The 72,089-nt window shown below is 43.3% G+C and overlaps 1 protein-coding gene and 2 long non-coding RNA genes across 5 annotated transcripts; 1 reads left to right on the forward strand and 2 right to left on the reverse strand.

The window, feature by feature from the left end:
- Positions 1 to 11,152: 11,152 nt before the first annotated feature.
- LOC136479935 (uncharacterized) lies at positions 11,153 to 14,271 on the reverse strand. Its single transcript, XM_066477636.1, has 7 exons — positions 13,321 to 14,271; positions 13,037 to 13,174; positions 12,730 to 12,945; positions 12,468 to 12,641; positions 12,015 to 12,392; positions 11,690 to 11,938; positions 11,153 to 11,608 (listed from the first exon to the last, which is right to left on the reverse strand). The coding sequence occupies exons 1-7, from the start codon at positions 14,269 to 14,271 to the stop codon at positions 11,357 to 11,359; spliced, it is 2,358 nt and encodes a 785-aa protein (XP_066333733.1). The 3' UTR covers positions 11,153 to 11,356.
- An 18,937-nt stretch (positions 14,272 to 33,208) lies between these two features.
- LOC136481947 (uncharacterized) lies at positions 33,209 to 35,953 on the reverse strand. Of its 2 annotated transcripts, none has more exons than XR_010764911.1 (5): positions 35,542 to 35,953; positions 35,354 to 35,454; positions 34,538 to 34,592; positions 34,364 to 34,439; positions 33,209 to 33,463 (listed from the first exon to the last, which is right to left on the reverse strand). It is a non-coding gene; the product is annotated as an uncharacterized lncRNA (long non-coding RNA). The 2 variants fall into 2 exon arrangements; XR_010764910.1 differs by having other exon boundaries at positions 33,209 to 33,471.
- Positions 35,954 to 39,219: 3,266 nt separating this feature from the next.
- LOC136481948 (uncharacterized) lies at positions 39,220 to 41,573 on the forward strand. 2 transcript variants are annotated; one of them, XR_010764912.1, is made up of 5 exons: positions 39,220 to 39,310; positions 39,922 to 40,294; positions 40,444 to 40,690; positions 40,958 to 41,387; positions 41,474 to 41,573. It is a non-coding gene; the product is annotated as an uncharacterized lncRNA (long non-coding RNA). The 2 variants fall into 2 exon arrangements; XR_010764913.1 differs by having other exon boundaries at positions 40,521 to 40,690.
- Positions 41,574 to 72,089: the final 30,516 nt, after the last annotated feature.

Genomic DNA, 72,089 nt, shown 5'->3' on the forward strand with positions numbered 1-72,089 from the left:
CCTTGGGTCTGTATGAAGCGGTTGTACATCCAGATGCCACTATTGATCCAAGGGCCAAGACAACCTAGGAATGACATCGATGTGTTTCTTGAACCAGTGATCGATGAACTAGTGGAGATATTTGAAAAAGGTGGGCCAGATGTTTGGGACGAGTACAAAAAGGAACATGTCTCGATCAAGGGAGTACTTATCACTACAATCACTGACCTACCAGGTCGAGGTTCGTTGTCCGGAGAGAAGACAAAAAGCTATACTAGATGTGTCGAGTGCTTGGACGACACCGATGCGGTAAATCTGCCAAATAACTCAAAGATAGTTTATATGGGACACCGTAGATTCCTACCTAAGGATCACCCTTACCGTAGGAACAAAAAAGATTTCAACGGTACTATTGAGAAACGCTTAGCTCCAAAATATCGAGACATGCCTGTGATACTTCGAGAACTCAATAAACTGGAGGTTATCCTTGGGAAGGGGGACAATGCAGTAGCAGTGCCTGATGGGAGCATTTGGAAGAAAAAAATCTATATTCTAGAAACTACCTTACTGGTCATTTCTGAGTGTACGCCACTATCTTGATCCCATGCACATCACTAAAAACGTGTGCGCTAACACTCTTAACACCTTGATGGACACCGGGGGGACATCGAAGGATTCACTAGCCACACGCCTGGACATGCAACACTTAGGAATCAGGAAGGAGCTGCATCCCGTGGAGCTAGAGAATGGCCAGTTCAAACTTCCAGTTACGTCATGGACATTGAAGAAGGAAGAAAAGCGTGCGCTTATTTCTTTCTTCAATGAACTCAAAGTCCCGATGGGCTACTGTGCGAACCCAAAGAGGCTAGTGAACATGAGAGAACTCAAGTTCAACTATGGCCCTATGAAGGCCCATGACTGTCATGTCATTATGACTCAGCTGCTCCCTGTTGCCCTGCGTGGTATCCTCCCCCCAAAGGTCTGTGCCCCAATCATAAAGCTTTGCTCGTTCTTCAATGCGATCTCAAAAAAGGTCATTGATGTGTCCACGCTAGAGCAGCTGCAGCGGGACATAGCCGAAACTCTCGTTAGGCTTGAGATGCATTTCCCGCCGACTTACTTTGATATCTCATTGCATCTACTCATTCCCCAACCAGTTTGTAGTCCTTGCTCGCAATACTCGAAGGAGCCCAGCCCGACGCTGAGGAGCTGTGGATCCCTCACTACTAGTAGTAGCTTAGAAGAGAATGACCGCCCCAATATCCTTCTAGCGGAAGTCTAGACATATATATTATAAAATTGAAACAAAAAATTTAAAATGTGGGCTGCCTGGGACTCGAACACGGGTCTCGATGGCTAAGTTATGGAGTCTTAACCATTGAGGCAGTCGGAGGAATTCAAAAGGAAGGGAAAAGTTATACTACTTAACCCCTAACTGGTACAATCACATCACTGCCGGCTTGAGGAATGGTTTTGAACAACACTTAGCTGGTTCTTTATCTCGGACATCGTTGAGAACATGGCATCTAATACAAGTGGTCGGCTATGGACGTGTGAACTCAGTTTTTCCATCCCTTTGGGGGGTACAAATCATCGGAACCATATCCATGAGACGGGAAGACAGAGCCCGGACATGATAAGCGTCCAATTCAGTGCCGTGCGCATCTTTTTAGAGGTACTTCGACGTGTTTGCTATGATGTGCCTGATTTCTCACACTTCAAGGCACTTGCTTTGAATGCTTTTTGATATCCCTGTCCTGTAAGCAAGCGAATGGTTTGCGAGCTACAATCGTGCGGATGTGGTAAAATGGTCACTTATACCTGAGTCGTGGTTATTTGTTGTTTATTATTATAATAACATTCTCTAATTTTTTTTCTTTTTTCTCCGCATGCAGATTGCGCTCTAGGACCTTACCTATGCGGCATGTGGCTTGTGGGCCGTTCTAGACCAAGCTACGGAGCAACTCGGGTACGATTGGGACTTCTGAAATGGTAACCTCAGCCAGCTCACTGTAGAAGGACGCCAGTACTGCATTAGGATTACTAACAAGGGCAGTGGTCGTTCAGTAGGTTACATCTATGGCCGACCATTCTTTCGGTATTGTGAGGCACGAGAGAGTGCACTCATACGAGCATTGGACTTCATCGATACAAGCGGATACATAATCCGTGACATCAATTACCATATATGGCTGCAGAGGCATGTTAGTGTTTGTGGCCCGATCGAACCCAGCAGTGATTCCGATAGTAATTAATGTTTATTAGGTTATTTTCAAGGTCGTAGTTTAATTGGGTTCTAATTTTAATTTATACGGCTTTGTGTGTTTAATTATTGTCATGCATGTAATTCGTGTAACATTTGTTGGGCAACTAGAAATATACATTTCGGTGTCGTATTCGTCTCAAACTTTTTCTTAGGCTTCCACGTGCCACGTGTGTAGGAAACACCTAGTTTGGAATTTTCCAGAGATGGTTTGCTACTTTCTGAGGTTTAATTGAATTTCCGTGCGATGGCATCGTTTAATTATAGGTTGAACTGAGTCTACCCACGAAAAGATCCGGAATAGTGCCAAACCTTTACACAGGCTCTAATATGCCCTAGGGATAAGAATTTTGTGGAGGTGGATGACAAAATCTATTGGGTCCAAGATGAAATTCACCCTCTTTTATCTCATTCGACACAGAGAAAAATATAATAAAAAAAACTGATCAGAAAAACCTCAGATCCTGTGTAGGGTCTTAATTTGGGTGTACATGCTTGCCAAAAAAATTTCAAGCCATTTCGATATAGGCGAAGTATACATGCTTCATAGAGGTACATGTGTCTTTCAATCGAACCATGACTATACACATAGGTTATCAAGGTTTCTGTGGTTCATAGGCATTCTGGTGTCGTATTCATCTCAAACTTTTTCTTAGGCTTGCACGTGCCATGTGTGAAGGAAACACCAAGTTTGGGATTTTTCGGAGATGGTTTGCTACTTTCTGAGGTTTAATTAAATTTCTACGCGATGACACCGATTAATTATATGTTGAACTGAGTCTACCCACGAAAAGATCCAGAATGGTACCAAACTTTTACACAGGCTCTAATGTGCCCTAGGGATAAGATTTTTGTGGAGGTGGATGACAAAATCTATTGGGTCCAAGATGAAATTCACCCTCTTTTGTCTCATTCGACATAGAGAAAAATATAATAAATAAAAAACTGATCAGAAAAACCTCAGATCCTGTGTGGGGTCTTAATTTAGGTGTACATGCTTGCCAAAAAAATTTCAAGCCATTTCAATATAGACGGAGCATACATGTTTCACAGAGGTACATATGCATTTTCATCGAACCATGATTATACACATAGGTTATCAAGGTTTCTGTGGTTCATAGGCATTCCGGTGTCGTATTCATCTCAAACTTTTTCTTAGGATGCACGTGCCACGTGTGAAGGAAACACCAAGTTTGGGATTTTTCGGAGATGGTTTGCTACTTTCTGAGGTTTAATTGAATTTCCGCGCGACGACACCGATTAATTATAGGTTGAACTGAGTCTGCCCACGAAAAGATCCGGAATGGTGCCAAACTTTTACACAGGCTCTAATGTGCCCTAGGGATAAGAATTTTGTGGAGGTGGATAACAAAATCTATTGGGTCCAAGATGAAATTCACCCTCTTTTGTCTCATTCGGCACAAAGAAAAATATAATAAATAAAAAAACTGATCAGAAAAACCTCAGGTCCTGTGTGGGGTCTTAATTTTGGTGTACATGCTTGCTAATAAAATTTCAAGCCATTTCGATATAGGCGGAGTATACATGCTTCATAGAGGTACATGTGCCTTTTCATCGAACCATGACTATACACATAGGTTATCAAGGTTTCTATGGTTCATAGTCATTCCGGTGTTGTATTCGTGTCAAACTTTTTCTTTGGCTTCCACATGCCATATGTGAAGGAAACACCAAGTTTGGGATTTTTTGAAGATGGTTTGCTACTTTCTGAGGTTTAATTGAATTTCCGCACGACGACATCGATTAATTATAGGTGGAACTGAGTCTACCCACGAAAAGATCCGAAATGATGCCAAACTTTTACACAGGCTCTAATGTACCCTAGGGATAAGAATTTTGTGGAGGTGTATGAAAAAATCTATTGGGTCCAAGATGAAATTCACCCTATTTTGTCTCATTCAGCACATAGAAAAATATAATAAATAAAAAACTGATAAGAAAAACCTAAGATCCTGTGTGGGGTCTTAATTTGGGTGTACAAACTTGCCAAAAAAATTTCAAGCCATTTCGACATAGGAATACATATGCTTCTATTTATTCAGTATATAAAAGAAATTTTTTAATATATATAAACATCACTGTCGGTTTCAAAAAACCGGCATTGATGAGAATAAACTGATAGTGAAACTGTTTATCACTGTTGGTTTATTTTGAAAACTGATATATAAAAAATTAAAAAAAATTGTGCCAGCCCTCGGGTTCGAGCGTGTGTCTCAAGCTGCAGAGTTCAGAGACTTAACCGCTGCGCTAGTATAGGATGTGTGCCAAGGGTTATTTACTTTTTCCTTTTGACCTTTAGGCCTCTTGAAAAATTATAAAATAGAACAAAAAAATTTGGGCTGCCTGGGACTCGAACCAGGGTCTCGGGGGCTAAGTTGAGGGGTCTTAACCGTTGCGCCAGTAGGAGGAGTTCGAAAGAAAATGAAAAGTTATCCTACTTAACACCTAAATTAAGACCTAACTGCTCCACCACATCACTGTCGGTTTGGGAAATGACCCGGCAAAAAAATTTGGGCCGCCTGGTTCTCGAACATGGGTCTCGGGGGCTAAGTTGAGGGGTCTTAACCGTTGCGCCAGTAGGAGGAGTTCGAAAGAAAACAAAAAATTATCCTACTTAGCACCTAACTCCTACACCACATCACTCTCGGTTTACAAGTAGAACCGGCAGTGATGAGCTACTGGTATAAAAATGGCGTGGGTTGAAATTATCCAAATTCATTTCAACCCTGCGCCAACCCCTCCCCCCGCGCCACCGGAGCACCACCCCGCGCCAGAGCACCGCCCCAGGCCGTCCACCGCCCCACGCCGGAGCACCACCCCATGCCGGAGTACCACCCCACGCCGGAGCATCGCCCACGCCGTCCACCGCCCCAAGCCGGAGCACCGCGCCATCCATGCCAAGCCGGAGCACCGCGCCGTCCGGAGCACCGCCGAGGCCTTCAGGAGCGCGCGGACAGCTGCTTTCCCACCCCCACGGTGAGTGCATGGCTCACTGCCCGCTACGTGTCTGATGAAATGTCCCACAGCTGCTTACTTGAATCAGTAGATGCTTTTCATTTACCAAGTACTACAACTTATTGTTTGATATGATAATTTACTTGCCATAATTTATGTTACTGCTACTTTATTGCAATGCCAGCATACAGTTTGATCATGAATGTCTAGTCTATAGTGCCATCGATGCTCAATGCTTTTGGATGTGAGGATGGAGTATATATATTTTAGACCTATAGAACTAATATATGCACGTCTTAGCATGGACCAGATAGGTACAAGTACAACTACAACCAATTTCTAAAACATTTGGGTCTTCTTACTTCTTAGCATTGTCCATTTAATCTGGAAATCGATGAGAATGAAATAAAGAAGCCGAGTAGATCGGACTTCATAGTTCTCTAGCTGCTTGTGTAGTGAAAGCTCCGATCCACTGCATGCATCCGAGTGACAGTTCAATGCAAATCCTTTCACAAATTACATTCCTAGAGGTGATTATGAGTCACTTCAAGTTTCAAGCTTGTGCAAAAGCCAAGATAAAGAAAAGTTAATTGGACTGAGGTTAACTACAAGCAAACGAGGGTTGTTCGATCAGTATCAGGCAGGAAGAAACAATCATTATCAAAGAAGATTGGAATTTGGAAAGATGCTTACCTGCACTGATACTTGTGAAAGAACCTCGCGCCGATGGTTGGGGGATTTATAGTGAGACTGAAGACTCTAAGACATCTCTAGGAGTATATCCAAAAGTCTTAAACTGGCTCTCTAAATCATCATTTGGTTTTTAATGAATAAAAAAATATTCTTTATATCTTTCCTACATCTAACAACTTTTCTTTATCTTGTATGCATTGTAGATGGTTCAATGCACTTAGACTAAGGTTATGATGACTTAATATATTAATTGGACTGAGGCTATGGTCATGTGCAATGATGATATAATCATAAGTTGTAGTAACTATTACTGAGGCATGTGAATAGCTGTTTTCCAAACACTCCTATCTATGCAATGGTTGTGTGTTATTCATAAATATATTAAATTTTATAAGAATACATCATGTTTGAATGACAACCTAATTTACTTAAATGTATTAGCAACCATGGCATGGTATGTAGTGCATGTTGGTCACGTGCCTGGGATTTATCGAACGGGAAGATTGCTATGCTCAAGTCAATCACTACCCTGATAATTTGTACAAAAAATACAACACAGAAGCTGAAGCTTTGAGGGCCTACTATAGTCATCCGGCCTACCTTGCAAACCATGGGCAACCGGCCTACTATGGTCCAATGAATGCAAACCATGGCCATCCGCTGGCACTGGAGATTGAAGAGAAGCCACCCGCCGAAGATATGAAGATTAGGAGAATTGCTCCTTGGTCTTGGAAAGATGTCATGCTTTTATTTATGGCTATGATCATTGCTTTTCTTATTTGGAAGTTGATGTAGGCTTAGTTTCGTAGAATAGTAGGTGGACTTTGTTGTATGTGGTCAATCAAACAATGAATTTGTTCTAGGTGAACATATGCTATTATTTGACTTTGTTGTATGTGGACTTATTATTATACTTTGCATTAAACATATGCTATTAGTAGTTGTCCGCAACCAAAACTAACCACGATCGTGTCACAGCCATGAGTCATCATCGCCTATTACCCCGTCGCCGAAGAATAGATCGGCAACAAGAAGTGGTTGATATAGCTGGGACGGGAGAGCCGCATGATCCGACAAACGGTGATGGTGTCAACCAGGAGAGTGAGAACGAGCAGCCATGGACCCCATTCGGCCTGCTCGATCTGGGTCAAAATGACCAAGATGGCTAGGTAACTTTGGTATCATGTGACTATGTAGCCACACACGCTAATCAATTGAGAGGGTCATAGCTTACTTGCTGTCTCTAGCAGGAGCCTCCGCTGGCTGAGGAGCCAGAGGGTTCGGGTAGCAGGAAGGCCAGATCCAAGCAAGGCGTGTCAAAGATTCCTGTTGATAGGAATGCACACTGGCACATTACTGAGTTCGATGAATTTGGGGATCCACTCTCACCGCCTATAGCTTTGACCAAATACAAGACTATCCTCGGGTTACTTGTTAGGGACTTCATCCTGATTAGGTACAAGAAGTGGATGGGGAAAGATGATGACCCGTGGAGGGTTCCCGAAAGTGAGAAGGATTACATATGAGATGTCAAGATCCTAGAGTATTTCACTTTCCCAACTGAGTATGACAGGGAGTTAGTCAAGAAAAAAGCAAAAGAAATCATGGGGACATGCTTCAAGAATTTCAAGGGGACATTGTACAAGAATTTTGTCCTCCAAACTAAAGAGCCAGATTTTGATGGTGGACAGTTTAGCAAGCAGAAGGACTTCTGGCAGGATTTCAAGGAATATAGGTTATCCGAGGAGTACTTAGCACTGAGCAGGAAGAATAAGGAGAACTCGTAGAAAGCGACGAATTCTCATCATCTCGGCTCTCGTGGCTACGCCAAAAAGATGCTAGAATTTGAAGCAGAACTTCAAAAGATGGATTATTACATGGCTCAAGCAACAGAGACAGACGACTTTGGTTCTGAGGTTATTATCCGTTCGCCACATGTTTTCCATTATCCTAAAGATGAGAAGTTCGATGTCGAGTGGGAGTGCTTGTTCCAGCTATACCAGAAACGCTCGCTCGATGTTCAAATGTTGACGCTGTGGACTATGTAAGTACCCTACACTCACGATATTACAATTAACTACTCTCTCGAGACATAAATTGTTAACTTTTGAGCACTTCCCATGATTTTATGTAGGTGTATAGCAAATTTTTGCATTCTAAAAAGCAAATAGGATTACATAGGCTTCTTGGACCCCTTGCGAGTCAATGAGAGGACATGTCTAGGCCTCCATGGATGTGACGTGGAAGACCTGAAACAGAGATTGATTGCTGTTTTCGATGAATTCACGATGAAGAAGAAAATCCACATACTTCTAGCCTACAACTGCGAGTATGTGTTCTCAGATTTTAATTTTATGCTTCTTTTTTCATTAAGATTATTCGATAATTAGGATTCTATAATTGCAGCAACCATTTCGTCTTTATTTGTGTCAATCTTGCCAAAAATCTGATCGAGGTGTGAGACTTAAAGAAAAAACCATCTCATCGTCTGGATGCACGGGTGACAGTGCTGAATTAGTAAGCGATCCTAATAACATATTATTTTCTAATCACACATACCGCTTTCTAATGTTTCTTCCTTTAACGTTGCTCAGTGTCTGAAGAAGACATATTGGTGGGACGCCGGTCCCATTCAAGGTTGTCGAAATGGAGGGGAAGTACCTATCACAGCCACCAAGAAACAATGAATGCGGGTTTTATGTAATGTGGGCAATGCTTCACTATATCGGCGGAAAATCGAAAGAAGCCGATAAGTTGGTGTGTATAATCCCTATTTCATTTATGTCTGTTAATAATTCAACAAAATGATTTACTGTTCCTCTTTGGATATCATCTTTTTTGAACGACAACGCAAGAAATATAACCACCAAAGGCTGTTAGACATGGAGATCATTGCACTACAATCGGAGCTCGCAAAATTCATCTTAGCCGAGGTATTGAAAAAAGATGGAGTATTTTTCATTACACAATCCGTAAAGTATAAGGACCAGTATGGCCCAGAGCGGCTCGCCAGATTATTGTAAGAAGTCCGAGAAGTATTGCACAATCTGTGAAGTCCGAGAACATTTCTTTTTTATTTTGAGGGATCGAGATCTGGATAAGAACATTTGAACTATAACCGTAGCATTTATAATGTTTAATATTGATAGACCTGTCGTCTACGTAGCATATATAAAGCGAAACCCGATTCCACGAAAAATATAAAATAAAATCAATTATAAAACAATAAAATGCGAACGGGCCATCACTGCCGGTTAGCAACGAACCGGCAGTGTTGTCGTAACCATCACTGCCGGTTATCAACAAACCGACAGTGTTGTCTTGCTCAACACTGCCGGCTTGAGCCATGAACCTACAGTGTTGGCTTGCTCAACACTACCAGCTTGAGCCATGAACCGACAGTGTAGGCTTGCTCAACACTGTTGGCTTGAGCCAAGAACCGACACTCTTGAAGCAACCATCACTGTCGATTGGGACTACAAACCGACAGTGTTGTTCAACTAGACACTGTCGGGTGGAGCCAGGAACCGACACGGTTTCCAGTAGATCAGTGTCGATTTTTAAGAACCGACAGTGATATCAACCCCCCATCACTGCCGGTATGCCACTGTCGGTTCAAAATCCGGCAGTGAAGGGGGTTTTTGAACCGACAGTGATGTCCAGATCTGGGTAGTGCGCCTTGTGCCCTCAGGTTGATCTTCCTGCCAATCGCGTAGCCCCTCCATGTGCACCTTGGCGAACATGTTCGCCGGCGGCGGCCGTAGTGTCACCACCACCGTGCTGTCCGTCGGTGGCGGCGCCGGTTGCAGTCTTGGTTACGTGCATGGCGGCGACGATGTTGCGCCGGGAGGTGTGCACTGGCGGCCAGCCGACGGAGGACGGCGATGAGATCACACGGTTATCACTGTTTGACATGACAGGGGCAAAGATAATTTGGCGAAGCACATGTATGTATGTCAAATATAGAGCAATATATATATATATATATATATATATATATATAGACAAGTGGAGATCAAATAGGAGCAGATTTGAGTAAAAATTTGATGCGACAACGGCAACCACAGTAAATTTCTGTGACAAACAACTAGGTGAGCAGAGCATATATACTGAGATAGTAAGTTGCCAATCGTTGGAAGGAAATTTTAGTAGTTCATCAAAGATTATTTAGACACTGAGATCCTAGTAGTATATAGAATAAAAAGGGAGAAAGACGTGCATGGGCCACAAAGCACAGCTGTTCAATTATTGATGAGAGAGCTACAGCTACTACTTTAGTTAGCACACATCCATATGGTGGTGGTATTCCCCTGCAGCTGTTCAGTTTGCGACTGCGATGGTTGTTGCTCTCGCTCATATCTCGTCTATGTCGTCGTCGTCTCCTCGCTCTGCTCCATAACGGTCCCAAAAAGACTAAGAGAGCAATCCATTCTCTGCGCTAGCTGTTCAGTTTGCCCCCACACATGCATGCATTCTGCCGCCATTCTGGCTATAGTATAGCGTACTTATTGACTGCACGACTGCCGTTACGTTCATGGTTCCATTCTTGGCATTAATTATGCAAGCAAAAATGCGTGTATCACTACAGGAAAACGCCTCTTTGCCGACTGCTTGCCCCGGTCGGCAAAGGCATAAACCCAGTCGGCAAAGGCTTTGCCGACCGCAAAGCCACGTGGCAGTCGGCAAAGAGCAGTCGGCAAAGCCTGGGTCGGCAAAGGCGGATTTGCCGACTGCCACGTGGCACACAGTCGGCAAATCCTTTGCCAACTGCCACGCCAGCAGTCGGCATAGCCACGTGGCGCCGTCAGCCCTGACGGCAGGCTTTGCCGACTGCCGTTTCCTCGGCAGTCGGCAAATAATTTTTTTTTCAAAAATTGTTTGCCGACTGGCCGCCAGCTCGGCAGTCGGCAAAGAAAGAAAATTTTTTTTTTTGAAATGTTCTTTGCCGACTGCTTTCGGAGTTGCAGTCGGCAAAGGTTTGACCTCTTTGCCGACTGCCTCCCATTGCAGTCGGCAAAGACTCTGTCCTGGGGTTTTTTTTGCCCAGCTTTGCCGACTGTAAACAGTCGGCAAAGCTGGAATTTTTTTTTTCTTTTGTTTTCTGTTTTCTCGCATCAAAACCCTGCAAAATCACAAATTATAATCCAATTTCACCAGAAGCACCGATAGCACCATTTATATCACAATTTCATCACATTTGTCGCCAACATCACCACATATATCACAATAACGCACAACATCACATATATCTCACATATATGTCACAATAACAACCACACAAGTGCATTACAACCATCACATGAAGTCCAACACGTCGAACACCACAAGTCGACGTCCATCACACGAAGTTCAACATAACAAGTCTAGGTCCATAACGAAGAAAAGAAATACATGACAACAACTTCGACGATACGGTGGATACATGATAACAGAATCGACAAGTACCTAGCTCGTCGCGCCGTCCCCGGTCTCGTCGTCCGCTCCACCCCCAGAGCCCCCAGGGTTTGCCCACGGAAACCCCCTTGGACCAAATTGAGGCGCCTGCGCGTACTGCCACCCTCCGCGCACCGGCGGCCACGAGTACGTCGGAGGAGGGCCACGCGGAGGTGGATACGGTGGATAGGGTGCAGGTGGTGGATACGACATCATCTGATGGCCGGGACCTCCAGGAGACGGGTTCGAACCCGTCGACTGTACCTGCACAAGTTAAACGCCAAGTGATGTCATTAGTATCTGCAGCATGGACGCACAAGTTAAAGCAAGAGTCAATATACTCACCGGGGTCCCTCCAGGAGCGACAAGAGCAGGCACAGGAAAAAACTCTGAAGGAGGAGGCGGTGGAGCGAACATTGGAAGAGGAGGCGGTGTAGACGCCCCGGGCGTCTGCATGGACTGGAAGAAGCTGGCCATGTTCTGCATCTGAGTGTTGTAGTGCTGCTGCAGGCTTTGCTGGTAAGCCATCTGTTGCGCCATCATCTGCGCGTGCAACGTGGCGATCCTCTCCTCCATCTTGGCCTCCATCTGGGCCTGCAATATTACATCCGCAGTGTTGATTGTATGTACAGGTGCGAAACGAGTGAACGACGAACGAAACGGCACTTACCTGTGACGCTGACTGCCGCCGGGGCGCTACGGGGATGTCGCTGGAGCTCGTGGGCGTGGATCGAACCTGGGTCAGCGTAGGAACCTGGGACGGGTCGAGGGCGCTGTGGGCCATGTAGTAGCGGCCGTGCTGCTTCCCTGGTCCCAACCTCTGCAGGAGGTCTGTGTCCAGGGGCTCGGCGGTGGGGTCGAACGTCTCCCCGTAGCGCTGACGAGCCGCGACGGTGTACTCGGTGGCCTTCTCGTAGGCGGTGGGGTTGGTGTACGCATCGGGCCCGTCCTCCGGGTTGTAGACGTTGTTCGGATCCGTCGCCTTGCCCTTGTGAGAGAGGAGGTACGCGGTGTACTCGTTGATTTCCTGCCCACCGTGCGTCTGCGTCTGCATTGAAAACACAAACATGGTTACAAGTATTGACAATTGAGCGCAAGGATTAAGACATGAACGGATGCATACCCATCTTGTCGCGAACTGGGGGAGGGGCTGATTCCCTTGGTGGTGTGACACCCCTCGCATCTGCGCGCGGCGGCCCTGACGGTCGGCGCGCCTCGCGTACGCCTCATCCGTGCGCCACATGCGCACAATCTCCGTCCAGCATTCCCTGTGGTTGTCGCACCACGACGGACACACCTGTATGACATCAAGTATTTGACATGAGAGAAGATTAGTGTAATGTTTCACTGAAGGAATCTGAACGAATGTTGTCATACTTAATTACCTGCTCGTATTGCGCTTGGGTGAGGTCGGCCTCCCTCGAGTTCATTCTCTGGCGGATTTGGGGCTTCTTGATGTTCTCTCCAAGCACGTTGGCGTGGAAGTCGCGGATGGCCTGTATGCGCGCCTCATGGTACAGGTCCTTGAGACGATCTTTGCAGACCGCCTCCTGCACTCGCGCCGCCTGGGCTGCTTTACCCTCCTCGCACGTGAAGAAGTCCTGCACACAGACACATCATGTAGCATTTCCTTTTTGCAAGAAGTCCGACGAATGCGTACTATTTAGCAATGCGGTGCGATGAAAGACTCACCCAAAACTCCCTCTTTATCTTTGCCGCGATGGTCTCGCCACCCTCCTCGACGAGGTAGAAGTGGGACCACTTGGTGGGCACCTTCATCTCGCCGTTGACGTTGACAAGGCCAGGGTAGTACTCCTTAATCAGGAGGCCCTGGATGCCATTGATATGGCGTTCTTAGGTTCAAACATGACGCCGGGGGGGAGATTGAGGGGGATCACAAACACGGGCCAGCAAGTGTACGGGGCCGCCATCATTCCAAACGGGTTGAACCCATCTGTTGCCAGCGCTACGCGTACATTCCGAGCCTCCATAGCCTTGACAGGATTCATGTTATCGAAGTGCTTCCATGCATCACCGTCCGCCGGGTGTACCATCTTGTCAGGATGGTATCTTTTGCCATTCTTGTGCCACGTCATCTGTTTCGCGGACTCCTCCGTCATATACAGCCGTTGCAGCCTCGGTACGAAAGGAAGGTGCCGTACGACCTTCTCGGGGACCTTTGACTGTTTCATGCTGCCATCAGAGCCTTCTACCAACACGAACCTAGAGGCATCGCACTTCGGACAGGTTTTTGCTTCCTCGAGGTCTCCCCTGAACAGGACGCACCCCTTCGGACAAGCATGGATCCCCTCATACGGCATCTTAAGTGCACGAAGGAGCTTCTGTGTAGCGTAGGTGTTCGTCGGCAGGACATGATCTGCCGGAAGCAGTCCCCCAACAATGCTCAACACGAGATCGAAGCCGTTTCGACTAATGCCCAGCTGCGACTTCAACCCTATCAGGCGTGAGACGGCATCCAGTTGCGTAAGCTTTGTCTTCTCGTGAAGGGGCTTCTGTGCCGACTCCATCATGTCGTAGAAGGCCTTCGCGGTTTCCTCCGGATCTTCCTCCACATCCATTCCTTCGCCAAACCGTGCTTCGTGGAAGTCTGCCATCATGTCTGCCATCCCGGCATCGCCATCATACTCCTCGAGGACGGGTCGCACCACCTCGTCCCTAATAGGATGGTATTCACCATGGTGGCGCCAACGGGTATAGTTTGGAACGAACCCGTGCTTGAACAGATCTCTCAACACCTGAGCCTTTACTTTCTTCTTCTTGTTCCTGCACTCGCTGCAGGGACACGGCATCCGAATCGACCCTTTAGCAGCTGGGCCAAATGCATGCTCCAGGAACTCAGTCGTCCCCCTGATCCATTCGTGGCTCTTACTTGCGAAGCCCGAGTACATCCACTCACGGTCACCCATGCTCTGTCATGCGGCAATGTTAACATGTGATAAAACCAGCAAGTGCATCTACAACGCGCTCCTACCATCTAACCTCGTCTGCGCATCCTCGGGCTGTCCAAATAACGTGGACAATCCGAAACGGATACGGTTATACATATGCGAAGAACGCATACTTCCAACCGTATCCGTTTCGGATGGGAGACGCCTAACTGGGTAACGCGACCTACGACTACATGTGGAGATGTCCAGGTTTTAGCCACACATCCTATACTAGCATAGCGGTTAAGTCTCTGAACTCTGTAGCCCGAGACTCGAGCTCGAACCCGAGGGCTGGCATAATTTTTTTTTAATTTTTTATATATCACTGCCAGTTTCAAAATAAACCGACAGCGATAACCAGCATCACTATCGGTTTCTTCTCATCAATGCCGGTTTTTTGAAATCGACAGTGATGTTTATATATATTAAAAAATTCTTTTATATACTAAATAAATAGAAGCATATGTATTCCTATGTCGAAATAGCTTGAATTTTTTTTGGCAAGCTTGTACACCCAAATTAAGACCCCACATAGGATCTTAGGTTTTTTTGACTAGTTTTTTTATTTATTATATTTTTCTGTGTGCCGAATGAGACAAAAGAGGGTGAATTTCATCTTGGACCCAATAGATTTTTTCATCCACCTCCACAAAATTCTTATCCCTAGGGCAAATTAGATCATATGTAAAAGTTTGGCACCATTTCAGATCTTTTTGTGGGTAGACTCGGTTCAACCTATAATTAATCAGTGTCGTCGCACTGAAATTCAATTAAACCTCAGAAAGTACCAAACCATCTCCGAAAAATCAAAAACTTGGTGTTTCCTTCACACGGGGCACGTGGAAGCCTAAGAAAAAGTTTGAGACCAATACGACACCGGAATGCGTATGAACCACAGAAACCTTGATAACCTATGTGTATAGTCATGGTTCGATAAAAGGGCATACGTACCTCTATGAAGCATGTATACTCCGCCTATGTCGAAATGGCTTGAATTTTTTTGGCAAGTATGTACACCCAAATTAAGACCCCACACAGGATCTGAGGTTTTTCTGATCATTTTTTTATTTATTATATTTTCTCTATGCCGAATGAGACAAAAGAGGGTGAATTTCATCTTGGACCCAATAGATTTTTTCATCCACCTCCACAAAATTCTTATCCCTAGGGCATATTAGAGCATGTGTAAAAGTTTAGCACCATTTCGGATCTTTTCGTGGGTAGACTCAGTTCAACCTATAATTAAACGGTGTCATCACATGGAAATTCAATTAAACCTCAAAAAGTAGCAAACCATCTCCAAAAAATCCCAAACTAGGTGTTTCCTTCACACGTGGCACGTGCAAGCCTAAGAAAAGTTTGAGATGAATACGACACCGGAATGTATATTTCTAGTTGCCCAGCAAATGTTACACGAATTACATGCATGACAATAATTAAACACACAAAGCCGTATAAATTAAAATTAGAACCCAATTAAAGTATGACCTTGAAAACCTAGCTAAATAAACATTAATTACTATCGGAATCACTGTCGGGTTCGATCGGGCCACGCACACTAACATGCCTCTATAGCCATATATGGTAATTGATGTCATAGATTATGTATCCGCTTGTATCGATGAAGTCCAATGCCCGTAAGGATGCACTCTCTTGTGCCTCACAATACCGAAAGAATGGTCGGCCAAAGATATAACCTACTGAACAACCACTGCCCCTGTTAGTAATCCTTATACAGTACTGGCGTCCTTCTATAGTGAACTGGTCGAGGTTACCATTGCAGAAGTTCCAATCGTACCCGAGTTGCTCCGTAGCTTGGTCTAGATCGGCCCACAAGCCACATGCAGCATAGGTAAGGTCCTAGAGCGCAATCTACATGTGGAGAAAAAGAAAAAAAAATTAGAGAATGCTATTACAATAATAAACAACAAATAACCACGACTCAGGTATAAATGACCATTTTACCACATCCACACGTTTGTAGCTCGCAAACCATTCGCTTGGTTGCAGGACGGGGATATCACCAGCATTTAAAAGCAAGTGCCTTGAAGTGCGAGAAATTAGGTACATCATAGCAAACACGTCGAAGTGCCTCTAAATAGATACGCACGGCACTGAATTGGGTGCTTATCATGTCCGGGCTCTGTCTTCTCGTCTCATGGATATGGTTTTGATTATTTGCACCCCTCAAAGGGATGGAAAAACTGAGTTCACACGTCCATAGCCAACCACTTGCATTAGATGTCGTGTTCTCGATGATGTCCGAGATAAAGAACCAGCTAAGTGCTGTTCGCAGCCAATCTATTGGGGATATAGTCCGCGACATATATGCATGCAACAATGATATTAAACTAATTACACTTATTTGTTAGTATAAAAAAACAAAAGATGGAAAATATTTCATACAATAGCTGGAACAGTGAACCGTGGAATGGCCACATTAGAAGCGAATGGCTCATCGCCAGGGTGGAAACCTGGTTCTTGTGGTGGGGGAGGTCCGTTGTTCATACCACATGATCGATAAAATGCCAAAAAAATATGAACATAAAATATACGCACAAAAAATTCTTCCAAGTAAAATGTGGCAACATAATTAAATATAGATCAAATGCAAGGAATAAGAATATATATAAATGTAGAATGCAAAGAAACATGAATATAAATATGGATCAAATGAATATAGATAGAATATTGGAGAAGACAACATATCAATACCATTGAAAAATGCAGGAGCCATGACCAAATCACATAGAGAGAGTGGATTTCTTGAGAAGTGAGAGTGAAACGTGAGAAATGAGACTGTAAGAGTTCGTGGGTGGGTGGGATCGATGTATGTGGATGGTGGTTTGTTTTATATAGGGGGCAAGGACATCACTGTAGGTTTTTAAGTAGAACCGACAGTGAAAGTTAATATCACCGCCGGTTTTTAAATAGAACCGATAGTGAAAGTTAATATCACTGTCGGTTTGTAAGTAGAACCGACAATGAAGGTGCATATATGTAAAGGATATATTTATTTAGATAGTACAGTGAGAAAGTTTTAACAACAACGATATATTTATTTAGATAGTAATGAAATACATAAAAAACAAAAATATTAGAAATAAATTACATATACGATAACAAAGACCTTACACTAAAATTCCATATACGATAACAAAGACCTATTTGTGTATAGGTTAATGTTACAATCAATGTGTATCAACACATTATAATGTAACCACCTCAGTAGCATTCTTCTAGCACCAAGTAGGGTCAAATAGCAGCACCGAGGTGGTCTACGAGCTATATCGGTTGGAGATGGCAAGGTGGCATCGATGAATCCGCCTTGTCTGTACATGGCCTTTTTCCAGATGCGCACCATAGCGGATGGCTCTGTGAACTTCATGGCATCTCGAATCTTTGGCGTTGCTCTATCTTCAGTAGCATTCTTCTAGTACCTCTTGTGTACACCATTTTGGTGGACTACGACGCATAACGATATCTGTGGTTTGTTGTGAGAGGAAAACATTGTATCATGGTTGATAAGGCCTAGCTGAAACTAACTAGCACCTGGCCGAGGGCCATTTTATAGGGGCTAGCAGTCATGGTACATTTTTATTTCTGAACTAAAGTTGTTGGGTAAGTGGGAGCAGTGTTCCAACTATTGTGGTCAGTGGGAGCACTGTTGGCATGTGAGGAGCATCTACACATCACTGTCTTAACTGTTGGCATGTGAGGAGCATGTTACCAAAACCGCTGTGAAGGGCCCTACCGCCATCGCAGCCAGTTAGGGGTTAAGTACTATAACTTTTCCCTTCCTTTTGAATTCCTCTGACTGCCTCAACGGTTAAGACTCCGTAACTTAGCCCCCGAGACCCATGTTCGAGTCCCAGGCGGCCCAAAATTTTTGTTTCAATTTTATAAATTACTTTGGGAAATTGTTCATCACTGCCGATTCTAATAATAAACCGACAGTGATGAGGAACCATCACTACTGGGCCATTCCTCAAACCGGCAGTGATGGGGGTGTACCAGTTAGGGGTTAAGTAGTATAACTTTTTCATTTCTTTTGAATTCCTCCGACTGCCTCAACGGTTACGTCTCTGCAACTTAGCCCCCGAGACCCGTGTTCGAGTCCTAGGCGGCCCAAATTTTTTGTTTCAACTTTATAAATTACTTTGGGAAATTGTTCATCACTGCCGGTTCTAATAATAAACCGACAGTGATGAGGAACCATCACTGTTGGGCCATTCCTCAAACCGGCAGTGATGGGGGTGTACTAGTTAAGGGTTAAGTAGTATAACTTTTCCCTTCCTTTCGAATTCCTCTGACTGCCTCAACGGTTAAGACTCCGCAACTTTGCCCTCGAGACCCGTGTTCGAGTCTCAGGTGGCCCAAATTTTTGTTTCAATTTTATAAATTATTAAATGAATTTTCTCTATGCACCTTCTTTCTCCGTGGCCTTCTTAGCGTTCCTCTTCATCTCGGCCCGATCTGGAGACTGGAGCAGTACACGCATCAAGTAAATGGATCACTCAACAGTCAACACACAAGCCATAGGCACTCCCAATCACATCTCCAGGAGCACATACATCAAGGATCAATGAAGGTTGGAGGAGGAATGGAGCTACTACCCCTTTGCTCAATGCCGACTGTGGGCTAGGCTCCTTCGAGTATTGCGAGCAGGGACTATAAACTGGTTGGGGACTAGTGGCGCCGAGGAGCTGTGGATCCCTCACTACTAGTAGTAGCTTGAAAGAGAATGGCTGCCCCAATGTCCTTCTATCGGAAGTCTAGACATATGTATTTATATTTATATTTAGCCGGTGTTTAAATTGAGAGAGTAAAGTTTAGAAATGTTACGTCCGGTGTCTAATCGAGTGTTTGAATAGTAATAAGGTCAGTCTTAATGGTAGTTTTAAATAACTTTCATTCTCATTAATTGCTATGATACGTCGGCATATTTGTTGAGTTGACAGAGTATTAACGAGGAGGAGAGAGGAGATGAGAGTTTCATCAGGATCAAACATCCTTCATGGTTATGTGCATAATGATTACATAGTTAACAATAATCTAACTATCTTTACGTGCATCAACAATGAGGGCCTCATTGTGATCAAGCAGGACATAAGCAGGTTCATCACCGTCTTGAAGGATAGGGAGGGGTACGTTCGCCCCGAATGGAGGCATTTCCTGATAGCCCCTGTAGTCTTCTTCATCCGTCACTCCATCGACACCGACAATCTTCCTTTTTCCTTCTAGGACTACTTTTAGCCTTCCTTTTGTCTTGTTGTCCCATGCATAGAAAACTTGCATAACATCTCTTGCAAGGACGAAGGGGTCGTCTCTGTATGCGGTCTTAGTGAGATCAACGGTAGTGAACCCTTCGCTGTCAGTGTTGATTTCCTCGAGCTGAACCCACTAGCAGCAAAAAAGAGCTGCCTTCAACGGACCATAGGCTAGCTCCCATATCTCCTCTATGAAACCATAGTATGTCGCCTGCACGTTGCCATTTTCGTCGTGAGCATCAAAATGAACACCACAATTTTGGTATGTGCTCTTTCCATCTTGCTTTTTTGTGTAAAATGTGAATCCATTGATCTCATACCCTTGGTACTTAAGATATGTACTCAAAGGTCCCTTGGCTAAGGCATCCAGTTGATTACCCAACTTTATTCCAAGCAAGCGATGTCGCAACCAGTTGACAAATTCCTCCTTATGTTTTTTATCCAACCTAGCCTGTGACCTGCTCGGATACAAAGTTTGCAGTGATTTCCTTTGCTCGTCAATGTATGGCATCACACCCTCGGCTTGCTGGAGGACAGTGAATTGTGCCTGTCTGAAAGAAATAGGGTCGTCTACTGTAACAGATTTCTCCCCGATCGTTCCTTTGCCATGTAGTCTTCCCTCGTGACAAGATTCTAGAACTCTGACCCTTTTGATGTCCAGATAATATGTGTAGAACTCAATGGCCTCCTTCGTTGACCATCCTTCAACCATGCCCCCTTCTGGCCTGAATCTGTTCCTAACATACCTCCTGAAAACTTTCATCAATCTTTCGAAAGGGAACATCTGATGCAGGTACATTGGGCCAAGGGCTCTAATTTGGTCAATAAGATGAATGAGCAGATGCAATGAGATACAAAGTAAGTCGGTGGGAAATGCATCTCAAGCCTAACAAGAGTTTTGGCTATGTCCCGCTACAGCTGCTCTAGTGTGGACACATCAATGACCTTTTTTGAGATCACGTTGAAGAACAAGCAAAGCTTTATGATTGGGACGTGAACCTTTGGGGGAGGATACCACACAGGGCAACAGGGAGCAGCTAAGTCATAATGATATGATAGTCATGGGCCTTCATAGGGCCATAGTTGAACTTGAGTTCTCTCATGTTCACTAGCCTCTTCGGGTTCGCACAGTAGCCCGTTGGGACTTTGAGTTCATTGAAGAAAGAAATAAGCGCACGCTTTTCTTCCTTCTTCAATATCCATGACACAACCGATAAGTACTCCCTGGCAGGTCGGTGATTGTAGGGATAAGTACTCCCTTGATCATGATATGTTCCTTTTTGTACTCGTCCCAAACATCCGGCACACCATTTTCAAACATCTCCACTAGTTCATCGATCACTGGTTCCAGAAACACATCGATGTCATTCCTAGGTTGTCTTGGCCCTTGGATCAGTAGTGGCATCTAGATGTACGACCGCTTCAAACAGACCCAAGGTGGAAGGTTGTATATACAGAGCATCACTGGCCAGGTGCTATGATTGCTTCTAACCTGGTCAAAAAAATTCATCCTACCTGTGCTCAAATCAAACCAAAGGTGCCTTACTTCTCCACTGATGTCCTTATAGAACATAGTATTGACAGTCCTCCAGTCATGCCCATTGGCGGGGTGCCTGTCGATGTTTGACCACCGATAGCCTGCCACGAGGGTCCCCGGGGCAGTATGTTTGGGCTTCAGCGTATGTGGAACTCGACGGTAAACGCAAGAGATAGTCGATTATCCTGGTTCGGACCCTCGATCTTTGATCGAGTAATAGCCCTACGTCCAGTCGGTGTTAGCCTTTGCGTTGGATTGATTGTAAAGTGTTGTAAAAAGTCCTCCGTCCCTAGGATCCCTGGCCTCCTTTATATAGTTAGGAGGTCAGAATCCTAGTCGGTTTACAATGATAGTTCCTAGTAGGATTACAGAATAATACTACTACTAAGATTACAAGGGAAGAATCCTAGTTAGACTAGATCTTCTCCCTTCCTTGCGTGGTATCCCATGGGTCCCACACCGACAAGCCCCCGAGCACTTCATGGTTGAGTTCTGGAAGCCTCGTCTTGTTCCTTCAAGTCTTGTCGAGCAGGAACAAGCGTCGTCCGAGCGCTTTCTTGAGAGAAACCGTGTAGCGCTTCGTGAGATCTTCGCGTGGTGTGTACCTTTTTGAAGAAAAAAGTACTCCCATTTGGATGTAGCCCCCGAGCCTCTTGCTGTTTGGCACAAGGAGCTTGAGGGTCTTTTCTTGAAATCGCCCTGATTCTTCGTCGAAGGGCTCCCGAGCCTATACCCAGGTTCTTTGTCCAAAAGAGCTCGGACATAGCTATGTCTGGGTTCTTTTTGTCGTGTGGCCTTGAAGTCGTCTATCTTGAAGAAGTCTTCTGAGTGATGTGTGCTTTTTTGAATGAAAAAGTGCACTCACTGAGTGTAGCCCCCGAGCCTCTTGCTATTTGGAACAAAAAGTTGGAGGGTCTTGAATCTTATGCTGTTCAAAAGAGCTAAAAATCATTTCCTGTTGTAGCCCCCGAGCCTATATCCAGGTTCTTTTATTCAAAAAAGAACTCGGGTGCTGGGTCTTGGCATATTTTCTGGCGGTCTGCTATTAGCAGATGTGGTTGTTTGGTAGTAGTTGAGTGTAAATGCTGTTTGCTCATGAGTTGTACAGTGTTGGTATATCCTTTCGAATATGCTCATCCTTGAGTACTGTTCCTTCACGCCTGAGTCCTCTTTCATTGAATTCTGTCTTTTCACTCTGTCCTTTGTTAGGCTTGTTTCATTGGTGCTCCTGGTCCATGTGCACCGCTCCTTCGGTCTATAAATATCCTCCTGGAGTGCAGTTTTGATTCATTGAGCATTTTGTTGCTTGTTCTAAAGTCTCTGTAGTCATGAATATGGTAGTTTGTGAAGTAGAACAGCCCACGGGTGTATTTTGCAGTTCTTGTGTGTCTTGCCATAGCTGGAGGGAGTCTTGTGATAGGGATTAGAGGTAGGCTAATCCCACAGCAGTAATGTACCAGGATGTACGTGGTGGTAGTTGGAGGAAGTCTTGTGATGTGGGCTTCGTTCCTTCATCTGGCAGTTCTAGGTTGATCCTCGTCGCCTGCCCTGAGACTATTCGGTGCAGATCAACACCATATCCAGCATCACATCGGTCTTGGGTAGACAGATGCCTGCCAGCCTTCTTTGCTCCATGTTGTCCTGTCATGCTGCTGATTTCCACCTTGGATGCACGGCGTCCGTCCTTTGAAGAAAATAGTATAGCCGAGGGCGATTTGTTCTACCGAGTAGCAATTTGGAACACGTAGTCATTCCAGAGCCTAGCCGTGTCTAGGTTCCTCTTTGCTACTTTGCTTTTCGTGGTACCGAGTTCGTTGGGTTTTGTAAGATGTGTAATCTTCTATTTTTTGAAATCAGTTATAATGGAAAGAATCTTGTCTTCTGAGTTGTAATTCTTTATTCTCCTGATGTCTCGGTTGTTGATGAGATTTCTGAGTTCTTTCTGTAAGGACCGGGTTGTTGCGCTCCTTGTGAGATAACCCTTCTTTGCTTTATTGTTGATGAGTTCTTTTTGTGGTAATATGATAACTCCACCGTGGTGCTGGATGGATAAGTCTAAAATCTGCACGTTGAACTGTACCGTTGTGTGGATTTGAGCCGTCCGTCATTTTAGCTGCGTCGGTAAATGGACCATTGCGTCCTCATGCTGTGTTAAAACGAGCTTGGTGGGCCGCGTTTTTACTGGTGTAAAATCTATTTAAAGGCATTTCTCCTCCTTTTCTTTGGTACCCTGCCTTTGCCTTGAAACCCTAGCCTTCGCAACTCCGTCGTCGCCATTGCCGCCGTCATCTGAGCGCTACCGTCCGAGCCTTCTCTTTCCCTAGTGCCTTTTTGCTTCCTCTAGTACATGGGTAGGAAGAAAGCCGCGAGCAAGTCCCAGGCAGCCTTTGTGGACGAGGAGTCATCACTTTCTGTGATCGAGAACCAAGAGTTCATGGCCATGAGGGCTGCCCAGAAGGTTTGGCCGGCTCTGACAACGACTGAAGACCAGCTTCGTGAGCTTGTTGGCGATGGTCTGATCCAGAGCAAGGACATTGCTGAATGGAGGGCTCCGGGCGAGCATTGGGTCCCTGCTCTAGGTCCTGGTGAGATTATTCTCTTTGTTTCCTTTATCCGTGCTGGACTTTGCCTCCCGGCTTCTGCTTTTCTTCATCGGTTTTTCGGCTATTTTGGGATTAGCCTGAATCACCTTGCCCCCAATGTTGTCCTTCATCTTTCCGTTTTCGTTCATCTTTGTGAAACCTTCCTTGGAATTCCTCCTTCTCTTTCCCTCTTTCGCTACTTTTTCCGCCTAAAGCCACAACCCTGCCGCGATGACACCAATGTTCTTGGTGGCTGCGGGATCCAGTTTTGCCAGGGTCTTAAGAGCAAATTTTTTGACTATGACCTGGTTGATTCTGTAAGGGATTGGCATGCTGACTAGTTCTATGCTGCCAACTTGATTCCTCCTCTTTCTGTTCACTCCGGATCTGGTCCCTTGGTTAATGACCGATGGGAGAAGAACCCTGTGACGACTGCTAAGCTCTAGACGATCAAGCCTTTTCTCGAGAGGATTTGCACTCTGAAACAGCAAGGCTTGACCAGCTTCGGTATTATTTCAAGTTTTCTTCGTCGCCGAGTTCAACCTTTGAAGGAGCGCGAAATTATGGTTTCGAGTACTCTGGGGCGGAGGACCCTTCTCATATGGTCCCTGCCCTTGAGTTAACTGACGAGGAGGTGCTCAAGCGTCTCCAGAAGATGCTAAAAGGAGTAAGCGTCGTTCCACTTCCTGTCCTTGAGTACAGCGCTAAGAACCCGCCCCCTGTTGTGAGTTGTTCTTTTCTTTATGCGGGTACTTTTGATTCTCTTTCGTTGTATCCACTTTTGCTTAATCTTCCTTGTCTTGTTGTTTGACTCTTTTATAGGAATTGGGGCGTAATTTCTCTGATCCAATTCCCCTTGATGATCTCCCTGCAAATGTGGAGTCTGGGGGTAGTCTTGCTGAGGCGTCCTTGACCAATAAGTTTCAAACTACCATGATGCTTCCTGGTGTTTCTTTCGCATTTTCTGACGTATATGAAGAGTATGTTCCTCGTCTAGTTCCTCGAGCTCCTCGTACTTTCAGAAAGAGGGGGCAAGCGGATAGTTCTTCTTCTGCTCCATCTGCTGCCAAGAAGTCTTGCCAGTCGAGTACTCGTCCAGGTACTCTAGTTGTAGCTAGCATGCTCTTAGGTGAGCATATTAATACGCTTTGTCCTTTTGTTGTTTGTTTTTATCTTTGACCGAGTACTTTTGTCCTTTTTTTCAGCTGGCGCTATGGTGGCCTTGGTCGAGAGTGAAGAAGAAGATGATGATGATGCCTCCCTCGTTACTCGTCGGTGAGTTCTTTTCTTGTTTTCCCATTGTTGAACCCTTCTTTTTGCCTTGACTTTGGTCTTGTTTTCTTGTAGCAAGCGGACATCGGGTTCGAGTTCTTCTGAGGCTCTAGTACCGGCCACACCGCTCCTCTCGTAGGGTGGTGGCGATGTTTTTGCTGCTGTGGTTCCCCCTATGAGGTCTTCTTTTGGTTTTATGAAGAAGAAGATAGCTGAGTGAGTGAATTCTAGTTTTATTTCTCTGCTTCTGTTCTCCTTTTTTCTTATTCTTATTGATGAGTTTCCTTGTCAACTTTTAGGCCTTCGTCTTCCTTGAGCCTCCAGTCGACTTCTTGTCAAACCTCTGGTGAGCCCTTGCATACTGAGTCTTAGGACTTGGAACGCACGGTCGCCGAGGTGGCTGTGAGGGGGACAGAGTCCGCAGCTGCTGATTTGCCGGCTCCTGAGGTGACCGTGGCCATTGAGGCGGGTTCATCTGAGGGATTGGCCGTGGCTTCCCAAGAGATTGCCCTGGTCATGCCTTCTTCGCCTCGGCCTGCTTCTCCCTCTCCTCTTCTTGCTTCTGGTGGTCCGCCTTCGGCTGATGACGTGGTGCAGCAGTTTGATGCCACTCATCGATTGTTGGAGCTAACCGCCGCCTGGGGAAGCTTGTCGACCCTTGCGACTTCTTTTGGGGAAAGGCTCCAGGTAAGTTTTTCTGCAGTTCTTTCTTTGGATGTTTGTTTTTCTTCTGTCCTTATGTCTTGTTTTTCTTTCTCTCTTTTTGCTCAGTCTTTTTCTCATGATCATACCGGCTTCTTTTTCTCGTCTGAAAACGAGAAAAAGTTATCTTATGAGGTGAGTACCCTGAAGGTAGAGCTTGACATCTGTCGGGCTGAGTTGGAGACTGAGCGTCAGACGCATCAGAATGAGGGGAAGGCTCTCCGTGCCTGGGTAGTTGAGGCAGAACAACAGAGGGATGTAGCTGCCCTAGAGGCCTCAAAAAATGTGGAGGCCATGAAGAAAGAGTGCCATGGTATCGCGAGTTCTTTTTCGTTTCCATTTGTATTCAAATTTGCCTTTCCGCTGACTTGTCTTTTGTTGCCTGGTCTAGCTCTCCGAGTTGAAAAGCAGAAGCTCTCGGAGGGTATCGAGGAGATGAAGACACTCGTTCATACCAGCCAGAATAAGGTTGAGGAGGTAATTACTCAAGCTGAAGAGGAACTCGCGTTTGCTAAGTTGATTAGGCGTGGAGCTGACAGAGATCTTGTGCAGGCCCAAAAGACCGTTGAGGACTTGAATGGCAAGTTGGCAACGGCTACTGAGAACTGGAAAGCTTTGTGGAAGTCTTTTCGGTCAGTAGCCGACCTTCTCCGGACTTCAGCAGATGATGGTCATTCTTGGGCTCAGTTCATTCCCCAAGTGCTGACCCGTTTCTAGGAGTTCGTGAAGAGGTGTGCCCATCTTTGTACCAGGAACGTCCTTGCCCAGGTCCGGGTTCTTTCTCTGGACTTTCCTTTGTCCAAGGTTGCTGATGAAGCCAAGAGCCAAGAGTATCTGGATGCTGTTGAGAAGTTGGAGCCTGAGGTCGATGATTTAGCCAGGAAGATTGTAGATAATCTTAACATCGATGTCTCTTCTCCTAATGACAATGCTTGATGTAGTCGACCTTTGTATTCCGGCTTCTGTAATAAAATGCTATACTTGAAGACTGAATGGAGACTCTTTCTTTTTTCTTGATGTCTTCTTTGTCTGTATTTCTTTGTCTTGTAAACAACCCGGCTTAGTTAAATCATTGTTTTGACAAACTTTCCTGATCTGTCGAGTGTTTTTTTGGCTTTAGTTTGTGCCTCGTAAACAACTCGGTATATGTAGATTGATGTCTTGATAGACTTCCTTGATTTGTCGAGTGCTTGTTTGGCTTTCGTCTGTGACTTGTAAACAACTCGGTATAGATCGTTGTCTCAACAAACTTTGTGTTCTTGTTAGTACTGAAAAGACTTAGGACATCTCCAGCTTCTTCTTTTCGGCTTGACTCGGATTGTGGTCAGCATCTGGTCTTGTCTGTGGTTGCAAAATAATCCTAGGATCAACAAGCCCCCGAGCACTTCATGGTTGAGTTCTGGAAGCCTTATCTTGTTCCTTCAAGTCTTGTCGAGCAGGAACAAGCGTCATCCAAGTGCTTTCTTGAGCGAAACCGTGTAGTGCTTCTTGGGATCTTCTGATTGTAGCCCTCGAGTCTCTTGCTATTTGGCACAAGGAGCTGGGAGGTCTTGTCTTGAAACTACTCTGATTTATGTTCAGGCTTAGTTTCAGTCGTTTTCCTTTTTGGTTCGGGAGTTAGCTTATTAGCTACCCTCATCGGTGGGCTCAAGCATCTTTTCAGCTCTTTTGCTCTCGGTCGGTATGCCCAGGCATCTTTTCAGCCATTTTGCTTTTTGTTTCGGGTGTTAGCTTGTTAGATACCCTCATCGGTGGGCTCAAGCATGTTTTTAGCTCTTTTGCTCTCGGTCGGTATGCTTAGGCGTCTTTTCAGCCATTTTTCTTTTTGTTTCGGGTGTTAGCTTGTTAGCTACCCTCATCGGCGGGCTCAAGCATGTTTTCAGCTCTTTTGCTCTCGGTCGGTATGCTCAGGCGTCTTTTCAGCCATTTTGCTTTTTGTTTCGGGTGTTAGCTTGTTAGCTACCCTCATCGGTGGGCTCAAGCATCTTTTCAGCTCTTTTGCTCTCGGCCGGTATGCTCAGGCGTCTTTTCAGCCATTTTACTTTTTGTTTTGGGTGTTAGCTTGTTAGCTACCCTCATCGGCGGGCTCAAGCATATTTTTAGCTCTTTTGCTCTCGGCCGGTATGCTCAGGCGTCTTTTCAGCCATTTTGCTTTTTGTTTTGGGTGTTAGCTTGTTAGCTACCCTCATCGGCGGGCTCAAGCATGTTTTCAGCTCTTTTGCTCTCGGCCGGTATGCTCAGGCATCTTTTTAGCCATTTTGCTTTTTGTTGCTCATTGGAAACAACTCGGGGAAAGCCATAATAAGACATATGTTTGTCGAGAAAGAACCATCTTTATTGATCATGAATATTGATATGTCATAATAGTACATATGTTGTTGATGAGCGCTATCTTTGTTGATCATGAACGTTGATCTCTTGTGGCTTGTATATATATTTTCCATTGTGTTGTTTTCATGCGTAGAATCTTCATAGCTGGCTGATGTGCCATGTATTGTTGACTTCTTTTCCGTCTTCAGTTATCAACTTGTATGTTCCCGGTCCGGTGACTTTTGTGATGATAAAAGGACCTTCCCATGGACTGAGTAGTTTATGGCGTCCGTCGGTTTTTTGTATTCTTCTTAGTACTAGGTCTCCGACTTGTAATGATCGAGACTGGGTATTCTTGTTGTAGTGGTGCCTTAATCCTTGGAGGTATCTTGCTGATTAAAGGGTAGCATTTACTCTAACTTCTTCTGTACAGTCAAGCCCTAATCTTCGGGTGTGTTCTGCTTCTCCTTCATCATATTGTTCTATCCTTGGTGATGTCCAGATCAAGTCGACAGGTAGTATGACTTCTGATCCATAAACTAGGAAGAAAGGTGAGTATCCAGTGGCCCTGCTTATTTAAGTTCGTAGCCCCCATACAACCTTGGGTAATTCTTCAATCCATTTTGATCCATAGTCCACTAGTTCTTCATACAGTCTTGGTTTTAATCCGGCTAGTATGAGTCCGTTAGCCCTTTCGACCTGTCCGTTGGCCTCTGGATGTGCGACTGATGCGTAATCTATTCTGAAGCCGCAGTCCTGTGCCCAACTTTGGGATTCTGTGGCTGTGAAGGGAGAACCCAAATCTGTGATGATTCGATTGGGCATGCCGAAGCGGTGCATAATGTCTTGGATGAACTCGACTGCTTTGGCTGCGCTGTATTTTGCTAGTGGTTTGAATTCAATCCACTTGGTGAACTTGTCAATTGCTACGAAGATGTACTCGAAGCCGCCTTTTGCTTTCTTGAGAGGTCCTACTTGATCCAGCCCCCAGCAGGGAAAGGCCAAGCAGGTGGGATGCAGATGAGGTTGTGAGCTGGCACATGAGCTTGTCTTGCGAACATTTGACAACATTTGCATCTTTTGATGAGTTCTTCTACGTCTTTCAAAGCGGTTGGCCAGTAGAAACCGGTGCGGAATGCTTTGCCGACTAGTGTTCTTGAAGCGGCGTGATTTCCACAGCAACCTGAGTGTATTTCGTCTAGGATCACTTTGCCCTCTTCAAATAAGATGCATTTTAGGAGTAGTCCTGATGATGCGGCTCTTCTATAGAGCTTGTCTCCTACTAGGACGTAATTCTTGCTTCTACGAACAACTCGGGTAGCTTCTTCTTTTTCCGCTGGCAACTTATTCTCTTTGATGTAATCGATAAAAACCTGGGTCCATGAAGTGGTGATTACCAAGATCTGGGTGCCTTTGGCTGAGATTTCAGGGGTTATCTCACCGGGTTGTTTGATAGAGGGAGCTGATAACTCCTCTATGAATACACTGGGTGGGACCTTCGCCCTATCTGATCCAAGCTTGGCGAGGACGTCTGTCGCAATATTAGAATCGCGCAGGACATGTAGAATTTCTAATCCTTGAAAATGTTTTTCGAGCTTTCGTATTTCTGCACAGTAAGCGCCCATGGTTTCTTTGGTGCAATCCCAATCTTTGTTGACTTGATTGATGACTACTGCTGAATCGTCGTATACGAGCAAACGCTTGATTCCGAGGGTAATTGCCACTTGTAGCCCGTGGATGAGGGCCTCGTATTCTGCTTCATTGTTTGTAGCTTGCCATAATATCCGAAGGACGTACTTGAGTTGTTTTCCGTCTAGAGAAATTAGGAGGACGCCTGCACCGGCTCCGCCTAGCTTGAGTGATCCATCAGAGTACATCTTCCAATGATCAAGGATTGTACTTGACATAGGTTGTTGAATTTCTGTCCACTTGGCAACAAAATCAGCCAGGGCTTGAGATTTAATTACTTTCCGTGGGGTGAAATCGATATTGAGAGCACCAAGTTCAACTGCCCACTTAGATATGCGCCCTGTCGCGTCTCTGTTGTGTAGGATGTCTCTGAGTGGGAAATCTATCACCACGGTAATCTTGTGGCTTTCAAAATACTGGCGAAGCTTGCGTGAAGTGATAAGGAGTGCGTAGAGTAATTTTTGCACATGCGGGTATCAGATTTTTGATTCTGTCAGTACTTCGTTGATGTAGTATATGGGGCGTTGTACTTTATATACACATCCTTCTTCTTCTCTTTCTATGACAATTGCAGTGCTGATCACAGTAGAAGTTGCCGCAATGTACAACATCATGTCTTCGTATTTCTTCGAAGGTGTGAAAACAGGTGAGGAGGTGAGATATGCCTTGAGCTTCTTGAAAGCTTCGTTGGCTTCTTCTATCCATTCGAACTTGTCTGTCTTCTTTAGCAATTTGAAGAAAGGTAACCCTTTTTCGCCCAGTCTTGATATGAAACGATTGAGGGCCGCCATGCAGCCTGTTAGTTTCTGCACATCTTTGACACTTCGAGGAGGGCCCATCTCTGTTATGGCTCGAATCTGCTTGGCGCTTGCTTCAATTCCGCGATGACTAACTAAGAATCCGAGTAGTTGTCCTGAAGGAACTCCGAATACACACTTGTTTGGGTTCAATTTCCACCTCCATTTTTTCAGGTTTTCGAAGGTTTGCTTTAAGTCTTCAATGAGTGTATCTGGGTTCTTTGTCTTTACTACTACGTCATCCACGTATGCTTCTATATTTTCACTGATCTGATCACCGAGGCATGTTTGGATACCTCTTTAGTAAGTGGCACCAGCATTCTTGAGTCCAAATGACATGGTTTTGTAGCAGTAGGCACCGAATGGGGTGACGAAAGATGTCTTGCTCTGGTCTTGTTCCTTTAATACAATCTGGTGATATCCTGAATAGCAATCAAGGAAGGATAATAGGGTAGATCCTACTGTTGAATCAACTATCTGATCAATGCGCGGTAGCCTGAACGGATCTTTCGGGTAGTGTTTGTTGAGATCTATGTAGTCGACACACATGCGTCACTCGTCCGTATTCTTTTTCTATACCAGAACTGGGTTTGCTAGCCAATCTGGATGGAGGATTTCTTTGATGAATCCGGCTGCCATTAGTTTTGTAATTTCTTTTTTAATTGCTTCCTTCTTGTCGGGTGAGAATCGTCGTAGTCGTTGCTTCACAGGCTTGGAGCCTTCATTGATATCAATTCTGTGCTCAGCCAACTCTCTTGGGACCCCTGACATGTCGGCCGGCTTCCAAGCGAAGATATCTTTGTTGTCCCAAAGAAAGTTGGTGAGCGCGAGTTCCTATTTTGCCGAGAGGTGGGCGCTGATGGTTGCCGTCTTGGAGGGATCACCAGTGCCCAGGTCGATTTGCTTGACGTCAGCTTCTTTTGGAGGTGCTAGGATGCTAGGTTTTTCAGCCGGTATCACTAGCTCTTCTAGGCTCATTTCTGCTGCAACAGTGGCTATTTCTTTTCTTCCATCGGCGGCCTGTGCTTTTGCTACAATTTGGATTGCTTGAACATCGCAGTCAAAAGCGCGCTTCAAATCACTCCGAAGAGAAAGGACACCGTTAGGCCCTGGTATCTTAAGCAACAGGTACGGATAATGCGGTATTGCCATGAATTTTGCAAGTGCTGGGCGCCCGAGGATTGCGTGATATGATGAATTGAAGTCTGCAACTTCAAACTTGATGAACTCTGTACGGTAGTTCGAGGGAGTTCGAAAAGTAACCGGTAGAGTGATTTGTCCCAGTGGCATTGCTGCCTTGCCGGGTACTATGCCATAAAAAGGCGTGCTTGTTGGTGTAATCATCCTGGCGAGTTGTAGTCCCATCTTCCTTAGAGTTTCTAAAAAAATGATGTTGAGTCCGGCTCCCCCGTCGATTAGTACTTTCGTAACAGTCATACCGGCAATAGTTGGATCTAGAACCAGTGGGTAATGGCCTGCGTTTCCTACGCTAGTCCATTGGTCTTCTCTTGAAAATTGGATTGGATACTGTGACCAATTGAGATATCTTGGTGTAGCAGGTTTTGCTGCCATGATGGTTCGTAATGCTAGCTTTTCTTGATGTTTGCTTCTGGAATCTGGAACCCCGGCAAATATTACTGCTACTGTCCCCCTAGATTTTTGGAATCCCTTGTCTTTGTGGTTGTCATCTTCTTTTTTCTAATTGCCTTCTTTGGTATTCTCCTTACTATCTTTCCTTGTGTATCGATCTTTGAAGGTGTAGCAATCTCCGATGGTGTGATTTCCTTTGGGGTGCAAGGGGCAACGCATGTTTTCAATGTCATCATACCTTCTGGACTTGGAAAACTTCCTTGATTTGTCAGTCACTGCTACGGTGTTGTCTGGTCCACGTTTTCTTTCCTATTCACTACTACAAAACAAGGATATTATAGCACTTTCTTGTAACATATTCATCAATGTGTTCCAGTGAAATTTCATAGTAACACAAAATAGTGTGTTACAGACTTCGGTTGTAACACAAAACACTTTTTTATAAAAATATGTTACTAACAATAATTATAGTAACACAAAATTAATGTTACAAGAAAAATGTTACAAAAGTGTACTATGTTGTAACACATAAATAGAACATATAAAATGTGTTACAAATATATGCCCTGTAGCAACACAAAATAATGTTACAGTCCAAATGTTACAAAGAAACATACACATATGGACCTTCCTATTCATAGGCGACACGGACATCGCATCTAGGTGTTGTCATGGCTATTAGGCAATCATGTCGTGATCATCAAGTAAGCGATTAAAAAGGTTAATTCAATGCCAGAGCCTGTTGTCAATTTATTAAGCCGAGCTCAAGACACTCTAGATGCCAGATCATAAGAACAAGTACAACAAGGAAGAAAAAAATGAAAAACAAAAAACAAAAAGGTGAAAATAAATGAGATTAATATTGATATTTTTATGTTGTTGCACGAACCTACCTACCACTGTATAGGTTGATCAAGATTTTGATCTTTTTGATTCACATAAATACCAGTGAAATTTACAACACATTGTCATGTAATATTGTTTTCTATGCTCAAAACCTGAGCGCAAACGTTTGTGGTTTTGAGTCTAAGAAAAAGCTATGCAAAAATAGTCACGTATGGCCACCATAAAAAGTTAAATCAAATAAGTAATCACCCAAAAAAAATTAGTCTCAATGTTATAAAATGCATAGAAAGGCCACAAAAGAATGCATTTCCGTCTGGGCTTTAAATGATATTTGAGGTAATATGAAACAAGTGCCATCACAAATGAAATAGAAAAATCGAAAACAGCCTTCAACATGTTTTGTGGTAATATTCAGAATATCATGAACCATCGTCTAGGCCATTTACATATAGAATGTGAATTCTTGAAGGGTTCGACAATAAAAGAAAAATGTATGCTCTCCAACTTCACGACCATGCATCCATCATACTTTAGGCTTGAACAAGGTGATTAGGGATGCCACATCACATTAGTAACCTGCAATTCTAGAAAAAGGAATTGTCTAAGAATGTTTCAATACATTAATTGGAAAAACAATAATAAAGCTTCTAAAATTAAGACAAATTCAATATATGTCATGCCTGATTGATTATGAATACTATGTTAATATATATGCAGTTGTTGACCAAAAGTGAACTAGAGTCACAACATGAGCAAATTGCCTCCAATGTCTCTCTTGTCCAGTCATATGCCCACTCAAAATTAGAAAAAAGAAACATGGTTAACCGTGAGATCACCTACAATTGTTGGTTTGTTTATACATTTTCATTATCACATCATACAGGTATAACATATATTGTTACAATCATACCATTGACCACCCCAATAAAGTTCAAAGATATAAATTGTCATTATAGTAAAAATTCAATGAATTCAATAAATATGAGAAGAACTTGTACAACCTCTTAATAGCACTTAAGTCCATTAATTCACTAAAAAGCAAGAAATACTATCACCGCATCAGTTATGTGGTACTTCAATATCTGAGACAGAATGTTGGAAATACATAAAAGCTATGAATTACATAAAGTGGACTCAAACAGTTTGTTTCATCTCAACTATGAGGAAACAATTTAATATTCTAATAACTACAAATGGATATGAGATACTTCGACAATTCCTACTTGAAACTTATCTAATTGGGCAATGATTATATTTTCTCTAGGTCTGTTGAAATCGAAGTTCATCAAATTTGCCTTAATAATTCACAAGAGAACAACAAAGAACGATGAACAGCACATCCCCATCCAGATAGTCATAGTTACAATAGCTAGCGGTATTACAGGAACTACATAGATGAGCTCTAACTTTTACGAATGATATAAGAAAATACAAGTTTTCATCTTGTAGATGTTGGATAGTGTTCATCAAATTTACCTTATTATTTCACGAGACACCTATAAAGAACGGGCTACCAGCAAGGTAATTCCTTTTTTCAAAATTGTTTGACTTCCTGATAATCCATACGCCGAACACTCATTAGTTCATGCCCAAATGTGATAAACTGGTAATCCATATGTAATCTGGTAAAAAAATTGGAGCTCCGCTTACTTGTGTGGTAACAGACTAATCATGACAAAAGTGGTTGATGAGGGATTTTGAGTTCCTGCAATTGAAACCAAATATGACTGACCGGTCATGTATCGAACTAAAATAGGAATAAATGGCAACGATCCATGCCATTGAAAAGGTATTGGACAAAAATCTAATACACAAAATCATATATCCAAAGGAAATTGCTATCTATATAGGTGAAGAGCACGGTGATTAATCTCAACTTCCATCCTGCAATTCAGAATAAGAGTTCGAACAAATGGCTTCCAGTTATAGTACTCCATGTTCCATCCTTAAGGAAGCAGACCTTGTTTCAAGGTTCAGACAAATGAATTTGATAAAAGTTTAAACTACTCAGCCAAAGTAACCTGCAATAGGTCTTACAGGAATGAACTTAACTACTTAAGCATATGCCATAAAGAAAAGCATAGCCTTAGTGTATGAAGGTCAATCAGAAGAATATAATGGCTCCTATCTGCCTCAGACAATTACTAAGAAAATAATATACCCCAAAATTATCATCACATAACCTTAAGTTATAACACTATGATATTTTACTCCTATATAGTCACCACCGATGCACCTAATATAGGATTCCCCTAATAGAATATGTGCATTGAACATGCATAGTTCTTTTATAACCAAGCTACAGGCCGAAGTAGGAAAAAATGACTAACAAATTTCCCTCACTGTCTGCAACAAGTGTGTAAATAGTACTAGATCTCATATTGAAATTTTGGTAACACAAATTAACCTAGCTAACCATAACAGTTAAGATGTTCACTGGCAATTTGTAACTCATTAAAAGAGTACCCAAATTCATAATGTTCCACGAGGACCATTCTCAGTGGGGGTGGGACGGTGGGTGCGGCAGCCACCCTGCAGGCCAGACTACTATGAGCTTCGTCCAAGTTCTACACAACCACAGAATTAGTGCTGGCCATCAGCGTGTCAGAGTTAGAAATTAGAATAGACAGAGCAGCCGCGGAGAGAATCCCGACCTCATTGTTGGAGTTGACAACGGCGCCGACTTTGAGGTTCCACGGGTGGCCTCGCCAGAGGTAGATCTTCGTCAGGGAACCGCGACGCGCCACGGCGCCCGCCCCCCGCGGCTGCGTCGTCGCCGGTGAGCGGCTCGGAGAAGGAGAGGAAGGACGAGGCCGGGTCTCGGGTCCGGCAGCGGCGGCAGTCAGCTGGGGAAGCTAGCAGATCTGCTGGGGGACGACGGCGGCGCCGCGGCGGCCAGCCGGGAACCTAGTGGCGGAGCATCTGGGGACGGCGGCGGAGCGGCGGCCGGCTGGGGACCTGGTGGCAGAGCTACGGTGGATTTGGCGGCCGGCTCGAGGAGAAGCGATCCCACGATGGATTAGGGGCGGCGTGGGATGCATGTTTTTTTTCTTTTCTTTTGATCAAGGCGTGGGATGCATTTGGTTACCTGTTGCCGTGCGGTGGGTGGATATACGGAAGGAAACAATTAATTTTGGCGCTAATTTTTATTCAGGCGCGCGCGGGACGGAAATTTTTGGAGCGAGCTCGTGCGGTCGTGGGATGCATTTGGTTACCTGTTGCAATAAAAAGATCGACATGACCTTTTTGACCTTGGCGTCCCGCGGGCTGCCGTGGACCCTCTCCGTGTGCCCAGTCAGTCAAATTTGTATATTTATATTTTATTAATGATGCATCTTTAAGACTGGATCTTTGAATCTACTCTCTTTGTCCCTAAATTTTTGTCGCCACGATTTACATGACGATAACTTTGACTTGATTTATAAAAAATACGTGTAATATTTCTATCTCCAAATAAATTTATTAAAAAACTAGATTTAAATATCTATCCAATGATATTAATTATGTATCATAAATATTAATATTTTTTAATATATATTTAGTCAAAATTATTTCTCGGGAAGCGAAACCTCAAACATTCAGGAACGGAGAGAGTACATATCTAATAATATATTATCAAAAAGCAAAAATTTCTTCAACCTTTGTCATCTGGACCATTATCACTCACTTTAACATTCCTGTTTTCACGATCATCTCTCACCCTCACCCATCTTCTTTGTATCCCTAGGTTCATGATCTCTCAATTACTTTGGGTATATATGAAATCGAATTTAGATAGCGCTATACTCGAATATAAAAACAAATATTATCATACTCCCTTTGTCCCAAATTATAAGTCATTTCAGCTTTCTTGGAGAGTCAAAACATCTCAAGTTTGACTAAAATTATAAATAGAATTACAAAGATTTTATAACATCAAATAGGTATTCTATGAAAATATAATTAATAGAGAATCTAATAATACTTATTTGGTATCATAAATGTTATTATTTTATTATATAAATCTAGTCAAACATGAGATGCTTTAACTATCCAAGAAAATTGGAATAACTTATAATTTGGGATGGAGAGAGTATATAAATACAAAACAAATAGTTGAAATTCAAATTTGCATTCAGATATCTACTTGATTTCAATAAAACAACAAGTATCTATTTGCTTTATGAATTGTTTTATTAGAACAAAGTTAATATACAAATAATAGTTGAAACTTTTTTTTAAAGTTATCTTTACAACTATGACTATTTTTATTAATTTCAATATTACTAATGATGTCTAGTCATTATATTTTATTTATTTTTAATGTAGTTAACAAACCTCAATTTTAACATGGTCAATTATACTAGTTTTAATTAACTGATCAACATTAATATAATTTTCAATAACTGACATTCAACTTTAAAGTTGCATCTATCATTAATTCATATTGAATTATTAGTTGTCATTTTTAAAGAATTTAAAAGTTTATCTACATGACTAATGTTATTCGAATGCGAATGTGAGGAGGGCATTTGCCTCGAAACTGTCGGACCATTGGCTCCATAAAGTCCCTGCCTCTATTAATTCAAAGACATGCCTCCTAAAATCTTTCTTTGGTAGTTGCCAATCGTGTCATTGTCTGGCCACACAAGCTCGTGCACATCAAGAGCATATGGGTCGCTTTCTACCATTCTTAAACTCATAATAGATGCACACATAACAACTCATTTAAATTGAGTCAATTCACTATCAATTTCCTTACGAGATTCATTCTATATTGCACTAGCATTTATTATGGGCCTTGATATTTATTTGATTTAAGGTTGGATCAAATTCAATTAATTCCAAAAAAAATAGCTAGTTCATTATCGTTGGCATGAGCACAATGCAATAATTATAAGTCCCGATGTAACGACATGCAGCCTGTTCGTTTGGCTGGGCTTGTTCGTTGCTGGATCATGAAGAAGTACTGCTGGCTGGTTTGGTGTGAGAGAAAAATACTGTTCCGGCTAAAAATTTACGATCGTTTACGACCAAGCGAACAGGCCGCATGCTTGCTAGTATAAATTAAATGTTATAAAATGCATACATCATACTGGATTGAATCAAAATAATTTCATAGTATATATTAGTTTCCATAAAGTTGTCAAAAATTAAATAAATTTGACTTAGGACAAATTAAAAGAACTTGTTCATGAAAAGGATTAAATATATATGTGACAACACTTTACAATCTCATAACTCGAGGGGGTAGAATAAGTGGCTTATAAAATTTCAAAAAGGGAAGACGTGCTATTATATGGGATGTGAAATATCAATATGACCAAACCCATGCTTACATTTTTTCAGACTATGTTTTTTTTTGCGAGACAGACTATATTTTAGTTACTTGGATATAGTGTGATTTAACTAAAATTTTCTCTGTGCATAACGTTTTTGTTTTTGTCTCCCTCCTAAAAAATACTCATTCTTTTTCGCGCTAAAAAAGAATGTCTCTTTTGGCGCAAACTTTTCATTTTTCACCAGAAATTTCGGATCTATCTGGCCTCCACCTCCACGGTTCAACCCGCCTCTCTGCTCTCCAGAGCACAGCGATCCGATTCGAAAACAAAAAGAGGCAGCATCCCTGAGGACGGTTCTTATAGCCGCCGTCATTGTTGCCATTCATATACTGCCTCCTGCAGCGGCCGTCCCTTTCGTCCTTCCTTGCGTCTCCTGCCGGCGCGGCGGCACCGTCACTGTCGTCATTGGTTGGCATCTCCTGCGGCGGCCGTCCCTGCTCTCCATCCTGTTCTCGTTTGTCAGTGCCTGGCTGCAGTTAGCTTCAATCCCCACGATCTCAGTCACCGTCGTAAGTTGCTGCAGGACACAAGGTATATCGGTGCACAAGTCTCTCATCTAGGTCTTGAGTAGGCCGGGATCAGGCATGGAAGGGGGCCGTGATTTCAATTAGGTAAATAAACAAGTGAATTTGCTTCTCTGGTAGTGCCTGTTTAACTCGTGCTTGCTTCTGGGGTATTGGTTAGATCCCATTGTGAAATGTCAACTGATGCTACTCTCGGAGGTTTGCAAATCGTTACCTGTTTATGTTTTAGTGGATCCATATCACCTTGTACGGCACACAGCAAGTCTCACCCTCCCAGTCTGAAAATAGTGGATTCATATCACCACAGTTATTAATTTTTGAAATCACATTATTGTAAAGCCTTCCGTTGGTGTCCGTTTATCCTTATGAAAATTCAGAAGATCTTTTTTTGCATAAGTATACATCACTTCAGTTATTCTTCGAAATGTACTGTTTGCATATCCTTCCTTTTCAGTTCATCTTAATGACCAATTTATTCTAATGTTTCAGGACACTATACGAGGAAGACTACTATAATTTTTGTTGTTCCAAATAGGAAATGAATACAATTTGATGTTGTGAGCTCTCGTGTGGATCAGGTATCTATTTTCAAATACATCAGGTCTAGTCATCTAGAGTTAATGAAAACAGAAATAATTTATGGGAAATTGATTAAATTTATACTATCATGTTGTGTGCATGCAGCACTTGTTTCTGCAAATATCAGTTACATGAAAAATCCCTTGTTACAAGGGTTTCAAAACAGAAACCGGTTCCAGTTCCTTGGCCTGCAGGTAGCCATTCCTAATAGGGGCATGCTTGCTGGTAGTGTATAAATTAGAACTAGAGTTTATAAATGTCTAATATTGATCAAGAAGTCAAGACTGGGCTAAACCAAATGGTATTTTTCCCAGACATAACCATGGTTTCCTTTATCGGCCGAAATCTCCCGATATTTCCGATATATCCTTTTTATCCGTAGGTGCTGATAAGAAAATATCTATCTTTTTCGTACAAATTTTATTTAAATTTATTTAAATTTACTTAAATTCAAATCAAATTTTATTTGAATTTGGTCCGATATTTCCGATATATCCTGTTTATCCTCTTTATCTATAACCCCCGATAAATTTTAATTTCCGAAAATGAAAACCTTGGACATAACAAAACTGACGAAACCTCTCTGGCTTACTATATCTTTTTTTTCCAGCTATTTGGCTATATCCATTGGAATAAATCTGTTAGCGAATCGGCTTGATTTGGTATTCTTGCCACTGTAGTCTCATCTATTGTCATTGTTGAGGACCTTCTGGCTGTCAGGCTATCAAGGAAACGGGCTGCTCTATTTCTCCAGTTTTCTCTTCATTGCTCATCATTGGTCTTGCTCATCCATGTTTACAGCTTCAGATCCGTGTCCTCTGTTGCCTCCATGTTCATGTGGGATTATTCATTTAGCTTGATTCAATTATTCGTGGTTTATGGATATCTACCTAGGAGATGGGCTTCCACTAATTTGGTTCCTGCTCTCGATCCGTGAGATCAGCCTCTGCTAATTGGATGCCTCTCAATTTTTTTATATGACCGTAAGGCTTCCTGTAATGCCTTTTTGTTTACTTAACTAATGGTTTTCTTATTATTTGTTTTCTAAATATTTTAGAATCATACATAATATCATCTTACTCTATATAATCTTCATTACAAAATTGTATTGTTCTTTCATGTGGTTAAACAGATTACAATTGTAATATATGTTCAGCTGATATGGACCTCCTCCTCGTACATTTGAATGGATGCTTTCCATCTACTCAGGCAGTATAAGTGCTTGCCTCGGTGGTGCATACAAGCGAGCAACATTCTCCACCCTGGCCACTGTGGACAATCAGGCCTGGCCTGTTCCTGCATACAAGCCTGCAAGGCCAAGGCACCTTTTTTTTTAGCGCCCTGGCAAGAAATTGCTCTACTAGGCCAAGGTGCTTCAGGTATCACACATATTCCTCCTACTTTGATTTGTTTGTTTGATATGTGCTCTGCACCTAGACATCCATGTATTTTGCTTCTCTAAAATGTAAATGTGGCAACCTAAGTTCCCAACTGCCCATGAGGACGAAGGAAAGATCAGCTACTGTTTGAATAAACTGAATTACTTCAAAGTGAAATTTCAGTATGTAAATTGCTTACTATAAATAGCTCACGGATTAAAGAGTATTTCATTCATGTATCTGATCTTATTGATGTGTTTCATGCAGTTAGGTGTTTTTGAAGTGCTAAAGTAAATATGGAAGATTTGAATCAACAAGTTGGGAAATTATTACAGGACCTCCTCCTCATATATTATGCCATTATTTAAGCTCTAGGATCTTACCTTTTTTTTAATGATCATGATGTACAACTAAGGGTTGTTGCTCACTAAGAGATTATATCAAATTAATGTAGGTTGGGTCCATGGTGCCACTAATGGCTTCAAAATATCCTTATAAGGCTAATGTGGCCTATGCAACTCTCTTGAGCACTGATCCAGAAGCCGTTGTTGGAGTTAAGATAGCAAGTCAATTCTACAAAGTGTGTATCAATCATCCTATAGCAAAAGATGAGCCATTAGTGAGGCCCATGCTTGGGTGCAACAATATTGGTGATGCTCAAGCCAAACGAGTCTCAATTGCTTGGCCTTCGATGTTTGTATGTTCAAACTAGTTTTCTTAACTTTACATCGATGTACATATGTGGCCTAATTTGTAATCTTACAATTTACATTTTCTTTGCAGGTTGAAATGATTAATGGTTGAACTCCTACATCGATGTGTACGAAGAATGGAAGAAGAAGCAATGGACTTTATAAATCCTTGATTTTTTCTTTCTAGTATGGACTATGTGTGTTTGCTCTCTAGAGCCATATCGTTATGTACATATACTATGATTTAATCTGAACAAGCACTATGTTTGAAATAATCCTACGATATGTGGATCTTGCTATGATTATTGAAATTTGTGCTTTATGTGATTTTGCAATGTGTCATGTTTGTGTGATTATATAATAATCTGTGTGCCAAATGTATAGGCAGAATAAATATTTGTTTTATAATCTAAATATGTTACAATAGATATAAACAAGTGTTACAAACAATGTGTTTCTTTGTTCCATATTGTGTTTTACCATAATGTAGAAGTGTTACTAGAACTAAAAAAAAGTGTTACAGCAGACAATCACTTTAGCACTAGGCCAATGTTCTGATAGATAGATAAATGTGTTACAAACTATGCATTCTACCATAATGTGAAGTGTTACTAGAGCAAAAAAAGTGTTACAACAAAAATTATTGTAACACTAGACAAATGTTCCTATAGACAAATAAATGTGTTACAATAAACCAGTCTATAATAACATGGCCAATTGGAGCACAGAACAAAATGTGTTACTAAGAGAGCTAGTAACATTTTTTTCAACCTATAGTAACATAAGTTGGTGTTACTATATCCTTGCGCTGTAGTAGTGATTGTCTGTTGTTTCGATGATTTTGCCTGTCCGGGTTGTCTCGGTTGTTTCTATCCGGGAATCTTTCTCGTGTCTTTTCCTCTGCAGTAATCATCTTTTCCACTATTCATCTGAATTCTTCATTGTTTCTTGGATTTTCTTTGCAGAAGTCTTGAAATTGCCACCTAGCCATGATTCCGTGAGAGAAAGCTTCGATTACTTCTCGTTGTGTGATGTCATGTACTTGAGCTCATAGTTCGCCAAATCGTCAATAGTAATTTCTGAGACTTTCACCTCCTTTCTGCTTGAGTCCTTTTAACTCTGCGTGGGTGATTGGGTGTGTAATGATACCCGCGAAATTTTCACAGAAAGCTCTTTGTAAGTCTTCCCAATTTCTAATTGATCCTGGGTTCAATTTGTCAAACCACTAAAGGGGCATGGTTTCTATGGCCATGGAAAAGAACAAGGTCTTGATGTCATCGTCCCCTCCGGCCAATTCAATCGATTGTGAGTAAATCCTGAGCCACTGCCTTGGTTCGGTCTTGCCATCATACTTGGAGTGGTTGGACGGCTTGAACTTGTGAGGCAGTCATATTGAAGCAAGTCTGTTTGCAAAATAGGGGAATCTATCGTGCGTTCTGGCTTCTGTATATTCTGATTCAGCGCCCCCTTCTTGCCAACTGTTGTCTTGGTGAGAGTAGTTTTACGTGGCTATCCGAGTAGGTGCTTTGCTTCTGGCCTTTCTTGGTTGTTGACTCAGTCGTTTTGACTATGATTTCTTCTACTTTCTCTGTTGTGACTTCCACTTGGTCCAAGTCTCTCGAAAGCGGACTTCCTTTGATTTTGATCTTCCTGCTCATGAGATGTTGACCTGTTAGGTAGTCTTGAGAGGGCCCTTCCGTCGTGCGTCCTTAGGACTGTTGATCGGAGGAAGTCCCGGAGCTGTTCTTGTTTTTCATTGGGATGTGAAGTCGCCCTGAGTTCTTCTAGTGCTTCTCGGATCTTATCGTAGGGTGTATTCGCTGCTCGTTCTTCTTCTACCTCTCGCTCTGATTTTCTTCTATTATACTCGGCTAGGTCTGACTCATATTTGATCCAAGTTTCCTTTCGCTGCTTAGCACGGCATTGATGTCCTTGTTTCAATTTGTTCTTTCTCTCTCTGGCTTGCCTCTGACTCTCAGTCTCACCATCATGCCCCTGGATAAATGGTGATATGTTGGATTCGGATTCATTTGAAGACCCGACGTCGGGTGCTTCTGGGGGGACCAATGGTGATCGAGGACGGCGAATCATGAATACTTCTCTAGCGTGAGTTGTTCTGTCCTCGTCATTGGTTTCCGTACTACCAGAGTTGTTGATAACTTCAGTAGAGGCTTCAAGGTCACAGATCGAGTCTCCTTCTTGGTAGGGTAGAGCTGTTGTTGTCGCGTTGTCGACTAGCTGAGTGCCGCTGTCCTTAGGAACGGAACCTGGCCAGTGGACGATGCAGTCTTGAGATGTTATAGTTAAGATGAGACCTTCCTGGGCTCCTTTCAGTGGCATTCTAAGCACCGGATTGGTGGATCCTTCGGGCCATGTCTAATAAGATGTTGCCATGTTGTGGAGTTCGAACGGAAGAGGACCCGACTTCTTTAAAGTACTCTGAGTGTACTCCGAGTAGTATTCTTGATAGGTTGACGTCGTGTTCCGGAGCTTTGTCGGAAAAGAACTTGGTTTTTCGAAAGAACTCGGATAAGACTCCATCTCGGAAGCAGAACCTGAGTTTGAATCGGATGCGTGAAGTCACGAAATCTGAGTTGGATTGGACATCACGAGCTGCGCGAATCTTCCAGCAAGCTGATCTGTCATTGTCGCCGAAATGGAAAAGTCCTGATGATGATCAGAATCTTCAAGGAGATGGCCTTAGAGCTTGCCATCGTCGCCTGCCTCGCAGATCCATGAACCGAAGATGAAGGTTGATCCCTTTGAGAAGATCATGTTGTCGAGGTCCATCGAGCTCTCGGATGCAAAGTCGTCGAAAGCCCCTACCTGGCGCGCCAGCTGTCGATGTTTGACCACCGATAGCCTGCCACGGGGGTCCCCGGGGCAGTATGTTCGGGCTTCAGCGTATGCGGAACTCGACGGTAAACGCAAGAGACAGTCGATTATCCTGGTTCAGACCCTCGATCTTTGATAGAGTAATAGCCCTACGTCCAGTCGGCGTTAGCCTTTGCGTTGGATTGATTGTAAAGTGTTGTAAAAAGTCCTCCGTCCCTAGGATCCCTGCCCTCCTTTATATAGTTAGGAGGTCAGAATCCTAGTCGGTTTACAATGAGAGTTCCTAGTAGGATTACAGAATAATACTACTACTAAGATTACAGGGGAGGAATCCTAGTTAGACTAGATCTTCTCCCTTCCTTGTGGGGTATCCCGTGGGTCCCGCACCGACAGTGCCTCATCATTGTATCTTTCTTACACTCTTCGCCATGCCAGCGCAACAGCTTGGCTGACTTTGCACATGCAAATAGCCTATGCACCCAGGGAGCTATAGGGAAATACCAAACGACCTTTATGGGACCCCTTTTGGTCTTGGTACCCTCATCTGATGGCCCTTCCTTGTACCGTGGAGCTTCACACTTGGGGCACTTGTCCAAGTCTTTGTATTTTTCTCCATGGTACAATATGCAATCATTGAAACACGCGTGGATTTTTTCAACCTCAACGTCGATGGGGCAGATCAATTGCTTGGCCAAGTATGTCTTTTCTGGCAACTCGTTTTTTTTTCTGGGAGCATTTTCCTTATTATACCTAACAACTGATCGAAGCCTTTATCGCTCAATCCGTTTGTCGATTTGAACTCTAACAGCATGATGTCGGCTTCCAGTTTGCTCATTGGATAATCCCTATACAATGGTGTTTTGCCATCTTGTCTTATTTTCTCTAGCTTTCTCAGTTGTCTTTCACTAAGACATCCGGTCTCTACATTACGTAGCAGTTGAGAAATGCCATCGTTATCCTCGGTGTCGTCAGCTAGCGTGTTCCTAAGCACATTATTAACTGTGGCCATAGGTTTCGTGTTGACATCGGATTCCTCGTCAGCATCGTGGATGGCTACGTCAGGCATGTCCACATTATCATCGCTTTCCTACAGAACATTCACACCAACCTCGCCATGCATAGTCCATATCGTATAGTTTGGCATGAACCTCCTGGTAATCAAGTGCGATCGTATAGACTCAATTTGATAAAATTTCCTTTGATTCTTGCAATCTTTGCATAGGCAGAAGGCAGGGTTCCCATTCCCAGCATGGGCTTTGGCATCGGTGATAAACTGACTAACGCCATACATGTACCGCTTGTCCGTTCGGGACAGATGCATCCACTCTCGATCCATTTCTGCACAAAAAAATACTGAGACAGTAATTACAAAGAATTAATAAAAAATCGAGCTTCATGAACAATAATTGTAGCTCGAAAGTACCATTTTTGAAAAACATTATTGTACACTAATTATTGGGAAATTAAAATTGGTAGCCCCGACCCTGTAAATTGAAAATCATAGTAAAAACAATTATTGCACAACATTGAAGAACAACTATTCTACTCTACTTCTAAGAACTAATTATAGCATCACATATTAACAATGATGATCTTGACCACCATAGAATAATTAGCTAGGAATTTAAATGTGTCCATAGACACCAACCGTTTGGATGATGAATTCACCACAATTTGAGCCTTGCACAAATGTCCAATTAGAAAAGTGCTCTCTAGAATGGAGAAAGAAGTAGAATGAGAATCAAGCAATGTAGCCATCAAAACGAAGCTAATTAAGCAACAAAATCAAAGGAGTGGATGTTTGTTACTAACCTTAAAGCAAAAAGATCAAGCCATTCTTCAAAATCAAAGCGCTAGCTTCATGGTGAAGAGCAGCCACAACAATGGAGGGAAGGCCCCAAACGCGCGCCTCTGTTCTCGGGATGGAAGAGAGGAGGAAGAAGAGGACGGTTGTAGCCTTTGTGCTGTAGGCTTATCACCGTCGGTTCTTGGCTAGAACCGATGGTGATATAGCTAAATCACCGCTGGTTTGTGGCTTGAACCGACAGTGATAAGTGGTCGCCAAAACACTGCCGGTTGAAGCCATAAACCGGCAGTGATGTGGTCCTTCACTGTCGGTTTTAGCCCAGCCCTAATCATTTTCTCATTTTCAAGCTCATAACCGGCAGTGAATGTACATCACTGCTGGTTCTCACAAATTCGGCGGTGATGAGGCCGGCGGTGATGAGGCCGGCAGTGATGTGCAAATCTGATGTAGTGTTAACACATTTTCAAATCCAATTTAAACTAAAATTCAATTCTTTTGCAAATTTCAATCAAACCAAAATATCACAAAGTAAATATGCAGCAGCATGTATGCACACACATGTATGTAGACCTATATTTGATTTTAATTTTAACAAAGTTATTATTTTTCTAAGTTTAAATGCTCACAAAATGTATAATTAAATACAATTCTCCTATTTGAAAACGATGCAATTTTTTAGGGTGTTACATTTTGAAAATTATTGTTCTAGGTTCCTGGAGATCGACTTGTCCTTTTGTGATCCTTGGTTTGGATACGGTACAGCGATTTTTGCATTTGCACTTGTTCGTGATGAGTGTGAACGTAGCTGCAGAGATCGATATGCAGTCGGCACTTGTTAATTCTTGCTGATATGATATGAGAATAATACGAGAGATATGGCTGGCACGCAGAGCATATCAATCTCCACAAACATGCATTTCTGCTGTATAGATCGACCTAGATATAGTATAACATATACCTTCTAATCTGCTGCTTTATATACTACTAGGCCACAATCTAGCTGATGCTGAAAATCACCACGTTGATGCCACGTCTTCCGTTGCCAACTAAAACATATTGCACACAGTGTCGGCGTCGATGCTGAATTCATGTGGGGATGACTCAACAGTATAAGATTTTTTGGCATCTCTTGCCTTCACGTGAGAAGAAAATAATACTTTATTCAATCAGCACAGATGCATGTAGATAACTCAAGTAGGATGCTTTTGATCTCAGCATCTCCTCCTGCAGTGGCATGCATGGATGCCTGAACCTTCTCTCTTGTTTCGGGCATCGGTTGCACACCAAAAACTATAGGTAGTCAGCAAAATATATAACTTGACCTCGTGAGCTAGCTTTTATATGATTATATGTGGATATAGATCATAAATAGTTTTGTCCCTCTGTCCTATAATATAGCTAGTTCTAGATTTATCATAAGTCAAATTTCAATAGATTTGACTAAATTTCTTGGAGAAAATATCAATATCCACATACCTAACTAGTATCATTAAATTCACCATAAAATAAATTTAATATACATTTTTTTGGTGTTATACATGTTAATTATTTTTCTATAAACTTATTTAAATTTAAAATCATTTGACTTATCCAAATTAATTACAGAATGATCCATGTGCAATCTTGTAATTTTATTAGATAGCTCAACACTATGGTCTTTGGTTTAACCTTGGAATAAATTTTAGGATGGTCCAAAATCCACAGTACAGTGCCACCATGCTAGCTCGGTCTATCTTCATGGATCCAAGACGATGATGCACACACATTCTGGTGACCCTGGACATGTAGATTGATGCGACAAAACCATTTAAAGGAGGCATCGAGCAAGCAATCACATCGATTGGTTCGGAAGATCAACGGCCAACACTAGAGCGCAATTGTGACTCTGTGGTCTGTGGACGGGCTTGCATCGTGTCGATCAACGGTGGAAATGACCTGATAATCGGTGCACGCCTAAAGCATCCACATGTAGTCCACTAGATATAGCCAGCTAGGTAGTTGACGTGCGGTCATTCATTGGCATATATAGGTCTAAGTGTTACTCCCTCTGTGCTCATCAAATGTATTTTCCAAATCTTAGAGGATTCTATATAAATTAACTTCCTCAGACCCTAATCATATATTTACACATACCACTAATGTCTATCGTTAACCCAATCACTAGGCTTAAAATGCAATAAGAACAATATATCCTAACGATTAAAGGACCACTACCACAAAAACGTAGAGACCATCTGGTAATTGGCCAGGCGTCCTCTAAGCAAATGCTCGCCTCGGAAAATCATTTACAGCGACGAGCATCCGGTGGCCATCTTCATTAATCATCGATTAACAAAGATGATAGTCTTACGAAGCCTATCTCTATAAATCGATTCTCAGAGGCCGCATCTTAAGATATCTATCTCTAAAAATCGCTATTAACAGAGGTGGTCATTCTAAGCACCCATCTCTAAAAATCGATTAACAGAGGCGGACATCTAAAATGCCCGTCTCTACAAATAGTTTCATGCAAAAAAGTCGTAACTTTTTCATATAAACTCAGATCAAAACAAACTTTATATCAAAATTATAACTCTCGACACGTATAATTTTGTAGTTAAAAAGTTTTTTATTTGAAACAGTTCAGAGTCCCAAAATATTATTTGAAGTTCATGGAATTTTAAATTTTAAATTTTAAAATTTTCAAACAAGCTCGGATGTTGACATGGTCTATACCAAAGTTGTAGTTTTTAATATAATCTAAAACTTTTTAGTTGAAAAGTTTTTTATTGAAGTCGTTTAGATCCCTAAATATGTGTTTTAAGTTCATATATTTTAAAATTCAAAACTTAGAATATGTAAACGACCTTGAATATTCAAATAGTTAATACCAAAGTTGTAGTGTGGTCAGTCTGATCTATATGTTTGTGGTAGATAAGTTTTTGATTTGAAGTTGTTTACTCTCTAATACTTATTTTAAATTCACATATTTTGATTTTCAAATTTTTGAATTTTTTGAAACAATCTCGGATGGAGACAAATGCTATACCAAAATTGTAGTGCATGACAAGACTTAGAATGTTGTAGTTGAAACTTTTTTCATTTGAGTTTATTTAGTAGCCAAAATATTCAATATTAGATTACAAATTATTTGTAAAAAATAGAATCTTATATATACTCACAAGTGAGGCGGTGGTGGTGTGTTGTATGGCCACATTTTTTGATGGGGTGGGACCAAGAATGGGGAGAGCTGGACGGCTCAACTCAGCAGGTTTTCGTGTTCTTGCAGACGACCTATCAGATTATTCGTCTAGAGATACTATAATAGACTTTGGTTGTGTAACACCCTAAAAATTTCAATTTTGAAAATACGTTTAAAATGATTAATTTATAAATTTTTGTGCTCATGAGATGTAGGAAAAAGAATATTTTTCATTATATTAAAATTCATCATAAGGAGTAGCAACATGGATGTGCATACACGCCGATGCATTTGATCTATTGCAATGAGTGGTTGAATCCAAAATTCAAAATGAATTCAAAATGATTTTTTTGTAAATGGTTTGAATTGCTTTTGGAAATAAATTGAAAATGGCTTTGAAGTAAAAGAAAAGAAAGAAAAAGAGAATTGGAAAATAAAAGAGTTTAAAAAGGGTTGTCAAATTTATTTTTGGAAGCTTACTTAAATTGCTCATTTTTATTGGAATTGAAAAGTATATTTGAAACTATATTTGAATTTGATTTGTATCATATTTGAATTTGGATTGAAAATAGGAAAATAGAAAACACTCCCTCTTTCCTATTGGCCCGAAGGCCCAGTCCTTCCCCTCTCTCCCCCGTGGCCTGCTCCCCTCTCCCTCTTCCCGCGGCCCGCTTCTCTTTTCCCTTTCCTCCGCATGCCCAGCTCTTTCTTCCTGCGTCCCCGCTCATGGGCCTGCCCAGTAGGCCACGTCGCCCGCGCCTCCTCTCTCCAGCACCTGGAGTCACTGCCACCCTATGCCCTCACGTCAGTGCTCTCTTCTACCTCACGTCGCCGAACTAGACTCTGCCACCACTGCCAATGGAGTTCGCGTCCGCGTCGCCTTGCCTTGCGCTCCAAGCTGCTTCCCGGCCTTAAATACCGATGCCCGCACTGCGCCGCCCTCCCTATCGTGTTCTAGAGTAACCACCACCTCGTGGTGTTGCCGTGGAACCCTAGCTGCCGTGGTCGCCAATGCCCCGCCGTGCTGCCCGACGTCGTAGCCTCGCCATCGACCGCAAGAAAGTCCGCGGTGAGTTCGCCGTGCTCCCCTCGTTCTCCCGGTGTTTTTCTTGTTTTGAACCGTGGCTCATAGGCCGTTTTCTATGTTCTCCGACGAGCTCCGCGTCGTCAGCCATGGAGGCCACCGCGCCGGAGACACTGTGCCGGCCGGAGGAATCCTCCCAACCCTCGGTAGCCGTCCGATCTGGGTGGAACGATCAGGATTAGAACATACCCCTCCGCACTTTAACCGGTCCACCACAACAGTAGTAGACTAGGTCCACTAGCACAGTTCCAATCGGGCCCATAGCCGGTTCACAGCCTCCACCCAACCGGTTTATGCCATGTCATCGCTGACCTGGTCGCCCCCGACCCACCGCCGCACTTTTGCGCTTAGCCCCCTGTAGTTTCGCGTAATCAACCTGCCGTCCTAAGTAGTTCAAAAGTAATTAAAACTATGCCCTTAGTTTTTATGTTTTGACCCCTGTGTTTTTCCAAAAACGACGCCCGGTCCACAGGACTGTTTTAATTCGGTTTTTAATTATTTTTAATACGAAATTGATTTCAAAATATTTACAAAACTACCATTGGTCTTATTTCATGCGTAGTTTCTCCGTTTTAACTCCGATTTGACCCGTTCAACTTGCGTTAGGTTCGTAATTTCATAATCTACATGTTCTTGCTACTATTTGATATGTTTTCAACTTATAAAATTTAAGGTTACATTTAATCTATTATTTTATTAAAGGAAATCTTGTTTAATTCATATCTTCTACGTTTTAGCTCTGATTTGACCTGTTCAAGTTGTGCTAGATTCATTACAATGAGATCTACGCGTTAGTAATAATGTTTATCATGTCACTATTACTGGAATTTCATGGTTTAAAATTTGATTTGGATAATAATTATGCAACTGGATTCTATAAATAAAATATGATTTGTTTTACTTTAGTTTTATAATTCAAATCTAAATTTGACTTAATTCAATTTATATAAGCTTTTATATACTTAAAACACGTGAAGCTTATACTTTTATATTTTCTCTTATGAGTAGATCTTTCGGTAGCCGTTTCTTTCAAACCGTAGCTCCAATTAGCGTGCATCTCGCGACTGTGTGTTCGTTGCGATGTGTAGAATCGTGTTTCAAACTCTTTTACTTATTTTTCTATGATTGGTGTATTATTCTAATGTAGATGTAATTGTATGCTATGCATATATGTGTGTGGATGTTTGTGTGGTGTTCTATGAATACGTCCAGTCGGTGAGATATACGTAGTGATCAAGAAGAAGAATAAGAAGGACGTTGAAGATTAAAGCTTACCGAAAGATCGATGTTTTAAGGCAAGTATACTCCTTTAATCATTTAATTCATACTGCATGTGTCTACCTTGACTACCACTAAGGATTTTCTAATACTTTGTTACCCTATACCTTGATACCTATGGGGTATTGCATTGGGTAGTATGATGCTAGTGCTCAACTAAAGCCATAATCTGGTAACTTGACTAATGGAATATGCAATAAACATTAAAAGATGTTTTTAGCAACATGGAACAAGGGGGCTAGAGCATTGGGTAGTTTTTATGGTGCTCTAGATTCATCTCCCTAAGGACTTATCTGTAAGTGATCATCCAGGACTTCTAAGTCTGGATTGGGTTTACAGTTTCAAGGTACCTATGTTTGTCGTGCTGTAGCTCATAAACTAGGCCGATCTAGACCAAACTCATTTAAGCAAAGTTGGAGTACTCCTGAAGCTCTACAACTTTGATTATTACGTTTTTTGCTGAATCACGCTGGGTTAAGAGATATCGAGTGAGGAAGGTGACAGTTTCAGTCAAGCTAAATCAGGCTCATGCCGATTTGGGCAGGCCGGTGGTGGCCGACTGTTGTAGGCAGCGCTCGCCATCTTGTGGCCATACGCCAGCACGGGTCCCACCAGTCTAGCCAGGGAGAGCCTCATTATCGCCACAACATGCTCGTCCGCTCCCTCTCACTCACTTCCTCTCCCTCGCTCGCTCTCACGCCCGCCAGTGGAGCACCGCGCTCACCATTGCCGCTGCTAGCTTTGCCACCGCGTAGCGCCATCGTTGCTGCACCACCATCTAATTCCATTCGCCAGCAACTCCGCCGTAGTCACCTCTTCCACCCTGGCCTGCTATTCCCTCTTGCCGAGCATTGGTAAGGGCGTATTTTGCATCGCCATCACCATGACCTCGCTAGAGCACCGTCGCGCGCTCGGCTTACCGTGGCTGCTCCATTCCACCACACCTCATGTCCTCCATTTCTCTAATTTGTAGTTGCCTTGTGATCCTTACGCTTAGGTAGGAGCTTGGCTTGACGCTACTGCTTGGTCGTGGGGAACACGCCACCGCTCCTGCCGCGGTCACCATGGCCGTCGAGGTGTTCGAGCTCGCCGTTGCTGAGCTGACCCCTCGCCTTCCTTCTCTTTCGCGCGCATTAGGATGAGTAAGCCTAGACCTAACGAATGGCATGACGGAGACCCGCATCTCACCATCATCATGTCGGAACGCCGAGAGCACCACTGTGCTCTGTGCGCCGCCATCGTGGCATGCATGCGGTCGGAGCTCACCGCCGCCTCACCGGAACCCTAACCACCCTTGTTAGCTTTGCTAGGATGCCATGAAGTCGTAGCGCACCTCTCCGAAGCCCATGATGGCCGGAGAACACCGGTGTATTGCCGTACCGCCTTCGCTGTCCGCCATAGCCGCCGGTGAGGGTGCTCCAATGCACCGCCGGTCCAACAAAGGGCACCACTGAGTGCGGGGGAGTGCAACCGTGGTGACGTTACCGCCGGAGACCTCGCCGTCGGCGAGCTATCGTCGGTCAAACGCCGCATCTGTTCTCTGTCGCTGACGCATGGGTCCACTGACCTGCGGGCTCCACCTATCAGTCACTGTGTTGTATTCATTTTTCTTATTTTTCACAGATTTGAATGCCAACTTCAAAAATTCATATCTAGAGCTAGGAGTGTCCAAATGGGGTAAACCAAATTTTGTTGGATTAATCATGAAGTGTAGTATTTGATAAAAATATGAAACTTACTATTTCAGATGTTTTTCTAGGAGAATTAAATGGATCTAGATAAGTTCTTTAAATTGTTTACAATCTTGTAAAATGATAACTTGAGCTAGAAAAGTGATAAAATTATGATTCAATTTTGCAGATCTTATGTTGACTTGCTCTAGTTAGGAAAAATATGGAACTTGCTGTAAACTTGATAGGAGTAGGGTCTTTCTAATTATCTTTTAATAAATGGTGTTTTCTGAGGAAATTCATAAGGATAAAAATAAGTAACATATTGCCATGCAAAAATTTGTACAGTGTTAATGGGTTTTAGAAAAGCTAAGAAAAATATGAAATCTGTTGTTTGACACTTTTCAATAGGGATAACTATTTTCAATAAAACCAACCCTTATAACTTGTCATTTATGTAGAGGGTGCTGTACTTATCCAAATGGCATGAAATTTGTACAGCAGACTATTTTGATCATATATGAACCACTGTAATTTTCTAAGAATTTATTGTGCACTTTTATTATATTTTCTTTATTTCACCTTAGTGTCCAAATAAATTAATAAAGGCATTTAAATAAATTATTTGGGCTTGACCATCATATTTTCTAGAGTGTGTATGATGCCTATGAACCGTTGGTACCTTTGGTTGTGCCCAATTTTGATTTCTTGTATGCAGTAAAATATTATGGCTCTAAAATTCAATTATGAGAGTTGTTTGGACAGATTCTGTTGCTAAGTGTTTTGCATAGGTAAAATGGAGTTTGCTGTAAAAATGGTTCATAACAAAGTTGTTGAGAATTTCTTTATCTAGCTTGTGTCAAAATTTCAGGGCAATTGGCCAAATGGTTTGAGAGTTATAGCTTTTAGAATTTGGTCTTTCGAAATGCTTACTCTCTGAAATTTCTAGATAGGCTTGGGAAGTTTACTTGTTTTGGCTAGGATAGTAGTGGAATCAGCTTTTGGTGATTAAATGAAAGTTGTAGGCAATTTTATAAGCTTTCCAGAAATTCTAGGATCATAGCATTTGGTTGAGTATAACTCTAGTTTTGATCTAAACTTGTAGCTATTGTGTTGTGGTCCAGAAATGGACTTAATGTGGATTCTTGAAATTTCTAGAGAAGAGATATGCACCTACTCTGTAAATAAGAATTTAACCTTGTTATCATCCTAATGACCTAATATGGTAGTCATTATTCAACCATGCGCATTATCATGACATGTCATCCATGACCTTTCTTGTGCATTCATGATTCTCACTTTTTGCATATGCATGCAATAGGTGCAATGAAAGATATCACCGTGTTAGAGTACATAGCCGATCCCTAGGAAGAGCATCAGGAAGTGCAGCAACAGGAGGCCCCAGGAGAAGGCGAGCCCAACGGTGAACAGTTGCTCGAGTGCCCAGATCACTAGCCCTCAACCTTTGTGAAAGGCAAGCCCCGGAGCATCCTAAGCCTCCTATGTTTTCGAACTATCAACTTGAGTCCTTTTATGTTGATGCATTAAGTATTAGGAGTTGATTGGAACCAGTTGCTGCATATATCTTCCTTGTCCAGATATATATATCTTGAATCCTATGTAGGTTCAAGATCGGATATGTGCTTAGCCATGCTTAGTCGGTAGAAGCCAGGTGATTACCTTTCACCTGCATGATATAGGCGGATAACTAATCACGGTTGGCTATATGTGCTAGCGTGGAATATAACCATGTGTTCTTGAATTAATGGGGACCGGGCAGGATCGTGATAAAGAAGCAACAAGGCATGGAGGTCTTCGGTACCTATTTATCCTCGTTTGTGTCGATTAACGACCGAGTCGCTGTATGTCCTCATATCATGTTGAACGCATGCCTAGCACTTAGTTGGCCAGATCCGATGATACGACCGCGAAGCTGAGTAGCTCAATTTAGGTCGGGCCCCGATAAGTGAAAGTGCGCACACTGGAGGCAGTAAGGATGTGCGGAGAGCCAATGGCATGGGTCCAAGGGTGGGCTAGGTCCTGATCTTCCTGGCAGATTGGTAGAATCTCTAAGGGTGCGACGCTGATTGGACCCACAAGTTAGTCCTGAATCATGCCAAAGGTGACCTGAGGCTACCTTCACGAGGTGTGCCTCGGTTTGTGTTAGGAATAAATTCCCCAGCTTGGTAGAAATTGATTCGAATCGTCGTCTCTCCCGTATAGTGAGAACTGGACTGAGCAGTGGCAACGTAGAAGCACTAATGGAAACTTGATGGTTATGATGATGCTCAAATTATTCTTATACCGAATATGGTTACTAATGCTTGTTAGCTTTACCAAGTGATTGCTATAGTATAGGTGCTAATCTAGAGATGCTTAATTGAATAGGTATTCAAATTGATGCTAGAGATACTAAATCTCCAAGTTAAATTACTTAAGCTTCTATGCAAATGTTGTCAAGCTAACTCCACCTCTAAAAGCCATGCATGCTCCTTGGTGTCTTATTATTTTGGTTTATGATGGGTAAGTCTAGCTGAGTACATTCTCGTACTCAGGGTTTATTCCCATTTGTTGCAGATGACGTGATGTACCATGGTTATTGCAAGCACTACATAACTCCTACTATGGATGGAGAGTAAGACCAAGGGCATGGTCATTCTATATCATCTCCTCTATGTGCTTTTGTTGGAGATGATCCTAAACTGGCTATGTATTTGAACTATCATGATGTTGTTTCAAAACTATGTTGCTTTTGCTACTTCTAAATTTGAGTTGTAATAACTTTGTTGAAACTCCGATGTATGAGAACTATTTGTGAACCTATTGTAACATGTGACTAGTTATGTTGACTCATGTACGCTCTTGGTTTGTACGCCGGTTTGTTTGAGATCCTTCATGATTTCATCGGACTACCGGGTTTATATGGGTTCAAGTATGATAGTTCGGTCGCTTCAGTGATTGCTATTGTACCTGTGCTCTTATAAATTGGATGGTTCTGTTATAGCTGGTATCAAAGCAAGGTTCAACATTAAACTTGTCATATGTGTATTTAAAACAAAGGTTTTAATTATAAAATTATAAAGTATGCCTGTGGTCATCTCCTTTATGCCCAATTAAGGACTTTTAGGTGGCTATTTAAGTACTAACATGGGATGGGTTTTTACTTTCATTGTCCACATGACGTGTTATTGTATGGATGCCATTCACTTGAGTTGTAATGTATGGATCAAATGCATCTACGCCCAGGTAAGGCGGTAAGTAATTAGTGGCATGACCGCAAGATGAGAGCATGTGGTTGGGGAGAGCTAGCTTTGATACGGCTGTATATGCTTGCTTGCATGTGTATATGGTGTGTATTTAATTGTGGGTAATAAATTTTCATCAGGTAGCTTTGATACAGAAGTATATATATTGGGATATATATATGGAAGCATTTAGTTTACCGCTCTCATATATTCAACCTAGAGCCCAGATTACATTCTTGTACATTTAATTGATGGGATGGGTTGAAATGAATCTTCTGTAGGTACACTAACAACGAAATGTGTAGCTTGTTTAGTTACGATTATATTGAGTGAACGTATCTATGCCACCGCGTATATAGTTAAGGATTTAATTTTTCCTATGTTTTTGAGGACGAATGGAACATGTATGCATCATGATAACTCATTCATTCATATCTGTTTACACCAAAATTTGGGAAGGAGAATTGCAGGAACTCGAAGCTCCCAAGATCGTGTCATCAAGAAATCGATTGCATGGAGACGATATTAGCCGATTCAAATGCAGCGCTGGAATCGGCCCTCTTCAGATAGCGCTAGCAGATAACGACGAAAGCTACGATTGGTGTCAGGAGAAACATGTTAGACTCTACAAAAAGGGAAAGATTAGGGTCAAAGTTATCTTAAATTAGGAATATTTTCTCTTATACCAAAGATTATAATAAGTCATGCATAAGTAGGACTTATGTTTAGATTCTAGGTATAAATATTGGACCCCAGCTATTGGAAAGACACACAGTCAATCAAATACAAGTTACTTACTCTTTTGGCTCTAGCCAACCCTTAGGAGTAGGAGTAGAGTAGATCTCGGCGAGTTCTTCAGTGAGCAGGGCTGCATCGGTCCGACCGATCTCTGGCTTGTCTGTAAGTACCGTTATGGCTTATACTTCTGTTTGTATGGCTACATCGATCCGATCGACCTCCACTATGACTCTAGTATAAGCTAGTTATCGACTTTTGTCTAGTTCAAGTATGTCTGCATCGATCCGGTCGATTTCCCCTACTTGAATTAGATTAAGGTCAAGTTATCGGCTCTACCTAAGGGTGGCGTCCTTCGGGTAGATTCATTAAGTTACCGATCTTACTGATGTTTTTATCGTTATTAGTTTGCAGCAATATCAACCTGCTCGGTCGAGATCGATCTAGATCAGCCTCATATCCTTTTAGTTCATCGTTTGCTTTGTTACAACTTGATGTTTCATACTTTAAACGATGGGTCTTGTTTTATCGACTGTTCTACTTTGATCTTGATCGTGCATAGTACGTGGTTAACGCACGAATGATCTTGGAGAGGTTTGCTGGCTAGTTAAATCTGATCTATGGTTCACTATTATAGCTATAATGATCCGGTCGATCCCCACTTATAGCACTTTAGGTTGGAGGATGCTAGTTGGTAAATTTGTTCTCGATCAGGCATGACCTTATCTGTTTGCTATGCTTGCATCGGCTAAATAGCCGATCGCTTATGCTTTAACGCCCACGGTGTGTTTACATGATTCTGTTAAGCATGAATAGATCTGTTTACTTTAAAGGTTTGATTTGTTGTCTTTATCACGATTGCATCGATCCGATCGAACCCCACTATTAGAGATAGCAGGTTAGGTCTAATGAGTCCATAGGTCTATCCATGTGAAATAGTCGATTGTTCACACGCTGTAGTTCTCTTCACCTGAATCGGCTATTTTAGTCGATTCATCCGAGCCTTCACGTATAGCATGTCTTTTGGAAAGACTGTTGAAGTATGTATATCTTTATGGATTCTTCGGTTTTAGTTTGTTATTATCATCATAGCTGCCATCGATCTAGTCGAACCTCACTATTGATGGTAACAGATTAGATTCAGAGCGTTTGTAGGTTCATTCGTATCAGATAGTCGATTTGTTCGCGTGCTATATCCTTTCTCGTTAGATTTATTGGCTCAATGATTCACATTCGTAATATCTACCTAGTTGATGATCTCATTTACATCTATGTGTACTGTACCTGTCAACATAAAATTAATCGCTACCCACGAGCTTTACAGTCCGTAACAGCCGATTTCTGTGTGTATTGGCTATTTCATCGTTTTTTCCGTCTAGCTGCTCCAGAAGCGGCACACTTAGAACTATCTGGGCACAGACCAGCATATTCCACCTTAAATTACTGATAAACTTTCTCTCCTTGTCAATTATAGGGTCAAATTGACTGTCATGTCTCGGGAGGAATACGTAGGATCGATTATCCCTGCGTTGAAGCCAAGTGGATCTCTAGCTCCATCAAGCAGATCCTTCTGGCTTGCTCATGTGCTTGGCATGACATGAACACATTTTCATGCCGACACACATTTTTGGCATGCTCGGTGGGACCCCACAATTGTCATGGCGGCTTAAAACAACAACGACATCCTTATGGTGCCTTATGAAGATTTACCTGATGGAGATAAAGATGTCAGCAAAGCTGTAGAAGAATTTTAGAACAAGTGTTTGTTGTCCTACTCCAAAATAGATGACAATACAATTATTCAAAAATAACCACTACCAAGAGTTCTGTTGCATGGGCAGACAGATGCAGATGAAGTTGAAGACAGACGTTTCTTCGTGGAAGCTGTAAACAAATCTGTTCATGATGCCATATCAAACCATAATGAAGTTTTCTTGAACATATTCCACAACACCATGAAATAGGTGTTTCACGGGTTTCCAGTTGATCAGGTTGGGCCAACTCATTACAACATTCCACATCTATCGACTCAGGGGACTAATGAGGCCGGTACTAGCCATCAAGAAGCAGCACCAGCTGGTAATGATGATGTCTAAGTAGTTCAGAGTTCATCTAAGCAAGTTCAAAGTGCTACTACGAATTAGATACAGTATAATCCTGGATCGTTAGTGCAGCATGTGCAATAGCCGGCGGGGTAAGGTCAGAACTAGATGGTTAATTTTGGCACATCAGGCCACATACTGTCGTCGGCTCAAAAAATAGCACCATCAATTGAAAGGATCCATAGAGATATAGATCCTGATGTCTATAGCTAGAGACTTCAAGCAGTAAACCAGCAAAGGACCTAGCAGATAGAGATTCCACAAGGATATCATTATGGCACGTGTTACAATACTCTTCACATGAATCCAAATCCAGGGTACCAAGGTACCCAGAACTTTAATCCACAGATGGGTCAGCAATTGTAGAGAATTCCAAATTCAAATGCTGATGAGTTGCTGCTTAGAGTGACCGAGATAAAGAATCAGTTCGGTTTAAAGCCGAAAGGGCAGACCTTTTCGTACAAATGCCCATATCTAGAATGGTATGATTTGGTCACTCTTCCTACAAATTACAGGCTCCTAGAGTTTGCTAAGTTCACTGGCCCAGATAGCACAAGCATAATAGAACATGTTAGTCGGTATCCTACATAGTTGGGCAAAGCATCCATTGAAGAGGCCCATCGAGTTTGTTTCTTCTCTTTGTCCCTATCAGGGCCAGCCTTCACTTGGTTTTCATCACTGCCAGTTAACTCCATTGCCAATTGGGCTGACCTAGAGAAGAAGTTTTATACATATTTTTACACTAGGATAGGAGAAAAGAAGATTACTAATTTGACAACTATTAGGCAGAGAACTAATGAATCGGGCACCGAGTTTCTTCAGAGGTTTCGAAAGACTAGAAATTTGTGCTTCTCATTAAACTTGGCTGATGATCAGCTAACTGCTTTGGCCATTCAAGGAATGTTGCCAACATGGAGAGAGAAGCTGCTGGGACAAGAGTTTGATAACTTGGGTCAATTGGCTCAACAAGTGGCAGCGCTCAATAGCTAATTCCAGAATATGCGCAGAGATACCCGATTCCAAAACAGTACCACAATGGCCAAAGCCTATAATCCATATTCAGTCGATGACGGCTATGAAGACGATGAAGATGAGGAGGTTGCCACGGCTGAATGGAATTGGGGTAAGAAGACGGTAATGGTGCCAAATCCTTAGGGAAGAGGAGTCAAAGAAAGCTATGATTTCGACGTTACAAAGTCAGACAAACTCTTTGATTTCTTGCTTGAGAAGGGACAGATCAAGTTGCCCGATAATCATGTTATGTTGCCCCCTGATTAGTTGAAGAATAAGAAGTTCTGCAAGTTTCATAATGCTACATCTCATTCTACTAATGAGCGTAGAGTTTTTTGGCAGCATATACAGAGGGCTATTTAGCAACGAAGGCTCAAATTTGATATGCCTCGAAAGATGAATGTTGATGATAATCCTTTTCCAAGAGATCAGAACATGGTTGATGCTAGGTTGCTCAAAGGAAAGACTAGAGTCCTGACATCAATTAGATCAAAAGAAACTAGAACAGTCGATCCCGAGATGCAAATATCGACTGATGAATACAGAGAGATTAGAAGGCGTCGTGACCAACAAAAGAGCCTATATGAGCAGGGAGACATGTCAAAGGATGGGGCAACAAAGCCGCATGTCACGTCTCGAATTTTGTTGAATAAATGGCAGTGGCAGAAGGAAAAGGATTATCAGCATTGGTTAGAAGAGCAAGAATACCAGCGTCAACAGAAAAAAGAGTGGTATGAAAGAAAGCAAGCTGAATCCCATTAGAATTGTCCTTTCTTTAGACATTGCTAGAACGAAGGTTTGAAGTTGCCTACTAAAAATAATTATCCGGAATGCAGCGAGCAATATTGGGAGTTTAGGCAATCTCAAGCCAACCGCTGGTCTATCCATGCTTGAGATGAGTATCATCATGATAACATGGATTGGCGCTTAAAAAATAGAAGTGTTCATGATCGGCTTGGAAAGCGAGTTGTTGATCAAAACTGGGCTGATTATGAAAGGGAAAGTAATGAAGAAGAATATGTTTTGGCAGAAAAGCCAATGGTGTCCAGGAGGTTTAACAAGAAGCCAAAAAAGAAGAGTGCGACAGCAAGGAACAGAGAACTAGAATAGGCTCAAGCATCTGGTAGACCTCAAATGTGGCGTGCTAAGCAAACAGCCGATAGAAGGCAACCATCGGCTAATATTCAAATGGCTTATCTATTGCCATCAGAATTCAGAGCTCCAGTAGATCAAGAAGTTTACTCAGATTTTGATGAATCAGAGTATGAGGAGATAGTTGCCAAGTTGACTGTTATATAGCAGGCTATATTCGATAAACCAGTCAAGCATCGGCACTTAAAGGCTTTATATGTAAAAGGTTTTGTTGACTGGAAGCTGATGAATAAGATGTTGGTGGATGGAGGTGCTTCTGTCAATCTTATGCCTTACACCACTTTTCATAAACTTGGTAAGGGACCAGGAGATTTGATTGAGACCGACATGATGCTTAAGGATTTTGTGGGTAATGTGTCTAAAACCCGAGGGGCAATGAACGTTGAAATGACAATCGGGAGTAAGACTCTGCTCACCACGTTCTTCATCATCGATGGAAAAGGATCATACACTTTACTCCTTGGTCATGACTGGATTCATGCGAATTGTTGTGTGCCATCAACCATGCATTAATGTTTGATTCAATGGCATGGAGATGATGTTGAGCTAGTTCGTGCTGATGAATCTGTGAGTATCGCAATAGCCGATCCAGTATATTGGGAGCTAGAAGACTTTGAATGCTTTTCTAGCAAGTTATGGGAAGGAGGCTTGTGGGGGGAATGACCTCAGATACCCATGGCAGACCACATGGGCTGCGCCCCCAGGGGTGGCCCAGCCCACAAGACGAAGCCTTGCGAGTTCCGACGCTGCTCGGCGTCTCCCACAAGACACCGGGAAGATATCCTAAAGATACTACGAGATCTGTTAGGATACATATGATCCTATGATTCCTGTAATCTGTTATTACTTTCTGGTTATCTCTCAGATCTAACTGACTTGTAACCCTACCCCTCCGGACTATATAAGGCGGGCAGGGACCCCCCTCCAAACTCACACAATATCATATGATAGCCAATACAATCCAATAGACCACATGAGTAGGGTATTATGTCATATCGAGGGCCTGAACCTGTCTAACTCATGTGTCTCTGTTGCCTTCTTGTTCTTGATTACGCGCATCTCTACCGATCAATCTACCTTCATGGGATACCCCTCAGAGGACTGCCGATGATATTCTGTCGACAGTTGGTGTGCTAGGTAGGGGTGTGCGTGTTGTTTCCTTGTCGAACAAGATGGCTTTTTCTATAGGCTCTTTGTCCCTCCCGTAGCCCGGCCAGATCTTCATGGTCGGATCAATCTCATGGATCATCAACGCTGACGGAGTCAGAGAGCTCATTGAGCCAGTGCAGATCAATGCTACGCCGATCACCACAACACCTACGACCATAGATCCGATCTTGGAACCACCTCTGAGGTCGCCTTCATCGACAACTCGCCACCTGCTTCTCCGCTACTCGAGGAGGCAGATCAACAATGATGATCTGATCGCATCCATCGATCAGGTTGGCCAGAAGCTCGTTGATGGCCTCTCCATCACCGAATTGGCTCTAACCACTCTGGGTCAGCGCTGACCACCCTCCAATCCAGATCTATCGGGGGCTACTCGGGAAACCCCAGGGGTTACAACCCTACCCTTCAGGTTCACCAACATCGCCGCCACCTATCAAGAGGCTCTATGGGGCAGATTCACCAACTAGGTTGCAGATATCCATCCTCCTGCCGACCAGATTGCTGACCAGCTTTCGTCGACTGTCAACATGATGCACGTCGACCGACACCCTAAAGCATCCCTCCAAACCATCTTGGAGGAGAATCCAGACACTGAGTCCTAGGGTTCTACGGAGACCCTCATCGAAACCACCACCGAGCAACTTCCTCTCCCACCCTTCCGTGGAGGCAAAATCTTCAATGTCAGCGTTGACGGCCCCCTCAGAATGGCGAAACCGAGGAGGAATGCACCACTCGCGAGAACCGAAACATCAACCACGGGCAGCGCCTAGCAAATGAGGCTGCCCTTGTGATTTCCGAGGCTCAGCTTGACTCATAAGGAAGGTCATGCCAACTCCACCACAACCTCAACGATGAGTTTCTCCATGTTGACGGCCATGACGTCTACAAGACCCCAAGCGCTAACTTGGCCGTGGCCGCCAACGAGCTCATCAGGCTCCCGCAGACATCGGAGGTCACCAAGGTCGCCGCCATGCTTAAAGCGACACACTGCCAGTGTAACACCTCAGTGTTATGGTTGCACTAAAACACTTGCATCACATGAGCATGTGCATCATCATCTCATTCACAAGCATCATTTATTCATGCATAAACGTTTCTATATGAAACATTGCTATGAAACATGTGAAACATGCTATTGTTCTTTTAAGTTTCATTGTATGTATGCTTTATGATCATGGGTGATTGAGTGCAAGTGATGAATGTGGGTAACTAAATACCTTATCTACACTTAGAATGTCATTAGGAACAATGTTCATGTTGATCATTTTGCCTAATTAAGTTTCCAAGTGGTAGTTTGACTTGTGTTGACCCTAGAGCTCTTATGTTTGACTATTTAAAAAGTACAGCTTAGAGTGTTTGCATGTCAGAGCAACCTAAAGCAAAGTTGAAGCAAATTTTATTTGGAACAAAAGTTGTTTTATGACCAAGTCATGAAAATGTGTGGAACAGTCCCAAACATGGCCCAAACATGCATTTCCAGTTTGTAGTGGCTGACTTTGGAGCGATTTAACTCGTGATCCTTTGCAAATTAGCTGATCATTTCTAAATCAATGTTGTAGCCCCATCGTAGCTCTACAACTTTTATTCAAGGAAGTTCTGCTAACTCATCACCGTTTTTTAATTTGGAAGCATGGAAAACTAGCTGTCAAGCTCGGTTTACTTGCTCTGATTGTAGCTACAGTGCCGACTGGACTCAGACACCGGCCACCGCGTGGCCGCCACGCGCCGTGACCGGCCTGGCGCCGCTGGCCACTGGCGACCGCTTGAAGGCCGCACCCGCCTGCCCTCCCACTCGCCCTCGTTCCCACCGAGAGCAAAGCCGCCACCGCGCCATTGTTTCGCCGAGCTGTGCGCCCTCGCCGTCGCGTCATTGCTCGCTCCAGCTAGTCCACAGCGCCACCATAGTCCCCTTTAGCGCGTCCACCTGGCCGTTGAGCCAGGGAGTCATGGTTGCCGCCGTGAGCTCCATCGAGCTCCCGCGCGCTCGCCACCGCGTCTCGCCTCGCTCCATCTCGCCCACAGCTTCGCCACCATCTCCTCTACCTCGTCCACCCTCTGGTAGAGCCTATCGAGCTGAGTCAATGGCGCATTCGCTGAATCCGCCACCGCCATGCCTCGACCTCACCCGAGATCGAGCTCACCGTGGCCGGAGCACTAGGGGCTTCCCCTTTCTCTTCTTGGATAGCTTCACCATGAACCCGTGTAGCTCATACCGAGCTTGGGTGGGGCAATGGGGGCTCGCTGTCGCCGGAGTTCCACCGCGGCCTCGCCGCCGTCCGCCGTGCACGTCGTCGCTTTAGGTAGAGGCCGGTAGAGACCGAACCCTAGGCACCCACGGGTGTGGCTCGTCGTGGTGAACACGACGGTGGCTCTGGCTTCACCGGAGACATCCCCGCTGGTGAGCTATCGCCGTTTAACTGCCGATCCCCGCCGTGCTCTATTTTAGTGTGCTGACATGCGGGGTCCACTGACGTGTGGGTCCCAAGCGTCAGTGACTCAGCTCCTGAAAGCTAGTGCAATTATTCAGTTTTGAATCCAATTTTGTCAATTTGATAACTGAAGTTTGGTAGATCCAAATGGTGTGGTTCAAATTTTGTTAGGATCATGGTGAAGTGTAGTATTTAGGAAAAATATAACATTAATACTTGTAGTGGAAGTTTTGGATGAATTAATTTGAAACTTGAAATGTGTTTTTAAATGCATGCAAACTTGTTTAAATAATATCTTGAGTTCCTGTGCTCCAAAAATTATGAAATTTTGTGGGTGAGCTCTTCTTGATGAGAAGAAGCTCTGGTAAAAATTTGAGAGTTAGTGCATTTATGGTTTTTGATTTATAGATTTTCCTTTTATCATTGGATGATCCTTGTGTGAATTTTAGTAATTTAATTATGAATCCAATGACCATGAAATTTATTAGAGGATGTCCTAGTACCTTAATGATGCTAGGAAAAATGTAAAATCTTTTGCTTGACACGTTTCACTAGGATTTTCTATTTATGTCATTTTAAGACTTTATGCCTTGTCATTTTGGCGTAGGATGTGATACTTATTCAAATGATGTGAAATTTATGTAGTATCCTATTGGAGACATGTATAAGATACTATAAATTTTGTGGAATTTTCTGTACACTTTGGATATGCGTTTATTATTTAACCTAATTATCTAAATAAATTAATAAAGGAATGAAAATAATTTATTTAGGAAGGACCACTATGTTTTCTTATGTTCATTTGATGTATGTTAACTGTTGGTAACATTGGTAGTGCTCATGGTGCTATTCTTGTATGTAATGAAATATTATCTTCACTATAATTCTATTATAGTGACTTTCTGGATGGATTTTAGAGTTAAGCAGATTAACTGGTGAAATTGATGTTTGCTGGGAAAGTGGTCAATAACAAAGTTGTAGGAAACTTGTTTATCTAGCTTGTGTTACAATTTCCAGACATTTGGCCTAGTAGTTTGAGAGTTATGTCTGTTGGAATGCAGCACTCCCAACTGCCTGCTCTCTGGAATCCACGGACAGTTTTGCAAGATCAGTCTGGGAGACCTACTTTGAGTTTGAATTAGACTTTGGTGATTAAATGAAAGTTGTAGACAATTTTATAAGATTTCCAGAAAGTCTTAAATCATGGTATTTGGATCTGTAGAACTCCAGTTATGGATCAAACTTGTAGCTGCTGTTTGCAGCCTGAAACTGTTGAGTGCAGTGAATGACTTGTTTGCTTTATATGAGTTGATGTGATGATTTAGATGCTAGGCTAATTAAGATAAATTGTTAGTTGCAGGCGCTAGACCTCATACTGAAGATGAACAACTTTATCTTAGGTTATTAGAACTTGGTGAGTGTGCCGTTCTTGTTTTCTAAAAGAGATATGCACCTACTCGATAAAATCGATGTTAATCTTGTATCATTATGTCTTTCATGCGTCCATTCATACGTGGCTGTACATTTCATCATCACCTTCCATCTCTTGTGCATGCATGATTCTTATACTATGCATATGCATGCAATAGGTGTTCCGGAGGGAGTCACACTTCTAGAATTCGAGCAAGTACTTCCGGAGAAGCAGCAGCAAGCTCAGGAGCAGGAGGTGCAGACACCCGAAGGAGCCGATGAGGAAGTTCTTGAGTGTCCCGATCACCAACCTTCATCTTTTCTGAAAGGCAAGCCCCAGAGCATTCTAAGTCTCCTATGTTTTGAAAATGGTTACTTTGAGTATCTTTATTTGTTGATGCATGAAGTGATAGGAATTGGATGCAAACACTTGTTGCATATATATCTATTCCTTGGCCAGTATACGTACCCTGAATCCTATTTAGGTCTAGGAGAGAATCAAAGCTTAGCCATGCTTAGACCAGTAAAAGTCAGGTGATTTCCTGTCACCTGCAAGTTAGGATGATGTCCGATCACGGTTGGCTATATTTGCTATCGTGGAAGATAACCATGTGTTAATAATGAATTATGACCGGGCGGGATGTCGATAGAGAAGCAACAAGGCAAGGAGGTCTTGGGTGTGGATCTATCCCCGTCTATGTCGGTTAAGGACCGATTCGCTGTACGTCCTCATGTCATGTTGAATGCATGCCTATCACTTAGTTGGCCGGATAACTCGTTCCGACCGCGAAGCCAAATAGCTCAACTCAGGCCGGAAGACCAAGAAGTGAAAGTGCGCACCCTGGTGGTAGTAAGGATGTGTGGGGAGCTATTGGCGTAAGTCCGAGGTGAGATTGACCACCTGGCAGAGTGGACTCCCTAAGGGTGCGGCGTTGCTCGGAGCCGCGATTCCTGAGATGTACCAAAGGTGACCTAAGGCTGCCTTCGCGTGGTATGCCTGGGTTTGTGTTAGGAATACCCCTCCAGCTGGATAGGAATCGATTCGAATCGCAGTCTCTCCCGGATAGTGAGAACTTGACTGAGCAGCAGCAACGTAGATGCACTTAATGGAACCTGATGGTTAAATGATGATGATGATACAATATTGTACCGGATATGGTTACTAATGTTTGGAGTTAAATCAATTGCTTGCTCTAGTACAGGTGCTAATCTAGTTGATAGGTTAATTTGGATAATTTGCTGCTTACTAATAATGTAAATTATGCTCTCATATCACCAAAGCTTTTATGCAAAATGGTTGTCAAGCAAGACCCACCGATAAAGCCTTGCATACTCCTTGGTGTCATTTATTTCTAGTTTATGACGGGTAAGTCTAGCTGAGTATATTCTCGTACTCAGGGTTTATTTCCCCCTTGTTGCAGATGACGTGCTCTATAACGGCTACTGCAAGTATTGTCTCCACCCTGCGGGGGATGAAGACTAGATCATGGGCATGATCATCTATGTTATCTTATCTTACTGCTTTTGCTGGATATGACTATGCAGCTGGCTTGTATTTGAACTAAGTGTGTGTGATGGTCTCAAACTACTTTGCTTTCGCTATTTGTGAACTCGTTTTGTAATAACTATGTGTACTCTGATGTATGATGTACTTGTGAACTACTTGTGAAATGGATGTAACATGTGGCTTGTTATGTTGAATTACTGTGATCTTGGTCGTATGCAAGTTGGTTTGAAATCCTTCATGGTTTCAGTTGACTACCGAGTTTATATGGGTTCAAGTATGATGGTTTGATCACTTCGATGATTGCTTTCATACTTGTGCTCTTATAAATTGGTTGGTTCTGTTACAGCCAGGTCAACGAGATCCACCAGGATCAAACGCCCTCATACTCCACAAGCTCAATTTGCCGATCAACCATGCCAAGATCCAATCGCCAACCAAGTCATTTCACCGACCAACATCGCGACGATAGGCAACCCCTTCAAGGGGGAGCTAGGGACAACCACATCGAGCACCTTCGCCAACATGACCAGGATGTCTGAGTGCACCTCAATAATCTCTAAGATGTATGACAACGTATCTACGAGCACCGCTTCGGTCACCATGAAGAAGAAGTACGCCACCACCAAGGGTACGAGCAAGAGTATGGTAACCCAGACTCAGCTCTCGAGACGCTCAACACCGGGAACACTGCAGATCACGGTGCCGACAACCTCGAAGGGCCCCAGCATTCACGAGGGCACTCGAAACACTCTAGTGGCCCCATGGTTTCAAAATCACTGGGGTCAAGCCCTATGAGGGAAGGATGAACCCCACACAATGGCTACAGGCTTACGCCACTACTGTGCGTGCTGCCGGAGGAGACACCAGGGTCATGGCAAACTATCTTCCTGTCATGCTCACGCCAACCGCCATGAACTGGTTCACAAGCCTCGCCTCGGATTTCATCAGATCCTAGGAAGAACTGAAGAAGGTCTTCACCGACAACTACATGGCTACATGCACTCGGCCAGGCACCAAGCATGATCTGAACCGCATCTACTAGAAGCCATCCAAGCTCCTCCGTAGCTACATCAGATGCTTTTCTGACATGAGGAATTCTATTCCTAACATCATGGAAGCTGAGGTCATCACCGCCTTCATCTGAGGACTCCATCACCGCGATCTCCACTCCAAGTTCAATCGCAAGCCACCAATGGGGATTGGCGAGATGATCACTACCGCCAACTAGTACACCAACGCCGAAGAAGCCAAAGTGCGCTTCAACGAGGATGCGGACACTCATCGCCTAGCTCACCACAGCGATGATTGCCCCGACGATCGGCGCCTCAGCGACCGCCGCTACGATGACCACAGTCTCCATCGGGACAGCGGCCGCGATTGGCCAGAAGGTTCCAAGTCTGGTCAATATCGCCGCCACGGACCAGACCACATCATCACCGTCGTCGATGAACCTCACGCCAAGTTCAACTATGATGAGCAATATAAGAAGATCCTCTACAGCCCGTGCCCTCTCCACAAGAACACCAAGCATAAGATGGAGGACTGCCTCGGCTTGCCAAGGAGTTCTAGGCCAAAAAGCTAGACGACGACAACAACAACGATGCTGGAGGCCACCGACCACCTAGGGCTTAACAATGCCTTCCAGGATCACGACAAGGTAGTCGCCACCATCTTTGGAGGCCTCACCTCCACCGAGAGCAGAAGAGAATGGAAGCTCGCTGCCCGTGGGGTGCTCGCTGTCAATGTGCAAAACGCCGCCACCAACCCTAGCTATCGCCCTTGGTCTGAGGTCCCAATCACCTTCAGTAGGGCCAATTAGTGGGTGGATATTCCTTACACAGGGCGTTTCCCCCTCATCCTTGACGCAACTATCCAGAAAGTACTTTTCAAAAAGGTGCTCGTCGACGGTGGGAGCGCTCTGAATCTCCTCTTCGCTGGAGCCCTAAAGGAGCTAGGCCTTGGGTTAACAGATCTCACACCCTTTGACTCCTCCTTCTAGGGTGTGGTACCTGGCAGGGCATCCAAACCGCTTAGAGAGATCACCCTACCAGTATAGTTCGGCACGGCGAGCAACTACCACGTCGAACACATCAACTTCTATGTCGCCGACTTCAACACTGCCTACCATGCCATACTTGGTCGGCTAGCTCTGGCCAAGTTCATGGCCATACTGCACTACGCCTACTTGGTGTTGAAGATGCCTTCGCCTATAGGAGTCCTGGCCCTATGGGCTAACCTCTCCATCGCCTATGCCTGCGAGACAGAGAGTCTTGCCCCCGCCGAAGCCACCGACCTCTCCATCCAGATGGCCAGTGTGGTCACCGATGCCAAGACGGTGCCTGCCGACGACTTGGAGATCCCATCGCTGGAGCCTCCTCGCACCTCCACCAAGTCCAAGGAAACTAAGGAGGTCGGCCTCGGCCTCGATGACCCCTCCAAGACCATGAAGACTGGGGCTCACCTCGACCCCAAATAGGAAAGCGCGCTCGTCTCCTTCTTACATGCCAACGCTGATGTGTTTGCTTGGAAACCTACAGACATGCTGGGGGTACCATGGGAGAAGATCGACCACTCCTTGAATGTCTCGCCAACCGCCAAACTGATCAAGCAAAAACTCCGACGATTCGCGCTAGACAAGAAGGAGGCTATTAGGGTAGAAATAAAATGGCTCCTAGCTGCCAGATTCATAAAAGAAGTGTATAATCCTGAGTGGTTAGCAAACCCTGTTCTCGTTCAAAAAAAGAATAAAGAATGGAGAATGTGCATTGATTACACTGATCTTAACAAACACTGTCCTGAAGACCCCTTCGGTCTACCTTGGATAGATGAGGTTGTAGACTCCACCGCCAGCTACAAACTATTCTCCTTCCTCAACTGTTACTCTGGCTATCACCAGATCACCCTCAAGGAAGAAGACCAGATCAAGACGTCGTTCATCACACCTTTCGGTGCGTACTGCTATACCACCATGTCTTTTGGACTCAAGAACACCGGGGCAACCTACCAAAGGGCCATCTAGATGTGCCCTGATCAACAGATCAGCCACAACGTCGAAGCATACATCGACAATGTGGTTGTCAAGTCCAAGACTGCCGATAATCTCATCGCCGACCTCGAAGAAATGTTCACCAACCTGAAAAGGTACCGATGGAAGCTAAACCTTTCAAACTACATCTTTGGAGTTCTGCCCGGTATACTCCTAGGCTACATCGTCAGCGCCTGTGGCATCGAACCCAACCCCGACAAGGTCTCCGCCATCACCAACATGAAACAGCCAACTTGCGTAAAGGACACACAAAAGCTTATAGGTTGCATGGCTGCTCTTAGCCACTTTATATCGTGCCTCGGCGAAAAGGGATTGCCATTCTTCAAACTCCTCAAGGTCTCTGAGCGCTTCTCCTAGTCAGACAATGCAGACACTGCTTTTGAGCAGCACAAGTTGTTCCTAACAAAGCCTTCGATCATGATGGTGCCTCGGCCAGACAAAACCCTACTGATCTACATCGCCGCCACTTCTCGCGTCGTTTGCACAGTTATCGTCATCGAACGCGAGGAGGCCGGGCACGCCTATAAGGTACAACGTCCGATTTACTTTATCAGCGAGGTCCTTAATGAGCCCAAAACTCATTATCCTCAAGTTCAAAAACTGCTATATGCTATTCTAATCACATCACGCAAGCTCCGCCACTACATCGAGTATTACAAGATCGCCATGGTTACCGAGTTTCCTCTGGGGACATTCTCCACAACAAAGAGGCCAACGGCCGCATCATCAAGTGGGCTATCGAGCTCAGCACTTACTCCATCGAATTCAGAAGCAGGCCTACCATCAAGTCACAGGTGCTCGCTGATTTCGTTGCTGAGTGGACCGAGATCCAAGAGCCCATCGCCGCTACTTGCCCCAAGCACTAGGTGATGTACTTCGATGGTGCCCTCAACATCAACGGTGCTGGTACGGGCATTCTATTCATTACACCGACCAAGGATAAGCTCCGATACGTTCTCCGAATACATTTTTAGGCCTCCAACAACGCCGCCGAATATGAAGCGTGTCTCACAAACTCCGTATAGCCATTGAGCTCAGCATCAAA

Source organism: Miscanthus floridulus, chromosome 9 (assembly GCF_019320115.1).
Source record: "Miscanthus floridulus cultivar M001 chromosome 9, ASM1932011v1, whole genome shotgun sequence".
Lineage (NCBI taxonomy): Eukaryota > Viridiplantae > Streptophyta > Magnoliopsida > Poales > Poaceae > Miscanthus > Miscanthus floridulus.

Coding starts and splice junctions, on each gene's coding strand:
- LOC136479935 (XM_066477636.1), bottom strand. CDS start 14,271: ATGGGTGACCGTGAGTGGATGTACTCGGGCTTCGCAAGTAAGAGCCAC. Junction 13,175..13,320: donor AGGCTATGGAGGCTCGGAAT/GTACGCGTAGCG, acceptor AATGGCATCCAG/GGCCTCCTGATTAAGGAGTA. Junction 11,609..11,689: donor TCGCTCCTGGAGGGACCCCG/GTGAGTATATTG, acceptor TAACTTGTGCAG/GTACAGTCGACGGGTTCGAA.